Source organism: Aquila chrysaetos, chromosome 15 (assembly GCF_900496995.4).
Source record: "Aquila chrysaetos chrysaetos chromosome 15, bAquChr1.4, whole genome shotgun sequence".
In the NCBI taxonomy this organism is placed as follows: domain Eukaryota; kingdom Metazoa; phylum Chordata; class Aves; order Accipitriformes; family Accipitridae; genus Aquila; species Aquila chrysaetos.
Genome location: NC_044018.1, coordinates 4,825,363 through 4,887,438, shown reverse-complemented (window position 1 = coordinate 4,887,438; position 62,076 = coordinate 4,825,363). Strand labels below are relative to the sequence as shown.

Genomic DNA, 62,076 nt, shown 5'->3' with positions numbered 1-62,076 from the left:
CTACAAGAAAGACATTGAGGTGCTGGAGCATGTCCAAAGAAGAACAATGAAGCTGGTGAAGGGCCTGGAGCACAAGTCTTATGAGAAGCGGCTGAGGGAACTGGGGGTGTTTAGCCTCGAGAAAAGGAGGCTGAGAAGAGACCTTATCGCTCTCTACAACTACCTGAAAGGAGGGTGTAGCGAGGTGGGGGTCATTCTCTTCTCCCAAGTAGCAAGCGACAGGACAAGAGGAAACGGCCTCAAGTTGTGCCAGGGGAGGTTTAGGATATTAGGTTTGGATATTAGGAAAAATTTCTTCACTGAAAGGGTTGTCAAGCATTAGAACAGGCTGCCCAGGGAAGTGGTTGAGTCACCATCCCTGAAGATATTTAAAAGACGTGTAGATGTGGTGCCTAGGGACATGGTTTAGTGGTGGACTTGGCAGTGTTAGGTTTACAATTGGACTCAATGATCTTAAAGGTCTTTTCCAAGCTAAATGATTCTATGATTCTATTAAATAAAAAAATTGAATTGTTTCTCCAAATAGAGAGTAGAGCTCTGCTCAACTTGACTGACTCTTTCAGACTGTATCAGTGTGGCTTTACTGGCTATGAGTGGGTATTTGTTATTACTAGCTTAAAACAAACTTTGATGTTTTGTGTCGTGCTGTTTAATTTGTACCTATCTGCTTCTTCATATTTGAGAATACTCTCATCCTAAAAAAAATACCAAATTGCTGAGGTGTTGTTTTAAAATTTCTTCCCTACCCACCTACTCTCTTCTTTTAAGTTTCCTGCTCTCTGCAGTTTTTAAGCCATTTGATGATTTTACAGTTGCTGCCAAATATAAATAGCACAATGTCCCCTCTCAGGTGGAAATATTTACCAAGGGTATCTTCAGTGTCTCCTTGTGGTAAGGACTGGGATTTCCATAGGGTTGTCTCTGATTGTCCTAAACTCCTTGCTGTCATTCATCCCATGCAATTCCTTACCATCCCAAGAGACCCAGAGGCAGAGGGGAAAGACAAAGAGAAAACCCCAAAGCAAAGGCAGCAGAAATGCCCTCCTGAAAACTGACTAAATGTCTTCAAACATACTATGAACTATTTACTAACAGGACTTTGGTCTTCATAGCAAAAAGGAGTCCAAAGCATTCCATGAGTTTATCAAACATTGTTATAAACATTCTCTTAAAACTGAGAGAGAGACAGAGGCAACAAGCCAGCTGACAGGATTTCTGTTTTGTGACACTTGGGTTGATCATTCATTACTAAGTCTGTCCAGTGCAGAGCTTTTTGACTCTCTTCCTCGTGTACAAAAGGTCAGAAATCACAGGGAAGACAGTGCTAGACTTCAGAAAGATATTTCTGTCCCTTCTTTTCACAGGTGATTAGTAGTGATGGTTGAAATGGTCACACCAGCCCTTTGTAGCCTGCTTACTCCTATGCATGTTTATTAGGATGTTTTGGAGCCCTTTTCAGGGAAGACATTTCAGACTGAGTTACTGTCTCTGCCTTGTCCTCCCCGGCTGCAAGCAGTCGTACAAGGAGGTTGGCAACCCCAGGGAAGTGGGAGATGGGTTCTGACACCCAGAGGTGACTCCTTCACCCTGATCCTGGGTTTGGGAACAGCCTGAAAGGGGCTGTGGCAAAGGGTGTCCCCAAGGAGGTCACCACTGATGGGAAAGCCCACAGTCTCTTCCCCACAGGGTTATTAAATGTCACAAACTGTTTGGGCCTGTCCATGGGGCTCAGCACATGTGGTTGAGCTTTCCTGGCTTGCTATAAACTGTTCCTGGCATCTAAGTGAGCAGGCAGCAACAAGAGGATTTGGTGATGTCCCTCCACAAAGAACGAGCACTGGTGGTTTGGGGAAAATGTAAAATGATGGGGACAGACTTTCTAGTAGGGCCCGTAGCAATAGGACAAGGGGTAATGGTTTTAAACTGAAAGAAGGTAGATTCAGATTAGATATAAGGAAGAAACTTTTTATGATGAGGGTGGTGAAACACTGGCCCAGGTTGCCCAGAGAGGTGGTAGATGCCCCATCCCTGAAAACATCCAACGTTGGACGGTCCCCCAGGTCGGACGGGGCTCTGAGCAACCTGATCTAGTTAAAGATGTCCCTGCTCATTGCAGCGGGGTTGGACTAGACCTTTAGAGGTCCCTTCCAACACAAACCATTCAATGATTCTATGAAAAACGCTAGTTATGTCTGTAGATGTAATAGGCAAACTAGATTTTCCTGCAAACAAGATAGGAAGTTGGATTTATTTTAAGAGATGAGTCTTGGTATTATTCACATAGAAAAGGTATAAAATGCACACGAAATCAGTTCTTTTTGTATATCCATGAATAAGCAGGCAGTAAATTTTAAGCTACATTTTGAGATACCTGCAATGTTATATGATCCCCCCCCCCCCGTAAATTAAACTGCAAAGAAACTTTTTAATAAAAAATACTGAATTCTGAAATACACGTGAGAACATATGGAAGAAAAGTGTCAGGAACAAAAAGAGCTAGTTGGCAAGAAAAGGCACCAAACACTTCAAAAAAACTGGATTTTTAGTCAGAAGTGTCAGAAACCTGTCTTTACACGACAGCCTGCAGCGAGCAGCAGAGGGCGCTGAGATAAATGGATTTATTTTAAACTCCAGCCAACAATAATAATTGCTGGGAGTTGGATATAGAGGAGTATACACTTTATTATAGAGACCCACGCTGGATTTAAAAGGCAGAGCAGGCTTGAAAGTCCATTTCTGAAACAGGGTCTTGACGATGTGAGGGCAAAATTAAGAAAAAATAATGGTAATAATCTGGAAATGTCATATGAAATGAGAGGAGCGTAACTTGTTGAATTAAGATCGATTTTTTTTTTTTTCCTGACTTCTCACCAAAGTGGCAGGTCCTCTCCCTCCCAGGGCTATTACCAGCCACCTCCTTGAGACGGTTTGGATATTTGAGCTAGCCTACACCCCGCGTTTAAAAGTAGCAGCGAACGCATTTATTCTCATGATAAGGTAGAGGTTCAAACGCTGAGCGGTCCGTTCAAAAAGAAAAAAAACGGTGTAAAGAAGAGCCCGCAGCTCTGTCCTCCCGGAGGACCCACTGGTATGGGCAGTATTTCCAGCAGAGGCGATGTTTGGCTGTTTGGAACCCCCCGCTGTGGGTATGGGGCGGGGGGGGGGGAAGGCAGCGGCTCCGGGGAGGAGCTGTCGGGGGGAGCGAACGCCCGGTAGGGGGCGCCGCTGCTCCGCTCATCGCGGGCCGGCCTCGCTACCGCGGGGGGAGCGGGGGTCCTGCGGCAGCAGCGGGCTTAGACGGAGAGGGAGCCTTTAAAAAAAAAAAAAAAAAAAAAATTTAAAAAGGACAAAAAAAAAAAAAAAAAGTATAAAATGCTCCTTTGCAATCGCAGCTGCCAGAGGGAGGCTGGAAGTGCCCCTGCTCGGCTCACCGCTGAAAAAGCCGGGGCTTTCGGTCGAAGAGATTGTAAAAGTATGCCCCAAAACTGCCGGAAAACGTCTGGATTTCCTCCCCCCCCCCCCCCCTTTTTTTCTTTTTTAGGTTTGAAAGTATAGCTCATAATGGTCAGTTTTGAGTACGCGTCTCGCATTTTGGACCCAGGGTTTATTGCACGTCCCGGGTACAAATCGGTGCAAGCCTTCCTGTTTAAAATTGCTAAATTAGACTTAAGGAAGCTGGGGGGGGTGGGGGAGTGCAAAACAAGCACAAAAAAAATGCAAGTATCTTTGTTCAATTTAATTTTCTAAGTGATGGTTTGAGACACGTTTGTCATGTTTTGCAAGTGCAAGAGAAATGTAATAATAGTGGGACTTGAAAATAAGAATTCCCACTCTGTTAGCAGAGAGCCAGTGGTCGTCAGATCTATTTTAGCTTCTTTTTTTTCTCCCTTCCCCCAGCACGTAGAGCATATTTAATTCAGGGTGCCACGAAATTGTAAAGCATTAGCTGTCACGAAGGACATTCACTCTGCCCTGTGCCAGCCTTCCAGGACATGACTCAAAGACTTTTAACAAAAGTGATGGCAAACTGTCCCTTTATGAGCCTGGTATTTTTCTAAGAGGGCCATTCAGATCTATAGATGCATGAGGGCGTGTGTGGGGTGGCTGCATGGGTATCGCTGCACATCCACATGCAAACAGCATACATCCTTTCTCCTTTTTCAGCATTTTTTACACTATTGCTTCGGTTGAAGTGGTCTGTCCAACCCACTCAAAGATGTGCCCTTTTCTCCTCCTCCTCTGTGCAGCGGTGGCTATGCTGAGAAAAAAAAAACTGCTTTAACAACTTCCAGCAAGACCGTTGTCCAGCTCCTCTTATAATATCTGGCTGTTATTTGCCTCTTGCCTTTTGAGGGTTGAGTTTTTAGAAGACGTACACTTTGAAATGGGGGGGGGGGGGTGAGAGGCTGAGGGGAAAAGGGATGAATTTATACTTTCTGCTTTAAATTGAGGCCAAAGCAAAGAGAAAAAGAAAAGCCCACCCTTCCCACCAGCCAACCAAACACCACCAGAAGTGTGTCCTGATGAAGTTCTCTTCGTTTTCGAGATTATATATATATATATATATATAAAAGCGTCTTTACCTGTAGGACCTTTGAAAGTACAAAGGGCACTATGCACTTTCCCATAGGATCCCATGCAGAATAACAAAGATTTGTAGGAACCTTATAGACAGAGCTTGAAGTTTCCAGAGACAGGATCTCGAATTTAGAAACACCTTCTTTCTCTCTGTCTCTCTGCCTCTGTGTCTCTCTTTTTTTCCCTTCCCTCCCCCCCCCCCCCCCCCCCCCCCCCCGGTGCACCGGCCCACTGCAAAGCTCAATTGTTTCCTTTCAAAGGCAGAGATGGGCTCTGCTCGCCTGCAGAATAGGTCGCCTCTTTGCGGTACAACGTGTTAAAAAAAAAAAAAAAAAAAAAAAAAAAAACAAAACGGACAATGCGAAGGAAGGTTTGCCTGGAGGAAAAAAAAAAAAAAAATAAAGGTTAAAAATGGTCCAACTCCTCCTCTCCCCTTCCAAACCGAGGGCTACCCGGGAAAAGCACAAATGCAACTCTGTTTTTAATCGTTTTCAGAAAGTAGCTAATCGCTATTTAAATGTGTGCAGAGAAGGGTTTGCTAAACTCTTTCTTTTTCTTTCCTTTCTTTTTTTCAGAGAAAGTGTTTCCAAGTTATAAAATATACAGTCCAAGTCTGAAGTGTAAGGCTTTCAAATGAAAATCACTGATCTAAATTTACTCCTTTTAGATTTGCTTGAATGTGCTTGATGAGACGCTGGTTTGGTGTTTTACTGCATATGAGAGGATAATTTCTGGACATGTAAATAAAAGCATATTGCATGCGGGGGAAAGCGTAATATCTCGTTGTAAATGATGAATCGCCTCGTGCAGAGGCAACCTATTCTTTATTTTAATATAAATAGGATCGAAAAAATATTCATTAATTTCTCTATTCTCTCTATCTACCTATCTATCCATCCATCTATCTATCCATCTGCTAAAATAGCAGATATATGCACTATATAGTATGTATATTTGATCACTGTATATCCACATATATATGTGTAGATGTATAAATATCTACACAAATATGCATTTATATACACTCCTATATAAGTTGATCAGGTATACATGCATATGTAATGTGTAGTATACATGTGCCTACATATGCAAGAATATATATAATTTACATATATAAACGCGTCAATTTATATATGTCTGTACATGGAAAAAGTTGTGTGTTCGGAGATATATGTGTGTATATGTGCATGTATATGTACGCCTGTGTATGTGTAACTGCGTATATGTATATATCTTTATATGCCTGCATATAAGTCTAAGTCTATATATGTGTGTATATGTATATATATAGTCACATATATGTCTGTAGATATATGTAACTATGTAACAGATAATGTTTTTTACTATCCGATTGAGGTAGACTTCTGCAGCCTATTGTTTCAGACAACAGATATAAGTTGCGATGGAAGAGGAACGTCGGATTTGGTGTCTGTCCCCCATTTCCAATTATAGATGGATCATTACAGACAGAGAAGTACTGAGAATCCAGACATCTGCTCTTCACATGAATGCACTCACCTCCTAGAGAACAGCCTGCCATCATGCTCTGGAAACTGGTTGAAAATGTCAAGTATGAAGATATCTATGAGGTGAGTATATAATATGCATATGAGTAAGAGAGTATATGTATATTTAAATATACATCTAGTATATAGATACAGGCATGACTATATAATACATATATAGCTCTACATCTACATATAGGCAGATATAGAGACGCATACACCAACACACACAACTATAGAGACGGGAAACCAAGAGTAAATGCTTAAATGCTTATTTATTTGCATATTTGTATTCAGCATGCCAAGTCCTTAACTTTTTTCTTTTTCTTTTTTTTTTTTTTTTTTTTTTCATGGAAAAGCTGTTTGATGCGATTTAAAACATCAAAGAAATGATCTGGGGGTTGGAATGAGGCAACTTAAAGGCAAGAGTTTGATTGTTTAGACCTCGAATTAAATATAATTCGATTAAATATGGACAAATGTCGAGAGAAAAAAAAGCTGAAAATAGAAGAGAAACACATTCTCGTATTCAGGGACTGGATACATTTCTTTCTTTCCTTTCTTTCCTTTATTTTTTTATTTTGCAATTCCAAGCTAAGCTCAACCTGAATTTGGATTTTTCTTTCTTTTTCTTGTTTTCACAATCGGATACGTTTTTTACGACTTTTTATTTCTATATACCAATAGGTAAGATGTGCATGTATACATACACTCGCACTAATTAAGCGGCACATACACACATTCTTGCACGTATGTGCGTACACACACCCAAACCGATACATTCAAAGGCAGCTCCGCATAGTCCGCGGAGACGAAAAGTTGTGTGCTTTATTCAGACCTCCTCGTTATTTTCGAGGTCGAAAAGCAGATCAAGAAAGGAGAAACAAACAAACAGACAAAAAAAAAAAAAAATCACAGCGTAAACACTGCGAAACCTTTCTTAATTTTGCACGGTTTCCTGAGCCGGATCTTTGTCAAACGGGCTCCGCGAACATGCATTTCTTGTAAGTTAACCAGCCTGCTCGATTTGCTCCGAAACGGGGAAGAAAAAAAAAAAAAAAAAAAAAAAAAAAAGAAATGCGTAAGGAAAGGCGCTTTGCAAAATTATCTTTTCTTTTTTTTTTTCTTATTTGTAGTTTTTAATTTGGAGCGGGGCGGGGGGGGGGGGGGGGGGTATTTGCACGGCGATGGCGAGGAGAGATTTTCAAAAGGGCGCAATTCTGCAGACCCAGCTCGGGGGCTGAGCCGTGGGGAAGCGGCCGGGTAAGGGCAGGGAGCGGGTACGGGCAGGGAGCGGGTACGGGCAGGAGCCGGGCACCGGGCAGGGACCGGGAGCGCAGCCCGGGGAAGCGCCGTCGGGGCCGCGCCGGTGCCAGCTCTCCCCTCCGGGAGCGCTTTCGCACTTACAGAGAGAAAACTCCCGGGAAAAAGGGGAGAAAAAGGCAGAAGGGGAGGGCAGGGCTCCGGCTTTTCACGGCCGGAGGAAAGGACGGGCTGGAGGGAAGCGGGGAAGGGAATCCGCCGGTTGCGGGGGAGCAAAGTCGGCGCTCCCCAAAAGCTGCCGTCAGGCTAATTATCAACCCCCAGCTATAAGCAGAATGAGCACAGCCCGGCGCGTGTGTGTGTGTGTGTGTGTGTGTGTGTGTCCGTGTGTCCGTCCCGCCGGCGCTCCCCAGCCCGCTGAGCCCTCGCTGCTTTTCCCTCGCCATCCCCAGGCACAGCCCGGCCATTGTCTGTGCCCGCAGCAGCAGGCGACAAAACATCTCCCCTCCCCGGCCAGCGAGGTCGGGGAATGTCGGGGATTTGGGGTTGGGTTGGGGGTTTTTTTTGGTTTGCGTTTGGGTTCTTGGGGTTTTTTTCCCACCCTCCTTTTGAAGGGGATTTGCGTTTTATGGACACTCGTGTTGCTAGATTGCCGTGGGAGAGAGGCAGAGTTGGGAGAGCGGTTGGGTGGGATTTGGCTGCGGGCAGGGTATACCCTAGCTTGGGGGTGCGCTCCAAGATATTTTGTAACGTGGAGCCTTAAAAAAAAAAAGAAAAAAAAAATCTTATTGTTGATTTTTTTTTTAAGAGCTGAAGCCCCCTAGATTTATCCCGGAAAAAAATGTTTCTCTCTCTTCTTTCCGATTTATAATTAACACCACGATGGTAGAGGCGTCTCAGCCACTTGAACTGAATCTGTTCCTAAAACAAAAGTGTGTGTGTGTGTGTGTGTGTGTGTGTGTGTGCTGGGGGGGGCTGCTGTGGGAAGTGTGAGTCTATTTAGGAAGGAACGTAAGTTGAACTTTAACAGAAATGGCAGACAGTCCAGTTGAACGGGTTCCTGCAACATCAAAAAGGTTTTATATCGCCCCTGGCTTTGCCTCAAAACTATGAATTTACTATCCTTTAAAATTCACTGCATACATTTTACATTTGGGTGAAAATCGGGAGATATATGTACATATATATTTATTTTTTTCATATCGGGCGGGAGGAACAGGATTCAGAAAAAAAGTGGAGCCCAGCTTAGCGCAGATTCAAGTATTTATTCGGCTATTGCGAATAAATACGATCTGTAACATGCACCAGAAGGGCTTAATCTTCGCTGTAAATAGACATATATTACAGTGACTGCACATTTCTTCTTCCATTTCTTAAAAAAAAAAAAGGAAGGATTAGAAAAGCCTCTTTTCCGTCATTATTTGTTTTAAAAAAAACCCAAACAACAAAACCAAAAAAAAAACCCCAAAACAACTGCAGGAACAAAAGCACCAAAGGCAATCAATTCCTCGTATTAGGAATGTATAATTAAATGTAAAAAAAAAAAAAAGGAAATATGGTTTTTTCTTCTTCTTCGCCTCTAGCACTTCTTCATCTCACTTCCTTGCTTCAGCTCAGCAGTGTCTACTTTCCTCATCTTCCTCCGCTCGAGTTAATTGAAGTTATGCCTCTTCCTTGCTAAACTTTTTCCCCCCTCTCCCTCTCCCCAAACTCTGCCTCTGCCAGCCCCCCTCGTCTGATTACATCTAGTAATTCTCCACTGAATGAACGTCATTTACAATAGTAGGGGAGCTCTCGAGCTGGCTGCCAGCTTCACGCTCCATTTGGTCCTGCATTCTCCCTTTAAAGTAGTCGTGTAATATTAATAGTCATGAATATCAATTATTATGAGGCGGTGTAGAGAAGGAAAGGGAGGAAGGGGTAGCGGAGCAGTCTGAGCCTAGCCTTGGGTTGAAGAGGATTGTATTTGGGAGCTCAAAGGAAAAAAAAAAAAAAAAAAAAGGGAAAAAAAAAACAACAGAGAGGGAGGGGTAAATCATACATGTAGATAGAGGTTTCCAGGCTCGGTTTTGGGGGCATTGGTCTTTTTTTTTTTTCTTTTCTTTTTTTTTTTTTTTTTTGATGGATAGACTTCGAAATATCTCAAGCTGTTCTCCTGTGTCCAACACGTCCCTTTGCAGATCTCCTTGATATTTTTCCCTCCAATTATTAGTATTATCACCATTATTTTATTTTTAGCTATTACAAGACTTTTTTTATTTCCAGATGTTAGTCCACACCTATTCCGCCATGGTGAGTTTGGATCCATGTTGTACTAGAATTGCATGTTCTCTCTCTCTCTCGATCTGTTGTCTCTCTCTCTCCCTCTCTCTCTCTTTTTAAACGCCTTTGGCTTGGTAATTTAGCACAATAATTGGAGGAGGCTTGCAGCTGCTTCTCCCTTTTTGCATTGTGTGTTCTCGATTTGAGCTAGGGGAGTTTGGGGGGAGAGCAGGGGAAAAAAAAAACTTTTTTTCCTTTTTTTTTTTTTTTTTAACCATGTGTGCCATTGCTTGTGGGGTTTTGAGCTACACTTTGTGGAATAGATATTTTTCTTGTTTACTTTTAGCCTCGCAGCTTCACCGCGATGGAGTTGGATAAAACTCCTCTCCCACCTTTTCTCTGAAGCCTCCACACACTCCCCCCCCCCCCCACGTCCCCCCACACACCCCAAAGACTTTTCATTACAATTAACCCCCACCCCATTCTCCGGAATATAATACTGGAAAAGGAGACAAAAGGCACTGGAAGTTGCTGCAGAAATCATAGCGACTGGATTTGTTCAGTACCGATGTTTCATTTTTACTTTATTTGATTTTTTTTTTTTCTTTTCATAGGGGTGGACTCTCTTTATACAAGGAGCCCCCGTGATTTTTATTTTGTTTTGGGCTTTTTTTCAAGTCCTTTTTCGCACAACTTCTTACCTCGGAGTCCTCCGAGAAGTGCAACTTTCTTTTTGGTCTTTTCCAGGTGAAGATGGGTTGGTGATTTTGAGTTTCAGGACTTCAGCAGAGGGAATAAACAGATGTTTGGAAACTTTAGGCAGGACAAGGGGTGGGTTGTTCGGAAGGATGGGTGGCTTGGGGCTTCTTACTTTTGCATTTTCTTTTTTTTTTTTTTTACCTTTGGTTTTATTTGGGGGGCTGCTGGAGGGGGAATCGTATTACTGGACTGAAGTCACAGATCACACACGCATATGGAGCACTAGTCCTACATTTTTAATTCTGACATTTAGCATTTCTCCCTCACACTCCCCCCTTCCACCTCCTTGCTAGTTACTGGGAATAGACAGGATCTGGGTGCAAAGTACCGTAACATTTCTAATCCGTGGCGGGGAAGGGGGCACATCTGAACCCTAGTTTACAGCTGCTGACATTTGTAATTGATTTTATTTTGGGGTGGGTTTGTGCTCCTTTTTTTTTTTTTTTTTTTTTAAAAAAAAAGGTCCTCTTTTTTTGTTGTTCTTATTTCATTCCGCTTGTAGGACCGGCATGATGGAGTGCCCAGCCACAGTTCCAGGCTGTCCCAGCTGGGATCCGTCTCGCAGGGACCCTACTCCAGCGCTCCTCCGCTCTCTCACACCCCATCCTCGGATTTCCAGCCGCCTTATTTCCCACCCCCCTACCAGCCTCTTCCTTACCACCAAAGCCAGGACCCTTACTCCCATGTCAATGACCCCTACTCCCTAAACCCCTTGCATCAACCCCAGCAGCACCCCTGGGGACAGAGGCAGAGGCAAGAGGTGGGATCAGAAACGGGGTCACTGCTGCCACAGCCTCGGGCCGCCCTGCCCCAGCTCTCGGGACTGGACCCCAGGCGGGACTACCACTCTGTAAGGAGGCCAGACGTCCTCCTGCACTCAGCTCACCATGGCCTTGACTCCGGCATGGGGGACAGCCTTTCTCTGCATGGCATCGGACACCCAGGGATGGAGGAGGTCCAGGTAAGGCACCGCGTTTCTTTCTCCTGGGCAATGCAGATGCTGCCTTCCAGGCTGGAGCCCCCATCCCTCAGCAATATTCGGGGGGGTTACCATCCTTTTTCCGCACTGGGATTCGAGTTGTGATACTCCCCCTCCCTCGCCTTTTCTTTTCTTTTCTTTTCTTTTTTTTTTTTTTAAGAGAAGTTATTTCATCGCTGTCACGCACAGGCTCAGCTTTGTAAACCCTCCCCTACATGGCAAGCCAGCAGAGTGCAGGGGGAAGGCGGACATACTGCTCTAAATATTCCACGTGTTTCAAAAGCTGGCAGAGTTTAAGCCTGGCTTTTCGAATTCCAGTTATTTCCCATGCAATCTCAGCTCCCCCCCTCCCCCTACCCCAAACCAATTTCCTGCAGTTCAGGGATTTTGATGAAACTGTCAAATTACTACATTTTTCATCCGGGAGGGAGGGAAAATATAAACAAAACCCAAACCAGAAGCAATAACCGGTGATCACCCCCCCCCTTTTTTTTTTAAGTATAATTGGTAGGGTAGCACTGATTTTAAATAGTTTTATTCCCTCTTTTGGGTAACAAAGGAGTTTCACCGGGCTCAAAGCACAGTATTTCCCAGCCTTCTCCCATCCCACGCGAAACTCATCATCACGTGTTATTTCCTAAAAACAGAAAGGCCCTTAACAGCTTCGGTGCTGGGGTGGTTTGTACCTTGTTGAAGCAGGGGATGGCCAACCGGTGGGGACCCCCGAGCCGGGGGCTGGAGCTTCCCGGGGCCAGGTCCTGCATCAGGCTTTACTAGTCGGGATTTGGGGGTTCCCCTCCATTCTTTCCCCCCCCCCTCAAATCTAGGTATCATATATATGTATATATAATTAGACTTGGGATAAATAAAGATCTGGACTACTGGATGAGATACGGACTTCAAAGTTACAGAAAGGGGAAAAGAAAGGAGAAGAGAGGAGGTTGAGAAGGAAAAAAAAAAAAAAGCCCTGAAAAAAGATCCTGCTGAACATTATAGGAATCAGTGGCGGAGAAGCGGGGGGGGCCGTATTGCCTTGGCTTGAGGCTTGTCTTAGGGCTTCACGGGAAAATCGCCGAGCTTTGCTGGGGCGAGTTGCTTTAGAAATAGAAAGGTTTTTCTGGTTGGATTTGCTCCTGCCTCCGAGCTCAGTGGCCGTCGGGTCGCTGGTTTCTGCGGGTTTCCAAGCTGCTTTTGAGACCTGGGGGCAGCCCCTGACCCCCACGGGCAAGATGCTCAGGTCTCGTCTCGCATTCCTGGCTCAGACAAACTGGCTTGCAGGTCAAGGCGAGTTTTACCTCTGTGAATGCAGAAAGGGGATCGCTCTCTTTCTTTCTTTCTACGACCGATAGACGTTAAGTACTGTTTGTGCTTTGATATTTACACTTTCCCCGAAGAAAAGCCGGTAATTGTTTGCTCTTGTGAGAAAGAGAGAGAGAGGAGAGGTGAAGGAAAGGGAAAGAGCTAAAAAAGAGAGAAGAAGAAGAAAAATATAAAAGGGAGAAAAAAGTGAAAGGAGAGAGAAAGAAAAAGGAGAAAACAGAGAGAAAGGAGGCGACTGGAGAAGGGAGAGAGAAGAAAGGGGGAGAGAGAAAGAGAGGGGGAGAGGGAGAAAGGGAGAAGGGGAGAGATAAAGAAAGAAGGAAGGAAGGGGGGGGAAGGAATGAAGGAAGAGTCCTGCTCAGCTCAAATAAAGCAGCTCTCCCTCCCTTTTCCAATAAAGCAGCCTTTCTGCGGACAGGGCGCAGCACTCCCGGAAAGTGCGTCCCACCGACGGCTCCGAGCGCAGCGGCGCGTCCCGCCGCCACCCGCGGGCCGGGGCCGGGGTTGGGGCCGGGGCCGGGATGCGATTCGATGGGGATGGGGATGGGATGGGATGGGGATGGGCCGGGGCAGACGAGGCTGTGGGTCAGCAGGGCGGGGGTCCTTGTTTTGGGGTGCTGACGTCGCGGGAAATGGAAGAGGCCTTTTCTTTCTAAAAGTTTGGTCTCAGGCTGGGGGAGGAGGGGAAGAGGGAGAGGAGGGTATCCCGAGGAGAAACACGTGAAGGAGGAAGTGTCCAACTGCAAGTTAACGCAGGCGGGAGGGAAAGCAACCCAGTACTCGCTCCTACCGTTCAGCATTTTCTATTCTTGTCCCCCCATTAGTGACAGATGAAGTTGGGCAGTTTTCTACCCTGATTTTTAATATGGATTTATCCTAGATTCAAGGAATCCGTTCCAGCTACAGGGATTCCTGCTTAGGCGACATGTACTTATTATCCACGAACACTAGAGAGACTTACCAGGAAGGGTCCCAAATATTATTTTTTTGTTCCTTTTTTGGTAGTCCAAAAAGTTGAACCGATATCTAGGTACGTAGTTGGATAAAGATGTGTCTCTTTGCTTTAGCTTATGCATGTCTGATCAAATACGTGCCGTGAGAATGGGTTGGTCTGACAAGGGAGAGTGAGACAGAGAAAGAGAGTGCGTGACAGAAAGAAACAGTAGTTATTTTATAAACACCAAATCCAGGCCATGTGTGAGCCATTGTCCAGGGGTAGAATTAAGTGATTGTAACACGATAGCGCTCTGTTATTGTAAACAGGACGTATTGTATTGCTATTGCTGCCCTTTTCGAGAGGAATTTTCAATCTGCGATTTACAGCCCTCAGACAGGGAACAGAGAAGCCAAGACCTACTTATTGAAAACAAATTTGCATCATTTAATAGGGATTCTGAAAAACACCATTGCCACCCCAGTTGTTTTTGGTGTGTGTGTGGGGGGGGTGTTTGGGGTTTTTTTTTCCCCCGGCTAGGCAAAAGTAGGGGTTTACTAGGAAAAGATAGGATAAAGAAAATAAACAGGGGGAAATCTAGATTCTTTAAAGGAAAACAAAAAGCTCAGTCTTCAGGGTTTTTCCTCAGATATAGCCCTAGCTGTCGAATAAGGTGTATATATACGGTATAAAGGAAGCTCCGTGCTATCAGATTATTGGAGGAGGGGAGGGAGGGGAATCTTCCTCTCCAGATTTTCTAAGTATATTTGGAGACTCATCACCTTTCCCCTCCCTGCACACACACCTCCACTCCTCCTCCTCCTCCTCCTCATCCTCCTCCTCCTCCTCCTCCTCACTCACACTGCTGGCCTCGCTCCTATGTGCTAGCTACAGACACGGAAAGTTAAGTTGCACCCAAACACGCAAGTCTCTTATAAAGTAACCCCTGGTATCACTTTTAACTAAAGAAGTCTAGTAATTAAAAGTCTGAGTTGTTTTTCCACGTTTCCGCATGCAGTCCTAATTAAATCTTTACGATCCTCTCTGTGACTATTAACTGCCAGCATGCTGAGCGAATATCCTGTACAAAAACCCAGCAGGAGGGCGTAATTAGATAGAAAATCAGACAGGAGTCTTCTCATTAACTACAACAACTAACCCACGTTGCTGATGGAGCGAGCGGAGTGCACGCACACACATAAAGCGTGTGCACAACCGTTGACTCCAGAGATAAGGTGAGATAAGGAGGGGGAAAAAAAAAAAAAGAAAAGGAAAGATGGCGTTTCATATTTACCTCCAATTCTGTGCCATCGAGGAGCACCACGATGCACTCCAGCAGGCTGCAGGATTTGCTCATCATCCCTCTTTGGGAGCTGCTCAGGGAAAGGAGGGAAGACTTTGTAATTTTATTTTGTGCCCTTTAGGTATGTAGCCTATTGATTACGAGAGAGAGACACAGCCATGCACAAACACACGACAGAAGGAACCCACCGTGTGTGTGTGTGTGTTTGTGTGTGCTCGTTTGAGCTGGGATTCAGGGAAAATGAAAGGAAAGGTCTCATAGAAAATATTGTTCCGTCACATTTTTGGGAGATGTAATTTTCTCCTAAACCGTATTCCATCTTGAACGTCTCTGCTGAGCAGAGAGAGAGACGGAGATAAGGGCTGGATCCGGATGAGCTCAGCCTCTCGGTGTAGCAAAGATAAAGTTAAAATAATAGGGAAGAAAATAATTGCTTTGCTGTAAAGATGTTTTCCTTACCAGGGAAAAAATGTGACAACTCCCCAAATATGCAATAACCTGGAAAAAAACCAAACCCTAGACAGTAATGAGAAAAATAAAATAATAAACCCAAGAAACCCACAGGTCCTCCCTTTCTCTGAAACCCAGAATTTACCCTAAAACGGAACCTGTCGTAATCCTGCAATAAATTGCTCTTATGACACCTCTTCTCTTTGGGAGACGATTTTGCTGTGCCGACCGCAGACTCAGCGGTAATTTTTGTTTGTTTGTTTGTTTTTGTGTATCCCACTTTCGTGTTGAGAAATGAAACCCAACATTTATTCTGTCCTCTGTGCCCGTCTTTGTTCTCTTCCCTGCTCAAGAAGTTAATGCCATAATAACAGGTGTGCTCCTAAGCGGGCTGGAAAGAAAGAAAAAAAAAAAAAGGGAAAAAAAAAAAAAAAAAGGCTTTGAAAATGAGATCGGGAGACTTTTTCTAAGGAATCAATTTAATAGTTCATACTTTTGATAATGGATATTCCTGCTCCCCCCCTCCCCGTCCCCACTGATTCAGGACATGGAAGCAACCTCGGGAGCTGTAAATCTCTTTCTGCTTGTACCCTATACGATGTGGGCGTTGCGCTGCACTCCGAATTGCTCAGGCTTTAATTAAAAGTCCATAATGTAAACTATTATATATAAAAAGTAAATGGCCCTTGAATTATTAAGATGTAGCAGGGTTACACAAACAAACAAAACCAAACCAAACCAAAAAAAAAAAAAAAAAAAAAGGAGGGAGGGGGAGGAAAGGGGAGGGAGAATTTAAGTTGTCCTTAATCGTGTTCTTTTATGTCATGCCATAGATCTTGCAGATGTTGCCAAATTGCCAGATTTTCAAAGGAAGAAATATAAAGCTTTATCGAATGCAAAGAAGTCTATGTGATATCTATGTTTTATAAGATAACAAAACCAGTATTGCACCCCATATGCTTCACACCTCTTTTTTATTAGAAGACTATATAATTTGTAAGAATTTCATTTCCTTGTCGATTTGGGGGAATAATAATAACAATAATAGTAGTAAAAAAAATCCCTCCTCCCCTAGTGAATTAATATAAATGGAAATAACAGAAACTCCAGTTTGGAATGACATGATTTATGTACGCGATTCTTTAATATCCAGTCAATTTGAATAGTGATGTTTTTATATCCACAGTCAGTTGAAGATGCCAATAACAGCGGTATGAACTTATTGGACCAGTCTGTCATTAAAAAAGGTATGGATTATTCCAACAAGCTAGACAAACTTTTACTGTGTAGCAATATCTTCATGATATATTTTTACTTTGGGGCAATTAATTTATCCGGGAAGCAGGCATACATGGCAGCAAGATGAATAGTTGATTGGATCGGCAGATAGAGCGAAGGGAAAAGGAAAGAGATGTGAAAGGAAAAGTTGATATCCCCCCTCCCCCGTCCTTCAAAGGGTTTAATTACACAAATGCTCTCTCATGGAGCACCCCATGCCCAAATGCAGTTTCCACGGGCACCCTCCTCTTCCTCCTCCCCCCCCCCAATAGTCCTCGATGGGCACCCCTTGGCTTTTAATGGGGGAAGGGGGTTGATTCCCTTTGGGGGCTTAAATGCATTTCCCAGGCGAATCAGACGTGAAGGGGAGGGAAAGAAATGCCTATGGAGAGGCAGCCCCGACTTCTTTCCCCCCTTCCTCCAAGAATCCCCCCTTCCCCATGCCCATTTTTTAAATCTTTCTACATATGCGCACATGATTTAGTGTAACTGCAGAATCACCCCATACTGTTAAAGGGAATGTGATATTAACAAATGTTTGCAGTCTCTTGTACAGCTGTAAGCAAAATAATTAACTAATTAAACTAATTAAATGTAATTACAATAACTCATTTTGGGCGTATTGCAGCTGCTTAATTTTTTTACATTTCTCTGACAGTCACTCGAAGATGCTTGGCGATTAGTGTTGTGTTATGCTGATAGACATTAAACAGATCACACACTGCAAATGTAGGAAAAGCTATCTTTAATTATCTAAGGAGTTTCTATTTCTAGATTCAATTTTAAGTACCAGAGATGAGGCTTAGAAATGCTGTCCCTTATGCTTACTATCAACAGCACTTATCTCCAGGACCTTATTATTTGTCAAATGCGCACAAATACTTTAATAGAGATGATCTTCTAGGATGTAAAGCAAAATAACAGGGAGAGTGTTTATTTAAAATGTGTTCAAGGCAGCATGAGGTCCTTCCGTGTATTTATTGTTTTTTAATTCAAATCCTCGTGTACAGTCTCTCTCACACACACACACACAAGATCAAGCTCTAGTTATTTGAGGGAGGACAGATGAAAACTTGAAGACCATTTGGCAGCATCATTTAAGACCACCGGTTGAAAAGCCGAAGGTGGTTTTGAGAAACAGAAAATTACTTACCTTAAAAAAAAAAAAAAAAAAAAAAGTTGTTTCTCCTGGTTTAGTTCAGCTTGAATGTTTAGCAGGTTTTGTGCTCTAGGTCTGTAACCTGATGGCTTCTGGTTGTATTTTTCTCTTTTTTTTCTCACTTTCCCTCCCCGCTCCTCCCCTCCCCACCCCCACTTGACACCTCATACACGATGTTTCCTCTTGGGTGTATTTGATTAATTGGTGCTTGATTTGTGGTCGAGAGACTCCTTTCTAACGTTGTTCCGTGCTCGCCTTTTGCTTTCGCAATCTGTTTTTTTTTTTTTTCGCAGAACACTCTTCTCTTGGTCACCCAGTTCAAAATACTCTCTTTTACTCCCTTTTTCCCTCTGTCTGTGTCTCTCCCTCGTTCAGATGGCAAGGACAGCAGAGATATTTAATGTGCATGCTGGGTGCTACAGTTAGATAGCGAATAGCACTAAAATGGGAATGTTAATGGTTATATGTATTAGGTACAGATTTAGGTGTGCTTCTTGTGCATGGGCACTGCAACGGCCCCAGGTCGAGCAGCTGCCGCCTATAGAGACCCAGTCCATATAGGTGGGATTACATGTGCCTGTTTGCAGCCATAGGAAGAGATATTCCCAGTTTATCCATGATGAAGAGGATACATATGCCCTTTGGAAATTAGTTTACTAAACCCTATCCTGAGATTCGTCTGCAACTGTTTTAAAGTCACTGTAGTGGTATTTTCTTCCTTGGAAGTAATGCTGAGCTCTAAGAAACTTTCCAGCATAAAGGAATATTGTGAGCTCAGTGTCTTTTTGTGCAGCGAGTTTCCTGGGTGCGGAGGAAAAGAAATGGGTAATAAATAGTAGGTCACGTTTGTGGCAGACAATATTTAATCAGGACGAGAGAAGGAGCAACACAGAGAGGGTTCAGTATCAATTTCGCTTTGTTCCCTGCAGTTTGTAGCTGTGAGGATGTACTTTGAAGTAAGAATAAGTTATTTAAACTCTGCAAGTCATTATTGCAGGCGGATGGCATAGATAGACAGATAGGTATTGACTGATTTTTGTGCAGTGGAGCACTCCCCGTGATACATATTTGCTAGACGAGGGTTGGAGGGGGTCTACTTCACCAAAACCTAGTTTAGTGCCTAAAATGCTTTAATTACATCACAGTGGGAAAAGCATGCTGTGGACTTGAAGTCTAAACTTCATTATATCATCCAGACTGTAAGTGTCTGTTTCTTTGTGGTCTTTGAGGCCTGCAGAAGGAATTATCTATCTATGCAAAAGGATTGCCAAAAATATTAAGGAAATTATATAGGGATTCATACACGGCTATCGATTTATCTCGCGTATCGATCCCGCGCAATAGATTACATATACACAGTCTCTTGTTATGTTTGCTATCTGAGCTTACTTGACATTTCTGAAGTAATTTAGTTAAGAGGAAATGAGTTGTTCCCAGTAGAGAGAGCAAACGAGTGGAGTGAAGGTAGCCAGCGTGATAAATGGCTCTTTCATTTGGAGATCTCCAGAGCTCGTTTAAGGCTAATTTTCTGTATTAGCCCCCTTTGAGCTATTAATGCAATAGGCAGGGACCGTGGCCCCTCGTCTCTTAGCTGCCCCATTAGAGCGAGCATTAAGCTACCAAGCCTGAACTCTACTGTGGTGGTGGTGGTGGCGGTGAAATAATGAAAGGTGCTTTTTAAACTCCCCTAATCTAAACTGGCAGAGGGTGGTTAATACGATTTGAAGGGGAATGGTCAATGAACAATCAATAAACTAATAATGGGAAGGATGCGGTACATTAACAGTCTAAAAATCCAACGAGACATTAAAAAATCATCGTTAACTCCTAGTTCCATTAAGATTTGGGTGGTGGCAGTGGGAGGGAGGGAGCCAGATAAATCATCAAGATGATAATAATCACCGAGAGCATTAATACCAGATTTAACTCGGCTTTGAGAGCTTACCGGCTGCACGTTTTGAGGCCTTTCCCTCAATTTCTGCTGAAATGAAGGGAAGGTTTTCCGTGTGTCAGGAATAAAAGATCGAGTCCCCTTGTCAGCTGCTCATCTGAAATTTGCTTGGCACCGTCTATGGCGAAAGAAGTTGTCCTCCTGCAAAATCTTGCGTGGCCCGAGTCCCAGGTTAATTTTTTGTGACTCTGGGGCACGGTCAGTGACCTTAAAATGATCCTGATGTATTTATTTACTTTCAGCTGTTTCTGACCATCGTCTGCACACATCTGATTTAGCACGAAAGGCCAGTTTAACCCCAACACCTTAATTAATCGTCTTGCAAACACGCTCTATTGTTCACGCTATTTTAAAGGAACACAAGAAAGGAGGTGTCTTAACATTTTTTTTCAACTCCTAATAATACAGCATGAGATTCCTCCCCACCTCTTCTGGAAGTATCCGGATAAATGATTAACTGAAACCCGCTTTGGCCCCAGCTTTTCAGGTGCTAGATCTGGGAATCGGAGATGTTGCCTCGCTGCCACTCAGTTTCGCGCTTTTTCCTGGATTACCCATTGAACCTTATGCTCCCCTTTAATTGAATGCAAAACAATTTCGGGGGAATGAATTTCACTTTGAAATTTAGTCCCGGCTTTCAGGGGAAAGGGACTGCGGTGGAGGAGAGAGGGGCTGGGGGAAGAGGAGGAGGCGAGAGGGACAGGAGGGAAGAGGACACGAATACACACTTTCTGTATTTGTTCATGAAAATTAAAATAAGAACGGGGTCTTTTACTGGCCGTGGGTAAGACGCTGCCCCCGGACTTTCTAGGTTTGGCTACCAAGTCGGACCAAATCACCAGTTATAAGAAAGTCCTGTTGTTATAATGGACAAAGAACTTTTTGCTCTTTTCGGCCCCAGTAGGCAGATAAAAAAAAAGATTGGGAAGCATTTCGATAGCTGATTAGTAATAAGTTTGTCCATGACGTTTGTTAGCAAGCAATATAAGAAACGTTTCTGCTGATTGATTGTTTGGTTGACTGATCGACTATCATATCATTCACCAGGGTTATTGCAACGATATCCATATCTTTGAGCCTTGTTATTCAGCTATTTTCAGGACATAATTCTATTTATTTGTTTATTTTCAGTGTTGCTAAAATGCCCTTTTATTTCCATTTCCTCTTGTACGCCTGCATTTCTGCGCATTTTCACGCGTTTGTGGAGAGCAACCCAACAGAGAACCACCACCACAAAAAAACCAAAAAACCCCACCAAAAAAACCCTAAGACTTAATGTATGCACAGAAAATTGTAAACATGTAAAGAACTGAAAGCTTCACGCTGAGTTTCGCCATGCTCCATTTCCCCACCATTTCCTGCTGTCGTTTTAAAGCGATCTCACTCATCTAGAGATCCCGTTTGCAGGAACAGTATGCTTATAATTACTAACAAATCAAGCGGCTACTGTTGCTCTCCCGGTTTATTGATAAGCTGAAGAGAAATGGAAGGGGGAGAAATGACAAAGAGGCTGGAAGGAACCACAGGAGGAGAAAGAAAGAGAGAAAGAAAGAAAGAAACGGAGAAAAGAGAGAGAAAGAGAGAGAAGGCAGAGATTTTGGAAGGGGGAATTATGTATTTGTGAGTGCTCACATTCACACAGCAAATAGAGTTTGGGAGTGAAAGAAAATCGAACAGTTTCTGCTGGGGATAACAAAACCTAAATGGGATAAAGTTAAAGCAGAAGTGGTGGGGACGCTGCATATATACGTGTGTGTTATTCTGCATTATTTCAGCAGTTATGGCAATCCCTAACCAACTGGGAAAGTTGACATGGACTAAAAATATACTCTGCATTACAGTTTACATGCACGCAGGGATTTGGCATATGCAGCTGCACACACGGACGTGTATCTTTCTTCACACGTTATATTATCTCTGGTAATGTCTGGGCTATATCTGAAAAGCTATAGCCATGATAAACATATAGATATGATATAGATAGAGATAATTCATTCCATGGCAAACACTTTTTTGAGGCAGCATTAGGTAATTTACAGAAGATATAGAGCCTAGATAGAATACATCTCTCTGAAGCTATGAAATTGCAATAGATATGCTTACACCGCCTGGTAAGCTTCTAAAATGGGTTTAGAGTTATTAGACTCCAACTGATGGGGATGTTCATACGGTCATTTTCGGGGAGGCAGTGGTAGGAAGAAAAGCTGAGGAGCTCTCAGCATAGCAGGGAAGGGAGCCAGCCTGCTTCCCAAAAGCAATTTGCAAGGAAAAAAAAAAAAATACTGAGCACGTGAAAATCCATATTTCAAAGGTTAACTAATGTAATGAGTGCTCCAAAAGGCCAAAGCGAGTGTGGTGAGGTACATTTAAGCATTGCACAGGTCCCTCTCTCTTTAGTGAGTTTGGACTAAGATCAGATGTTCGTGGAATTGCTGCCTCTTGTTTAATTTCTCAGTTCACTGGACAGTGACCTGATAAACTGGTCACTAAATATAGCCACTGTAAAGGTGTACTCGAACCACTGAGCCCGTGTGTTTGTCCGAAGAAAAAATGCCAGTCATGAAAATCTGTCTGGTGGCATTGCTTTAATCTCTTTTTTCTTTTTTTTTTAAACTTTTTCTTGATGCTTAGTTCGAATGACGTTGCAGAACATCGTGCATGAAATAAGTGATATATCTCTGCATAATGGGGGAGAGAAGAGATATATATTTTTTTCTGCCTGCTAGTACTACCTCTGATACCCCAAACGATTCTTTTCCTATAGAATCAATGGCAAAAAAAGGTCCTATTAATAGCAATGAAAGCAGGAGCGGGCCTCTAACTCCTTTATAACTGTTTCTGTGCCGTTCTCAAACTATTTGAAACCGCCTTTATGAGCTGCATAAAGTGCCTAACTAAAAATAATAGAGAAATAGGAATCCATTTCACTTTCTGATTCCCTGAAGTAAAGCCACTCAAAATAATTTGTTTATACTGGAGACTATATACAAGGCATATGAAGCAATATGTATATCTAAAATCGACATGCCTTTTGGTTTTTAGCTGTTATAGAGCTTTTATTGTGGGGGTCTGGTCTGGCAGTAGGAAATGATCTGTAATAAAAACAGTGAAACACGGTTGTGTCTATTCCATACACTGAGGTTATAAAATTGGCAATTGCCCAGTAGTTAGCACTTGGTAATATATTAGGATACCCGATCTTATTGTTTAGCAGCTCCAGACGACTTAAATATCCCCTCAACCCTAATGGTTTGATTCTCCAGATATGTTGCAAATAAACAGGGGTTTTATGACTTAACTGACATGTATTATAACTACCTAAATAGCTGGCATATGTGCATAATAGAACCCTATTATTTGCCGAATTGGTTTTGCAATTGATTGAGTGGAAATGGGAGACTGTGAAGTAGTATCTGCTCGACGAGGGTGTGTAATCAATTAGTATTCTCCTCTGAAACATGCCCGCTGGACTGCCAGGACTCTACCACCAGCAAACCCCCCCAATTTCGGAGTATATTTTCTATAAGGAAACGCGTGTTGCCGCGATTCCGAGAGGAAGCAGCAGTAGCAGCTGTCAGCTCTTATTAACTCCTGCATAAAACATACCTTAAGTACGGTTTGTTATCAATTACTTGCAGAAATGAAACAACTGGGAAAATGCAGCGAGGCTCCCTATAAATTAAAGTGATTGGTTGATTGATTAGAGCACCTGCTGTAAATCATAACACTTACAATTATGAGGGAGCTATTTAAGTTCATTTGTAAACAAAATTCATGTCACGGGGGAATTGCTCTCATTTTTAGTTTAGCCTTTTTTTTTGTTTATTTCGGAGTGTGTCTGGTTGCTATTATAGGAATTTGTGCCTTATAGTCCCCTTGGTTACTCTTAAAATAACCTCACTAGTTTCTCAGAGAAAAGAAATATTCCCTTTTATCGTGGACAGAATGACATGTTTTTATTTTGTGTAGTTTCGCTTTATTGTTCTGTTTTGTTTTTTTTTTCCCCATAACTTCCTTTAAATACGTGTTACAGTAACGAGATCAGCTTTATTTAGGGGCGGGAGAGTTCCCACTACTTCACGGACAGCACAATATGATCAAGGTGGCGAATGCCATGGTTAGACCAGATTTTTTTTTTTTTTTCCTGGTGTTCATTTTTCTGAAGGAAAAGACTCATTTTATTTCATAAACCAGACTTAATAAAAACACAAAGCAATAACAGAGCTGTCTTCTGGTTGCTGTATCCTCCAGCCTTGATACTTATTTAAGACAGCAACTCTCTTCGTGTAGTGAATTTATTCCTGGCTCAGCTTAGCAGTAATGGAAACATTAGCAAAAAAAGTAAATTTTCCTTTTTTTTTCCCCTCCAGAAAGGCGCTGTCCGTTGTACAAAAGGCATCGGGGGGCTCTGGGTGAGACACAGGCTCAAACCCGAAAGTTGCCAGGTGCTTGCCAATATGTATTTTATTTCCCAATGATCAAACCCTGCATAGAGGCTGTACTGCACCACCCTTCTCTCCATCCATCATTCATGGAGCAATTTCCTAGAGGTTGGGGGAGCAGCACCCTTTAGGTTGCTGGAGGTAGCCAGAGATTCCAAATTCCCTTTCATTTTGCTGTTCTGTGCATGTCAGAGAGACTGTGGTTATCCTGTACTCCTTCGTGGCATGATGGTTTCTCTCTCCCCTCTTCCCCTTTTCTTTCTCCAGTTCCGGTTCCTCCAAAATCTGTTACTTCTTTGATGATGAATAAAGATGGCTTCCTGGGTGGAATTTCAGTCAATACCGGAGAGGTGTTTTGCTCTGTACCTGGCCGCTTGTCTTTGCTTAGTTCAACTTCAAAGTATAAAGTAACTGTGGGAGAAGTTCAGAGACGCCTTTCTCCTCCAGAGTGTCTGAATGCATCCCTCCTAGGAGGAGTACTTAGAAGGTAAGAGGCTGGGGCGAGAGTGTGAACATGCCCATGTGTGGGCATCCGTGCATGCACCAGAAATACTTGGTCAACGGTAAAGATGATTGCAAATACTCATTGATCTTACTGACGTAGCACGTGTGTGTAACGTTCAGGGTAAGGTGGAAATATGCTGTATTCGGGCATTGAGGTGAACATGTGGAGACCAGAGAAAGATTTGGCCTTGTACGTTTTCTATCAAAGCATCCCAAAATGAAGGAACCGAGACAAGAAGTTTTTTCACTCTTGTACCTGCACACACTTTCTATCTTTTCTCCTTCTCCTCACGCTTCTCTCTAAGCAAAAGGATGGAATAAAATGCCGTGATGGGCATGTTGCAGTTAGGTGTTGCAGGATGAGCCTGATGCATTTCAGGACCTGAGGTATCTCTGGGATTTCCTAGATAAATCCATGAGGTTTCCTCTATATGGCGATAAGGATAAGGCAATTAACATGGTGTCACACAAGACATTGTTGAAATGGCAGGAGATTAATAGGCAACCTGTAAGGTAGGTAAGTACCCGACCAAAGAAAGGCCATCAACAGATAGCTTTGAAAGTCAGAAACTTAGCGTTTCATCTAGAGAAGGTTGCTAGAGGAATTACTCACAGTTGGTCTTGAGGCCTTTGTCATTTAACTTTTGTGCAAATCACCCACTAATGTCCTGGTGGATTTTGCTGAGGACCTCAAAATAGCCGGCATTATTGGTACTGAGGAAAAGGAGGAGCGAGGGATAACCTGGAGGCCTGGTTGCCACTCCATCACATCAAGTAGGATATTGTGCATTTAGGTACAAGCAACAAGAATTTAAGCTCCGAGGTCCTCAGCTGGAAAGACTAACAGGAGAAAGGCCTTTATCTTCTTGACAGTGACTGAAGGACTGTGAATTGTCCGTATGACTTGTCTGTAAGGAAAGTGAGCTAGGGCTCTATCTCTGGTCAGAACAGGGAAGAAATCATGACATGGTACCAGTTCACTCAAGCCAATGGAGAGCTGAGAGGGGATAAGGCTTCATTTTCTACACGTGAAGTATACGTCGGACTGGAAAATAAGGCACAACTTCGAGACAGAAACAAATGCAATTAATTTGGCCCTGAAAAAATTTCAGATCACGTTTAAAAGTTGCTAATCTTAGAGGAGGAAATATCTTGCCAACATCCGTAGCAGCAATTGGGCGACAATGACTCTAAGTTTTTTTTAAATTGTTTGCTCTGTTGTTTGGTTGTTGTTTTTTTGGTTTTGTTTTTTTTTAAAAAAAAAAAATCTGTGATGACGTCAGGGGCTCCAGCTCCGTGTCTGGAGAGGAGGGGGAAAGTCCTGCTACATGCAGTCAGTCACCCAAATATACACGTGAGAATTAAGGTCTCCTAAAATAGATGCTGTTCCACGTGAATGTCTGTAATCAATGTTTAGCTGTGATCCTTGCCAGTGAGAGCAGCAGAGATTTTTACTTACAGATGCTAACCTGCCTGCTCACTCCGTACAGCTACAAATGGAGCAGGGAGAACATCTGAGAGATGCACTGTAGAAAATATAATTATCAAGGTAAAGAAACATCATTACGGAACTTCAGTGGATTTCTGGAGGTGGCCCAAGCCGTAACCATTGGCTGCTGCTGACTTCAGTTCCTATCTTGAATCTAAATTTTAGACAAGCTTTTGGTTCAGAGCAGATGAAATACAGAAAGCTGCTCTCTTGCAATTCTGCCATCTAGCCCTATTTACTTTGATATAAAATAGTGGGAAGCCAGTCTGGCTTGTCTGTCGTTTCTGGTTTCCTTTCGCTAAGCGTGACTGCTAATTCTTAAACAAATTTTAAGTAAGAACTAAGAGAGAGATTCGGGATAGACTCTGATCTGAGGTGCCAAAACTCTCCCTGATTACGCAGGTGGCAAGATTTCATCCCTGGGGCTTTACATATGTATAGGCGTCCGAACAATAGCCCTGTATTTCGCACCTATAGCTCCATCATCCTTTTATTGTCCTTATCAGTAACCTCCGACAGATATTCAAATCTTCCTTCAGGCAATCGGTTCCCTCTGTATAACGCACCCTGCCCTCAGGTGAGCTCTTCCTCTCAGCATCGCCTTCCCGCCCAAGAACACGCTCACACACACGCACGAAATGATTTAATAAATATTTTCCTCTTTTTCTATTTATCCACAGGCACACACATTCTCCCTTCGAGCTTTTCAGATTTCACACCTCCCCCCTCCTTCTTCTTCCCATTCTGGCTCTTTCCTGGAATAACCGAGGATTTAATTCTCCTCCTCTACCTTTCTGCTCATCTCCTCACTCCATCCTAAGAGGAGTTAGTGTCATAGAGTAGGAACCCATTTGCTCTCTGGATCAGAACCCTGTCCATTAATTACTGCTGTCTGGCATTATTTGATTTCCCCGGATAAAAGAGGGAGAAAAGTGGGTTCATCCCCACTCCTACCCCCGGGAGAAATTAAGCAAACCTCAGCAAACCCGAGCAGAAACCAACACACCCGAAGTCCTTAACGTCGAGTGAAAACCCTCCCAGGCTCCACTGACTGCACAGACTAAACGTTTCTTCCAGGAACACTGCGGGGTTAATCACGATGTTAATTTCTTTGCAATTCTAGAGCCAAATCGAAAAACGGGGGGAGATCTTTGCGAGAAAGGCTAGAAAAAATCGGTTTGAATTTACCAGCCGGCAGGCGTAAGGCCGCAAATGTCACTTTACTCACCTCCCTGGTGGAAGGTAAGCCGAGGGTCGCAGCTCCCTTCACACCCCTGCCTGCTCTGAACTCCTGTCTGACATTTTACGAGCCAAAAAAAAAAAAAAACCAACACCCACCATCTTTCGGGATCAGGTGGGAAAACCTTGCAGAGGTGAAATTCAGGGCGGGTTAGCATGAACAGCGGCACGGTTAAGGATCCCATCCCCAAAAATGAAGTCGCTGGCTGGAGGCTCAGTGATTCCTCTTGGTGGCAAGAATGAGGTTGTGTGTGTGTGTGTGTGTGTGTGTACATGTGTGTACACGTGTGTGTGATTCTGCAGGGCAATCCCATTCCTCATTGCTGTTAATTTCCAGCCTGTGCTCTCCGACTCCACGTCTCCTCCATCCTCTCGCTAATTTGCTCCTCCCGAGCTTGTTCATGGCCACTGCAGGACGCTCAACGAGGAAAAATCATACAGATTTTTTTTTTTTTTTTTAAGAAATCAGAGCAATTGAAGAGTCACAGAGCGCGGTTTACCTTAAGGTGGCTAGAACTGAACAAAGACACAAGCTATTCCTGAGGAAGGAGAGAGGGAAGGGCAGACTGAAGTTTTACCTCATTTCAAGTCAACTAATGTCATTTTGGTGTTCGGCGTGTTTCTTTGATTTATCGTTACTGTATTGAAAAGTAAAATTTAGAACCACTAATATGTTTAGGATATGTGCATGTTTATGCTAAGAGAAGTTGGATCTTCTCCAAAAAACATAACCGGAATAGTATGGATGCAATTATGAATTATATGTATCTGCCTTACACATACACACCGAGAGGCGTATAAATAATCCACTTATCTCTTCTGCATATAAGCGTGCATAAACATTTGTGCTAGATATTAACTTTTCAACTCTTTTGATTGAGTTATGTGAGCGATAAGACCTTACCGCATGCAGAGCTGAAGGCAGGCTCGCGAAAAGATGGGGGCTGATAGAAAGAGAGGAGCTCCTCCTGGTACCCGCATATAGGTTATGCCCAGTGCGCAAGGCTCCGCGTAGGTTACGGATATAGGGTCGCACTATAGGAGACGTGAAGCATTTGGGGGGGGGGCGACAACTGCCCTTTAACACCGGGGTTAGTGCAGCTTCACCCCCTCTGCGTGGGTGAAAACCGGTGTACCCCACTCACAGCAAAATCAGCCCTTCCCCGAAGCTGGCTTGAGGTTCAAAAGCCAGTGCGGTTGCTCAGCGATGCTAAAATCTGTGTCAAGTGTGTAGTAAGGTGAACGTTACCCTCCTCTCCCCTGATTTCTTTACAAATCAACAGTTTACCTTGAGAGAGCTCCTTCCTTTTAGGAAGAAGCTCTACCTGCTGGAGATTCATCTTCTTTTCTGCCACCAGCAGAAACGCTCCGGCCAGGATTACCCGAGCCGTGCCCGGGGGGGATCCTGCCCGGCGCAGGGTGACGGTGGCGGGGGGGACCCCCCCCCCCAGGCTCCTCCGGGTGCCCTCGCTTTCATTAAGCGGTTTGGTGATTAGCGAGAAGCCTTGGAAAGCAGAAGATGACGTTGGAAAGCAACTCCTGATCGTTAAAAATAATGTGGTCCTGGAGTTATTAGACATATCTGTTCTGCGTGTTGGAAATCTTCCCCCTGGTCCCTCAGGCGGTGCTTTAAAGGGTTTAATGCTTTATTCTATAGGGGCTGAGCTATAATCTGGTAGAATCCCCCTAGAGTCTGAGGGTTTTTTTCTCCCTCCTCTTTTCCTCCTTTCTGCAGCTACTGTCTTCTTCTTGTGGCATGAAGTACATCAGTAGGAGTTGGATGACACGAACCTCTGGAGGCAAGAAACCTGAAACCAGACAGGCAGGAAAAGTGACAATTAGAGTTAGAATAATTATTATTTTTCACAGAAAAGGTTGCCATTGGTTGCTACCTTTCCACCGGGCGGAGAGGAGTTCCTGTTGCATGATGGTCAGTTAAGAATGCGGATTAATAATTTCCATCGGATGAAATGCACTTATCTCCATCATTTTACAGATGTGGCAATAATTGTGATCGTGATGCAAGTGCTCTGTGGTGTGTATAAACAAGCGCGTATATGATGTCCCACAAAGAATTGACATTAATATTAAGACTATGTCCACATCTGTAAAATTTTGGACAAGGTTCTGGTGTATAGAAACAGGAATGGTTTCTCTGCCCTTAAGAGAAGTTTGGGTCCTTTTGTCTTACAGGATTGAACTAATTTCCCCTCGCTTTTTTTCTGGCCCAGTTAATTTGAAAACGTATATGTGTGTGTGTGTACGCATGTGTGTATGTATGTATATGTGTGCGTGCTTTTCCCACAGTTCTGCACAACCAGCTGCAGGGGTAGGTACCATCACAAGCGCACTGTAGCAAAGACAAATCTCATCAGCTGAAAAATCGGTCCCATCAACTTACTTCTGCCCCCCAAAACAAGGCTTGTGGAGGGAAACCATATACCTGGAGCCTGTCCCTAAGGTACAAGGGATGTTATAAGGTTTCTAAACCCGGCCCGAAAGAGCTGGTCTCTCGCAGAGGGAGCGGTGGGCAGCAGCCTCGGGAGGTGGGAGCCAGCCCGGGGCCGGCGGTACCCGGAGGTGTTAATGTCCCCTCTCATCCCCGCCAGGTGAGGCCGTTCATTTAGCTCGGGATTTTGGGTACATCTGCGAAACGGAGTTCCCAGCCAAAGCTGTTTCTGAGTACCTGAACAGACAGCACACGGACCCCAGCGACCTCCACTCCAGGAAAAACATGCTGCTTGCTACAAAGTGAGTACGAAGTTGACCCCCCCCAGCCTCCCTTCTATCCTCCCCCTCCCGAAACCCTTCCTCTGAGCTCGTTTTGAAAGCAGACGGACTTGCCAGACCCCAAATTCTAGCGGTCCCCCGGGGAGGAAGGATGCTCGAGTCGCCCTATAGGCAAGGCAGACCCTATAGCTTCTGCGTCCCTCTGCAGGGGGGTTTCTGCCAAAGCCCACTGTCCCTATAGAGGATGTAGGCGACTGTCCCCTAGCTACTGTACATCGTCTCCAAGCCCCCCCCAATTAAAAAATCTTTATGAAAAGGGGACCAAAAATCCGTGTTTTGCTTCAACAGCATGTCTGTCTGTCCCTCCTGCTGCTCACACACACCTGTTTGTCTGCTACCAAATTGCAATGTCTTTTCCATAATGTTTAATAAAAAAAAAAGAAAGAAAAAAGAAAAAAACCCCACCACTATGTACTGCTAATGCTCCTCGGTTTGGTCCCCCCAGCCCATCTCTCTCCCTTGGGACTTTCTCGGTGGATGTGCTGTATGTGATGATTTACACTTGGCTGTGCCTCCCAGGCTACTAACTGGGTGCTTCATAGGTTGCTCGGGTCCTCGGCAGTGGGTGCTGTGTGTCTCCACACGTCTCTATCTATCCGGCAAAAAAAAGGAAAAAAAAAAAAGAAAAAGAAAGAAAAAGAAAAAAAATTACCAGCCCAAACAGCTCTCATTTATTTCATGCTCTGGGATGTGGCTTGCCTCCGATGACAGTGTAATTTAAAGAAATATATGGAGGGTTGAAAAATCATTTGCTCAAATTTGTCCAGATGTTTTTTAGACGTGATTGGAATTTGATTGCCCTTTTCCGCAGGGTCAGAAGATATTAATGTCCCAGAACTTTAATTGCTCGCAGACCCTGCTTTGCTCTTTGAAGATGTAAAATGTTGGACTCATTACTGTTTGTTCTCTAAATTCAAAGTTTCCTCTCTTGCACTTTCTTAATGGATAATACACATAGAAGTAGACCTTTATCTTTCCCCACCCTCTGAAACCTTTAACCCACTGGGAATTTCAGAGAATTTCAGAGGATGAGAGCTGAATGCCTTTTTTAAGGATTTCTTTTTTTCTTTTTTTCTTTTTCTTTCTCTTTATTTTTTTAATTCTGGCCTTTTTTTCTCCAGTCCCTGGGTAGGCATCTATCTCAAAGAAATTATTCCTTTGGGAACCCCACCAACCCCCAGGGTTTCTACATTGCCTGGGCACCTGTTGACTTGAAGGCCTTTTGGACCAGAGCAATGCAAAAAAAAGTGTGCGTAGGGGAATTCCTTAGAAAAATCAAATCTGATTTTTCAAAGGTGCGGGCAAACAAACAAGAGCCAGATGTCAACTCTGATGTGTTAATTGGGGTGCCACCCCCCAAAATAAAGTAGCAAGTGTTCACTTTGCTCCTCATGAGATGAAGAAACCTGCATGGAGTTCAAAAGTCCTGATCTTTCTCGACAAGGTGGCCCAACCTGAGCAGTCTCAGAGGAGGCTCCATTTTGGCCCTTCCCTGTACCACATCCCTGTGCCACCCAGTAGCAATCAGTGCGTGGTTGCGCTTTCCCCCAGGAACAGCACTGGTGAGAGCTGCTTTGAGCCAAGGTCAGGCCTCGGGGAAGATGGGTGGTTGACAAAGCCATGGCACATCTCCGTTTCAGCCGGGTTATTTCTAGAGCCACCAAGCAGGGTTGGGTTTTCACAGGGCTTCGGAATCACAGAATCATTTAGGTTGGAAAAGACCTTTAAGATCGTTGAGTCCAATTGTAAACCTGACACTGCCAAGTCCACCACTAAACCATGTCCCTGAGCACCACATGTCTTTTAAATACCCCCAGGGATGGTGACTCCACCACTTCCCTGGGCAGCCTGGTCCAGTGCTTGACAACCCTTTCAGTGAAGAAATTTTTCCTAATATCCAATCTAACCCTCCCCAGAAGCATCCTTGTGGCTGCAGGAGAGATTTCTATCTCCAGACCTGGTGTCATCCCACAACTGCAAAAACCTCTCTCCTGAAGAACATCATCCTGAGCAGGGAGCTGCCGGCTCGCCGTGGCCGGTCCCCGAGCACTGCTGGGGGAAAGGATGGTGGCAAAAATGTCCCGTCCTGGGGCCTGGGATCACCTTTGGCCTGAACCTGCCCCTTCCTTCAACCTTGGTTGTCTCGGTGAAGTGTGGGATGAGGCTAACCACCGCTTTTCTCTCTCTCTCTTCCTCTCTTTGCCTTTCTCTCTTCCGTGCAGGCAACTTTGTAAAGAATTTACAGATCTCTTGGCCCAGGACAGGACACCCATTGGAAACAGCCGGCCCACCCCTATTTTGGAACCGGGCATTCAGAGCTGCTTGACTCACTTCAGCCTCATCACTCACGGCTTTGGGGCCCCCGCTATCTGCGCTGCCCTCACGGCCCTTCAAAACTACCTGACTGAAGCTCTCAAAGGCATGGACAAGATGTTCTTGAACAACAACACTGCTAACAGGCACACATCTGGCGAAGGACCAGGTAGTAAAACTGGAGACAAGGAAGAGAAACACAGAAAATGAGAGAGAGAGAGAGGAAAAAAAAAATAAAAAGAAAGAAAGGAAGGAAAAGAAAAAAGTTAAATAAATAAAAGGAGAAAAGAAAGAGAGAGAGATAATCTTTTAAAACAAAACCGTCTTAATTTTAGCTTTAAAAATATTGGATTGGGCTTTGGAAGAATTCTATTAGGTAGGACAAAATAATAATAATAAAATAATAATAATAATAAAAGAAAGACAATAATTTAAGATCAGAGGAGCACAATGGCGCAAGACCAGTGGTTCAGAGTCTCTTGCCAGGAACATGTGAAGACAACCACCAGGATTTTTTTCCCACTTCTGTTCTTTCACATTTTTTAAATAATGATTTGGGGGGGAGGGGAATATAATAATAATTAATAATAATAATAAAAGAAAGAAATGAATAACTTATTGGAAGAAATCGGAGAAACATTTTTGGTGTCAGTGCTTTGATTTCTTGAGCTGCACGGTCTGTCTTGCTATTATTTTTGGTTTATTCTTTTTCTTTTCTTTTTTTTTTTTTTTTTTTTTAACGACGTCCTGTCTCCACCCTAGCTCAAACGATCTTCCAGAGCGTTCCTTTCTGAGCAGCCCCATCACTTCATTCCCCCCAACTCTTCCCATCTCATCTCACCTCACCGCCCTGGCTCTGTCTAGACTAGGAAAGGAGGGGAGGCGAGCGCGCAGACCTCTCACAAAGTCACCAACACCAGCCAGTTCGAGCTGCGTTCATGGCAGCGTCTTAACATTAGATGCCATGAGATGGGAAGTTTCGAGTCGTCGTAGCTCAGTCGAATTAGCTAACTCTGTTTTTTAAGAACTTTTTTTGTTTTTCCTGGTCTAGACAGACTCTCTGTTTAGATTACCAGCGTTTACAGGTGTGTATGGGCGCGTGTGTGCCTATGTGTGTGCATATGTGTATGCACACACATAACCTGATCGGGGTGCGTGTGTATCCTATGTATGTTTGTATATATATATGGGTATATCCATATATATATATAATATGTGTGTATAGCCACACATATTCATGCATGCAAACATACCTTTGTAATTAGTACTTGCCTTTGATGGTAAAATGCCTTGTCTATAATGGGTTGCAAAATTTGAAAGTAAGGTCTGGTAAAATGTCAGCTGATTTCTTAATTTTCTGAGACCTCCTCTTTTTCTCTAGGGAGTTTTATATTCCTAACTATGCCAATGTTTCAGTCCTTAATTTCCTTGAGTAGTGTGTGTGAGAGATACCTTCCCCCATTTTTAAAGAACTGTTAACAGCAACAAAAAATGAGTGATATGAGTATGTAATTCTTTCTCAGGAGTATGCACTATTTTATTTTCTTCTGTTTCCTAAAGCTTTGCCCGCTTGGCTTATGAGCTTCTTCAAAGAGGACTAGAGATCCCTACACAATATATCAGGTACAGAGAAAAAAAATCCACAATTCTGATATTCTGATACTTTTCTTTTTTTTTTTTTTGCTTTTTCAAATCAAAGCCAGTTGTTTCCGAATTCTGTAGGTGCACTTCTTTAAAGAAGCTCAAAGGGAATAATTTGAACGAGATAAAAAAATATAAGTTGAAATCGAGGTGTAATATCGCAAAGAAAATAAGAGCTGTGTTGAATGTTACCGCACTTGCTTGGCACTAGGGTTTTGTACCCAGGGAGGAAAGGGTTGCCATGTGAGCTGGCTCCTCGTGATGGGAGTGGGGAGGGCTTGCCAGGGAATATCCTGATCTCTGAGCTCAGTCTAAGGAAATCTGTTTCTCTGAGAAAGCTTTTAAAAAAATGTCTTGTGACTCTTGCTTTAGAACAAGTCAGTGTGGTAGGGGGAAAAAACTTCTTAACGCCAATGTTTTTCTCGGTGGTTTTGGTGTGTGACAGGATGTCTTATGCATATGATTTGGGGGGGTGGAGGGCAAGTCTGTTTTTTTTCTTTTTTTTTTTTTTTAACATACATTTCTTTGTCTTCTGTGGTAAAAATAATGCTGAAGTGTAAGGATATGAATTTCTGTTTGGATTCTGCCGTATTGGGTAATTGCATGTGTTTCTCAGTGGGGTAGGGTTCGTGCACTAACACATCTTTTTGCTTATGTCAGAACAGTTACTGGGTGTGGGTAAATCTCCTGGAGTCGCTGGCAAAACTCCAGTGGGGTCAGGCCTCCCCCCAGGATCCCTGTTAAAGCTGCAGGACTCAATCCCACCAACCCAAGCAGGCACACCTGAACTCAAAACAAGGGAGAGAGAGAGAAACAAAAGAGAAGCCTTAGCCTTGTTTTAGTTTCTAGATACTTTGCAAAGTTGGATGGTGGGGGAGAAAGAATTCAGCAATACTCTCAACATCCCCCAACAACATTTTCCTAAAACAAAAAGAAGCAAATGAGCCTCTTGATTGTCACCCTTAGTGTCCTTAGCTATCTGAGAAACGGCTACAGCTGAGGGCCTGCTCTGCTTTTCAAATCTTTGGGCAGCAAGTGAAGGTCTCGGCTTTTGTTCCCTACCCGTGAGTGGGACGTATGTGGCAATAGAAACCCAGGAATCACGCAGCCCCGAGGAGCGCTAACCCCTCTGGAGCTGCTCCTCATTCACGTACCTTTGGTTCTTGTGGGGCAGAGCGCTGTGGGGAATCTCACGTGAGAAAAGGGGGAAACTGAGGCAGACAGCCTTCTCCGTGGGAGGAGTTGGAGGTAGTCTTCGACCCTGGCAGTTGGTTTGGTAATTGGCACGCCCCCGCGGATGTCGCCAGAGGAGGCGTGGATCCCTGGGTGATGTAGATCTCACGGATCCCCCACCGGTAGGTTGGGGACCGCCAGATTGAAAAGCAGCCCCAAGGCAGCCCCTGGTCCTCCAAAACCCACCCCTTGCCAACCACCCCCTAATTTCAGCAGGCCCCCGGGGAAGGACAATCCAAGCTCCAGCGCAGGGCATGCCCCAGCAGCGATGCGCGGGAAAGGGAAGGGGTACGCGTGTGTGTATCTGGGGAGGAATGAATGGCACCACCTGAAAGCACATCTCCCTTCTCTGCCTGACGAGAATATTCTGTTTATTGAAGCAGAGCACAAAATGTTGAACGTTGCTTTGCCTGCCCTCTGCAAAAAGCCTTTGTGAGGAGCCCGTGGGCCCAGCCCTCCGGTGTCACCCAGCCCAGTGGGGGTCCTGGGTGGGGGGACACCCCAAGTTAGCTCTCAGTCTTTCACCTCCCCAGCTGCACACGCAGGGACATGGGGACCTGCTCCCTGCCAGCCCGGAGCTGCCAGCTGAAGGCTTTGGGGGGCTGTTGGGGATGGTCCTTCCTCGTCTTTGGGGGGATGTTGGGGATGCTCCTTTTAATTGCAGAAGGCAGTATCCCACCACCACTGTAAGTTGATGAGGAGAGGGAGCCACTTGCAACTTCTCGGGGACAGACCTGTACACACACGTGCACGTACTCACGCATGTGTGAGGGCCTGATCCTGCTGCTGCTGCCGCCGAAATCTGCCCTAGGCAGATTTCGAAAATCTGCCCTAGGCACAGGTTTGGTCACCTGGACCAGCACCTAAACCTTGAGAAGGTTGAGGGAAGAGTTTCAGTTGACACCTGACAACTTTGGATCTCCCTCTCGTGCCTTCCACCTGGAAGAGACGGGCTGCGAATGCCAGGCTGTGCTTCGCTCAGGCGAAATAAAGCCAAAAGTAAAATTCCCATTGATGTCAGTGGGATGCCCCCCATTTGCTCCTCAAAGTACGGAGACAAAATCCACAAGGTTTCCGATTTAAATGCAAACAGGGAGAAAACACAGCATAGGAGTATACCCATCTCTGTTCTTGTCCCTAGCCTCGTGCTGGTCCCAGAGGGAAATACCCGTTGCTCAGTGGCTCCTATCAGCGCTGAGGACTGAGGTTCCCCAAAAACTAAACTCAGCCTCCCGCCCGAAGGCACTGTCCTGCTCCCCTGCACTTTCCCAGCCTGACTACTTGTGTTGGCGGGGCACCTCAGACGTTTATCTGATAATTGAGTTATTAAAAGATTTGGTTTCCTCGGGATCATAAATCAATAAACAGGAGGATTAACACGGCAGCTTTGCTTTTTAACTCAAGGGAAAAGTTTGAGGAGAGACCGTGAAAAGTTTGTTTTGAAAGCAAACAGGTGGGTTGCTGTAAATTTTATTTCATTCTTAGTCTTGCCTTTTTTTTTTTTTTTTTTTTAAATAACAATTCTCTATTTTCCGTTGGAAAGATCTTTGTTTTTGTATGCTCCCTGACTTTTTTTTTTTTTTCCCCTGGTTGTTATTCACACAAGGTGTGAAGGAAACAAGAAGCCAATTTTATGGGAATCCTTTTACAACCCGGTGATTTCTTTAAAATCGGGTCGTGTCTTGTCCCACCTGATAGAAATTCTCTGTGAGAAGCTGTTTCAAGTCCCTTTGCATCCCAGACCAACCTCCCTCCAAATCCCCAAATTTGCATTTGGGGCTGGGAGGGAGGGGGGGAGGATGGTTTTAAGACCTTTAGCTGTGCCCAAAGGGCTTATTCCCTTCCCGTGCTCATCTCTTTCTGACTGGTTTATCACGCAGACCTGTTCGGCTCTGTTTTAATACGTTTCTCGGAGAATTTGGTGCTCGGTTCAGCTGCCGTAAGCATTGCCAGATCGATCCGGCCAAACTCCCCCTCCCCTCCGGCTTCCCTGTGTGAGAGAGACCGTAGGCTTTTTACAAATAGTATATTTTCTTATACAAAGGGAAAAAGTAAAAGAAAATATCCCCAAACGCACTGGCAAACGCCTGAACATTTCGAGAGAGACGAAACATTGTGTGCCAGCGAGAAATAAAGGAAAAAAAACACAAACAAACAAATGTAAAGCTCTGAAAAACCGAATGAGAAACTGGAAAGATGAAAGAAAAAACCAATTCTCCTTTTATGCCCCAAACTATCCCTTTCACCTCCTCTTCTTGAAAAATCTGACCATGCAGTGAGAAATATCAGTTTATCGACTCTTCCTGAGAAGAAATGCGGAGAGGCATTCAGTATTGAGTTTGTATATATTTATTTATGCTTAATTTAACGGGAATGTGTAAATATGGCGAGCAAGTAGTTTTTGGGTTATTTATCTGTGAATCTATACCTCTGTGAATGGGTGGGGGAATTTAAAAACAAAAAGTTAAAAAAAAAAACAAACAAAAAAGAAAAAAACAAAACCAACAAAAAAAAATCCCGCTTGACTAGATAGTATCCTATCTGAATCTTTTCTGTTCTTTATAGACAAGCTGTTATGGTAATGGGTAGAAATTGGTTTCTTGTCCAGTGATGACCTGATTTACATAAATAATAAGAATAAGAATAAAAAAAAAAGAGATTGTTGTGTTTTGTTGTATTTTCCTCTTCAGTTTTTTTGAATGTTGGTGCTGCTTCGATTCTGCAGACGGATTTACTTATAACGCCAAGAAGTCTTTATTTTCCCAATCTAGGCTTTGGGGAAATTCAGGACATGTCTCTACATTAAAAAAAAAAAAAAAAGACAATAAATATTGCTTCTCAGAAATGTTGGTATTTTATTTCTGTCTGACTCAAAAGTGTCCATATTTTTACCACTCTTACCTCTTCATTCTAAGCAGACCTATAATAAACCTCATGTCATGTTAACGTGAGCTTTCGTTTCATTTTGCTTTTACCAGATGAATTAGGAGTAAATATTCTTTTTCTTTTCAAAATATTAGCCATTAAAAGAAAATGTTATGTAAGCCTTCAATATTAGGAAACTTTTTTTTTTTTTCTCCACTGCTATGTTACTGTTTACTGTACGTTTCACTTATGTATACGTGGATGTGAGTGTGTATATATATAGATATATATACTCTTATGTACAGATCGGGAGTGCTGTTCGTATTCACAATGCGGGATTATTTTCTACCTTTAGGTCTACAGTTGCAGCGCCAGTAATTAGCAAAAGGAAATTTTCAAACTAAAACAACTTTTTCCTCCGTCCCCCCTCCATCCCCACCCCTTCCACCCCTCCTTTCCCAAATCGGCTTTATTTAGGTTTGTAATCGACATTCCTGAAGAAGAGCCGAGGGGAGATCCGGATCCCCAGGGCTAACCCGGAGCCACTGCGGAGTGACTCGGGGTTTACCCTGCGGTTGGGTGAAGGAAGAGGGGGGGCAGATTAGGGCCTCAGGATTTTTTTATTTTTTCAGTGTTATTATAGAAAGCATCTTTTTTTTTTTTTTCTCCTGTAAATCAGAGGCTGAAAAGGACCGTCAGTGTAACCCTCCGCACAGTCACCCTGAAAACAAACACACACGTGTGCTCAAACAGGGAAGCCTGAGGGTGAAAACCAGTTTAAAGCATCGCTTTTGCTGCGGTGAACTATTTTAGTTAAATACCCGCTCTGAAGACTTGTCTGGGTTGGGTTTTATCTGTTGGTTTTTAAAGAGAGTGGTAGTTTAAGAGGGCAGACGGAGCCGTAACAGGCGGTGGATCGGTTTTTGCAACTTAAAATTTCTCTCGGAGGGAGGTGGGGGAATAGCAAAAAAGAAATCCATCCCCACCTCCATCTCCCAAACTACCTCCCTTCTCCCTCTCCTTCCAGCTTGGACTACAGGACCCGACTCAGCTGATCGTCCAAGGTGTCCAAAATAAATCATCATCATAATAATAACAATAAAAAAAAAAAAACCAACAACAACAACAAAAAACCATTGCAAACGACGACCCCAATGTCTGTTTTATGGGGAAGCGTTCGAGGCTCGGCTACCTCGGCTTCAGTCAGGCTTGGACTCAGCCGTGACCTACTTTCTCTCCGTGGTGTGATGGCAAAAACGCCCGGAGCAAGTTTGGGGGGCCCGGGGTGGAGAGAGCGGGTGGGTGGGTGGGTGGGGGGGGGGGGACGGGGACGGCAGCAGCAGCAGCGCCCGGGGTCCAAGCAGGGGGAAAACGGGGGAGGGAGGGGGGAACGGAGCTGCAAGCAGAAGAGAAAAGGGAATCCCCCCCGCCCGCTTATTTTTACCGGGGCTTTGAGGAGCGGGGACCCCCCAAACGCTCCCTCCCCAGCCCCATGGACCCGGCTGAAGGATGCCCGCGGGCAGGGAGTGCTGGGAAGACCAGCGACACTGGCCCCGATTTCCAAAAGCAAGGCTGCATGCCATGCTTTTTTAGTTTGGTTTGTTTTCTTTTGTTTTAATCGCACCGATGATATTATTTTTAGTAGAGCATATGTTTTGCATGAAACCTTTCAAAACAGCTCTCGCAGTTCCCAGTGGAGTCTGGGAGGGTTGTTTGGGGGACGAGGGGGGGGATCAGGAAGTTTCTCTGGTGTCCAAGAACTGTGCAACAGTTATGTAAAAAGGGGATTTTAAAAAAAAAAAAAAAAAAGTACCAGGGAAAGCTCTTTTATAACTCAGCAGAAGCACCCGCTTGTGGAAACCCCGGGCTCCCTTTAAAATGGGACCCGACGAGACGAGGAAGGGCTCACCCCGAGTTTCCCAAGCTCCCGGCGACAGTGTCGCGGTTGCAAATTCGAAGCACATACTTGTATATATTTATAATAAAGTACAGTCGGCTGCTCCGGGAGGCTGCCGGTGTGCCCTGCCTCCCCCGGGGCCGGGTTCTCCTCCCGCTCCCCCCCCCGGCTTGCAGCCAGCGGTGCTTGGGGTGGCCGGTCTGGAAACGTAATGTCAGGAAAGAAGAAATATTCCTGCTGCTTTCCTCTGCTTTACTACATTTTCCCAAAGGTCTTCCACAAGCCAAGATCAGATTTTCTTTCTCCTTCTTTCTTTCTTTCCTTCTTTCCTTCTTTCTGTCTCCTGGTCTGTCTTCTCTTCTAGCTTCTCCCCCAGCTAAGGTTAAAAATAAATGAATAGCAGCAGTAACCTAGCTCATCAAAACTTCCCCTCCCCACCGGTCTGATGTTATAATCTGCTTTCCCAGTCATGACCAGCGGGGACCTTCTCTCCTGCCTTGCCCCATTCTCTTTTTTAAACTCTAGGTAGTTCTAGTTTCCATTATAAAACTTCACCTTGATTTATGTAGTCATAAACATCATTTTTGTCTTTCATCCCTTTGGGGTGAACTCCTTTCTTTTCTTTCTTCCTTTTGCTTTTTTTTCCCCTTTTCCCTCCCCACCTGCATGGTATGGCCCACATTTATACGAGACCTCATAAATAACATCTGGTGTCCCTATGATGGAACTAGTCAAATGTCTTAAATAATCCCCAGTACCAACATATTCACTGAATTCCTTTGTTTTCTCTGTCTCTCTCGTAAACAGGCATCCACACATATTTTTTCCCCGTAGCTGGACGTGTGTCTGTGTGTGTGCACAGCTGTACCAGGACCTTGTGTTACACGTCGTGGCACAACTGCGCGTAGCTCCGCTTCGTCGTGCGGAGTCGGTCCCATTCGTCCACCGTTCCTGGCTTTTATCAGTTACAGGGGGGAAAAAAAAAAAAAAAAAACCAACAAAAAAAGCAGCTCCTCGTTTTTGCCTTCGGAATTAAATTCTTGCAATAGACTCCAGCCGGTGCAAAGGACCGGTCCTCCCCGGCGCTGCCCCCCCCCGGTCCCCCCCCGCACATCCCACGGACCCCGGGGCCCCACAGCCGGGCCCTGGGCCTGATCCGGCACCCCGGGACAGCGGAGGAAGGGCTGCCCTGATTTCCCTTCCAGCAAGTCATCCCTCTGCCTGCGAACGCTTTCTTGGGGGGGGGGGGGGGAGAAGAAAATCTCTGGGGATTTACGAGTTAAGAGTGTCTCTATACTCTCTCCTTAATATGAAGACGAAAAAAACCAGAATTTCACGCAATTACGAAATCACCGCAATTACTTTGGAGTTTCCTCCAAACAACACTGAAATAAGAGTGCGTGTGTTTGCCTGGGCATTTCTCACCCGAATATTCAGAGACCATAAGCCTTTTAACCCTCCCTTGCCCCGGACCTGGAGCAGATGAAAAAATCCCCACAACCAAAAAAAACCCAAACCCAACCCTAAAAAAAAAAAACCAACCGAAAAAGGGTTTAACACTTGGCAAGGTGTTTTTAAAGCGAAGGCAAGCACTATTCTGAGTTCTACCCGGCGCAGTGTGACCTCCCTGGTTCCCCAGCGTGGGGAGGTGCTGTGCCGGTGATTATTAGTGCTATTAAATAAACAGTGGCGTGCGCGGAATAGCCGTCATCTTCTGACAACATGCGAGGACGATGCTTTCCCCAGGTCGAGAGGAAGATTTCCTTTAAAGCAGAAACGCTTTACAAAGCGTTGAGCTTTCCGAAGAGCATTGGGTACAATTGCAATTATATCCGTAGTTTTTACTTGCTTCAAACGCCCAGGTGAATGAAATACGTGTGGACATTTCTTTTCCTTGTAAAAAAATCCATCAGGGTATCACGGGGGATATTTTGCTTTCTGAAACCAAGGCTAACAATAGTTTATCTCGCTCTTGGTGCGCAGAGCATCACCTGACAGTCTTCACTCCTGCCAAACTCCCAGGGACTTAGCGGAGAGCTGCCTGCAGCTCTTCCCAAAAATTGTGAGCACCGACGGGGACGAGAGTAAGCTCCGGTCTCCCCTATACTCTGCTTTATTTCAGGGCAGAGTGGGTCCTGTTTTGGTTGGGAATAAGGGAGCCTGTTTCCAACTCTGTAGAGAAAATCACAGTACACTAACTGGTAACAATGGGAAAGGGTGATGGTGGGAGAACTGCAAATGGGGATAGAAAGCATTTTTGGGTAAACGGTTTTCACGGAAATAGGCTGGATTTTAAAATCTATTCAAAATTGGAATAACGCGAGCAGGAAGGAACGAAGTGCAAGATTTTAAAACGAAAAGTTCTGGATGTTACCATGAACATTTGGCGGTGAATGTGGGAGATGGTTTTGTCTGAGGAGTAAAGTAATCAGCGGCTTTAACCTGCCCCAGAGAGCCGCCAGTTCATCCCCCGCTCACCCCTACGCTCAGACAACACCGGCCAGGCAGAGGAGTGAAGAAGACCGAGAAAGTGAAGGAGTCTATCGTTAAAACCCCTCCGGTCTTGCTTTCCTGGGACTTTGCCATTGCAGCCGGAGCCTGGAGGTTTTTCCCTCTTTCCCTGCGCCCGGCAGCTACGGGGGGAGGACGGGGGCGATGGCCGAGGCGGAGCAGGGACCTCCTTCTTCCTTACGCTTCAAAGGTTTCTTTAAACTTTAACTTAGGAGTGACATGAGCGAAAGTAACTCAACCCCGACCTGTAAACTCGCATTTTGGAAACAGCGGGGTTTTTTTCCTCCCCTGCCCCGTCCCTTTTTTTTTTTTTTTTTTTTTTTTCCCCTCACCCCCCTCCTTGCTCTGGCTTGGCTTGGGAAGTTGGGGCTTGTTTGGAAAGTTTGGAAAGAATAATCACAAAAAAACCCCAAAACAAAGGGAGTGAGGTGGTTACAGAGAGTTTCCCTTCTGGAGAAAAAGTGATAATTATAGCGGTTTTCTCACCAATGTGGAGCAGTACCCCCCACCCAAAAACACACCCTGGGCTGGGGGGGTTGTGCAATTCTGGAGGATGGGTGTGAAAAGTCAAGGAGAGCTTTTCCCCCTCCTCTAGCTGTAGAAATGGTGCGTGTGTGTTCGTGCACATCTATGTACTTGTGTTACTGACCTGCGGGAAATATTTTACAGCTACTTATCTCTCCCGGTGCAGAAAATGAAGGCTACAGGGTTGTTTTCTCCTTGCTGCATTGCTTTCGCCATCTCTCTGTTTCTCTGCGGTTGCCCCATCCCGCGCAGGCAGCCTTTCCCAGGCTCTTTTATTTGCCAAAACCACCTGACACACGGCTCCGGGAGGCTTTTTCTGCAGCCTGGGCTACAAGCCCTGCCAGGAGGGATGCCCCCCAACTCAGAAACACGCTCGGACAAGGCTAATGCAAGGCGAGAATTGACAGCTGATACGGAGGAGGGGGGGGGGAGTTGGGTTATCCCCAGTGATAGCCAGACTCAAGGTAATCCCCTGCTAAAGTTGGGAGGGGAAAGAAGAAGAGCTGGGAGGGAGCTCATCCTTCCCCCAAGCTCCTCCCGAGCTCCTTCAGCTCTTCAACCCTCTCCTAGTGGGGTCTGCCCGGCCCCAAAGCAGCCCCCTCTCCCCTCGGTACGGGGTGATAAGGAGATTTCCCTGTTCGCTTTTGCTCCCCCGACCTCCCCCCTTCCCCTCGCCCCCTTTTCCCAACATCCTGTCAAGCAATAGGCTGTAAAATAGTTATCCAGCCCAGCACACAGGCAAGTGCCGTTTGAGAGTAATTTCTGCCCCGAGCGTTTGGCCGGGGGCAAAGCAAGCGTGCTCTCTAACTGATCAACCTGGATATTTCATTATTCATTAATTTACTGTTTAACCAAATCCCACTCATTATCAGAGGCAACGCTTGGCAGAGCCCAGCGAACAGTAGCAGTTGGTGTCAGGCGTGGAGAATTGGCCCATTTGATCCTGGGCTGTTTTATTATTCAACACCACTGACTGAGAAAAAGGCCCATGAATAATAAAGAGCCAAAGCGTGTTTGAACTGAGAAGCATGACACAGCCTTACAAAACAGCAGTTAGGAAATTAAAGGCGAGGTGGCCCAGGCTTTGCATTTTTTATTCTCACTGTGGGCACAGGCATTGGGATCCCACATTTTTGTTGCTCCTGTGTTTATTGTTGTCATTATTACTATTTTCCCACAAGCCATTTGAGAGGTGTAAACCCAAAATCTTAACTGGGATCTTTTTATTGCAAAGTTTCCCTCTGCTCTATACTGATTATCATTTTAGTTTTAATAATGACACAGATTGTGTCGCTTGCTTTTTCTCCTTTCCTTTACTCCATAGGAAATAAGCCCACTATGAACATCAGATCTGGATCATTTTGAGTGGAAATCCCCAAAAATACTCACAAGAGAAGGTTAACTGAGCACTGGGATGCCAATGGTGCCGTGGGAACTCTGCTGTGACCCTGAAGGACCCTCAGGGCTGGGGGTAGTCCATCAGGATCAAGTCTCCAGAAAACTACTACTCTGAAGGCATTTTTCATGTTTTGACACCACCTTCATCTCTAAGCACTGACCGATTACCAGCTGAAAAAAGAATACACCTCCTAGGCAGTTATACCGTTTAAAATTTTGTTCATGTTAGTAGCAAATGATCTAATAGTAATCCTTATTGTCATCATGCTTTTCACTCTTCTGAACTCAGGTCTTTGTTTTTTGGCCCTAACCCTTCCCTGACGTACAACACAAACTCACAGGTGTTATCTCAGTTACATCAGGATCAATTTGCATTTTCCAAAATGCTTCCACTTTTGTAGGATACTTAAGACTGTCCTATGGAGTGGTGTCATTTAGCATGTCTTTTAAAAAAAGGTTTTCCTCTCGAAGATGGTTAAAATATGGGGTCCTGAAAAAGAATGACGAGCAAGCAGTCAACGGCAGCTTTCAAAAATGTTGACCAAAAGGTCTCTGACTTATAAAAGTCATCCAAGAACAGCAGAGCAAGATAACTTATCTGCAGCCACAATAATCACACGAGTGAACCTGGAGTATTCACAGCAGCCTAGCCCTAATCTCATCTTCTTCAAATGGGAGAGTTTTGCAAGACTTCTGGTCAAAATATTCTTTCTGTGTTGCCCTTTTGATCTTTGTTGATTATGACAACTGCTGTGGTGAAATACCTTCCGATTTCCTTACGTTCATTATAATTTCCATCAGAAATAACATCTTTAAAGTCATCAGGCTGCAGCAAAGATCTGGCTTTTAATCTTTCCGTGAGCAAATGGCAGGATGCATTTTGCCTTTCTTACTTTTCTAACCCCCTTCTGTCGCCTTTGCCGAGAATTATGGTAGGAGCAGTCACGGTATTTTAGTCCTCCCTGCATGCAACACTGGGCACAACACCCGGTGGTAGGCACAGAGTGGGGGTGCCATCTCCATAACACTGAGACTGGTCCCCCCCCTTTGTCATTTGTATCTGTTCAGACTCAGACGCTGCTTAAGATGCTTGGATGATGAAAAGAGATTGTTTCTCCTGTTTGTGTCCCTTCCTATCTTCTCTCCCATCTTCTCTTCTGCCTACCCGAGATACACAGAAGTGGGATTTCTGATGGGTGGTAGCCGTGCAGGGAATGATAATTATAAGACCAAGTGCAGGTTATCTGCACCTATTAGTTCTGGTCAGGATCAACAAAGACCTCCTAAATGATTTAAAGTTACTTGATTTGGATCAATTGTTTATTTAATAAAAAAGTGGCCAATTCAACCCCACAGCACATGTCTTGTTTTATTTGTGGCCTGGCTCCCTGCAAAGGCATCTTTGAACAGGCCATGTGTATCCTATTGTGGCAGCAGGCACTTATCCATAGACTTTGTCTCATCCTGCAGGGTTTTTTTTAGGTTTGGGTGGTTTTGTTTTTTGTTATTTTTATTTTATTTTTTTTTCTTTCTGTTTCCCCCCACCACCTGCCATTACTTCTAGAAGAACTGGTGTGAATTTCATTGGGATGTTTATGTCTTGATTAAAAAAACCCAAGTCCAAGTCTCTGTCAGGAATATGCGACTGGAAATTTGGCTTCTTAGTCAGAGCTTTGCCTTATCTTTCTAAATCAAAACCTGCTTTAGAAATTACTTCAGATTATCAGAGCTTCCTCTTAAGTCTGGTTCAGACTGACTGCGGGTTTTAAATACCGGAAAAATAAGAAGATGTCTGTGCATGTGGGTGCACATGGGTTGGTACAGATGACGCTTGCTCTGTTTATGCTTTTAAAGTGTCTATACAGAATCTTTTTTCCATCCTCTTTTCTTTCTGATCTTTTATTAATATTCATGACTATAGATAGTGTTCCTGGAATTGAACGTGTCCGGTGAAAACAGTCCCACAGCAGCCCAGTTTTCTTGCTAACATTTCTGTGGGCTTCACACACCTCTGAGGTGGGTCTTATCATCAAGAAGACCTGATGGGTCTAAGGGCGAGGTCCATGGTCACTGAAACAACCTTTTTGCTGACTTCAGGAGAAGAAGGATTTCACCTGCGCATCACCATCACCTAGCTGCAAAAGGTGGCCATGCGGTCATGCAGAAGAGACTATACATGCAGATCGTCTCAGACGACTGCAGACTGCTTGGACAGCGAGCTGCTGCAGTGGTGAGTGCTTGGCCATGTGTTGGGGAACATCAGTAATTTGCTTTCATAACATTTCCGTAGATGCAACAGGGGATTGAGTATGTGACCTTCATATTCCTCCATAAGAAACTCCATCACTTTCTCCACCTGAAAGACAGACACAGCCCTAATCTCTTTAGGGTAGGAACTGTCTTTTGTTTCAAGTGCCCAGCATTTTGTGAAATGACACCTTGATTTTAGTACCTGCTAGGTACTAAAATAAAACCAACCAGAGCGTACGTTCTTCAGGAGGTATAAAATAAGGATTCAAGGTGATTTTCTGGGAAGGCAACATTCCATAGGAACAGCACATCTTTCTGTTCCTTGGTAAGACGTGGGTGCTCTTTGTGTCACTGAAAGAAAAACTAAAAAACACTCTACTGTCAGGATGAAAGAAGAAATCTGGTGTTTCCATGCGTGCATGAATGTGACGAGCAGACGTGCGTCCCAGTGAAGGCTGTTGAGCATAAGTGGATGCGAATGCCAGCGACGGATTATACCGTAGGTGCAGAATTGCAGGTTTAATCACATGTGATTATAATTGAGTGTGGGGGGAGGTGGGCAGCACTGGTGGTGTAACTGAATGGGGAGTGTGAGGGTGTGATTGTAATTAAGTGTGGGTGTAGCACTCTGAACATAACTGAATGTGAGTGCCAGGAGTTGGGTATATAACCAAATGTGAAAGTGTCTGAGTGAGTACATGTTAGTGGAGGGAAGAGGGCATGATTGAAGCTGAAGGTGAGTGTGGCTGAGTGTGTACGCGACGGAGCTGGGCTGTGATGGGACGACTCTCAGAAAGCACGGTGGCCATAGTCGGACCCCAAGAGATCGGCCGAGAGCCCGTGTTTCTGGAGGGAGGGGTGTGAGAGGTGAGCATGGGGGGTGTAATCGAAATGCAGTCTGGGTTTTCTAAATTGCAGCGTTAGCTGGGACAGCCCTTCCGCTGGTGTGCTCAAAGTCACAAGCGATCTCATTGACTTTCCTGTAGCTGAACATGCATGAATAAGTGCTCAGTACCAGGAACAAGGACTACAAAATTAGTGGATGTAATTAACGAACCCAATAGTGAACGGTGCTGGGCTAGTCTACAAAACACTGACTACTTGCTCAAATAAAATATTATACATATTTTTTGCTGTGTTCCTGCTCCCAGTGTATTAATTTTTTTTACGTATAGTTTAGCCTGTAAGTTTACTGCAGGAAAGTTTGTACAAACAAGGAATTTCCAATGACTGTTAGAGGATATTTGTGGCTGAGGTATTTTCAAATACTTTTTTCATATGTAACACGTGTTTCTAAGAACTAAATTAATCCAATCAAGGCAAAGAGCTAACACATCATAAACTATGAGTCTAATCAAAACTAATTAGGCCAGCTTGATTTTCATATATCAAACATATACAATGAACAGCTCATAGACTTGAGACCAAGATGCCTCAAAGAAATTATTTGGAATGTGAATTCAAGTAATGACTAAATTGTAAACTTGAAGACCATGTGTGAATCTAAAAATTGAATTAATTGAGAAAAAGTTGAATTAATTCAATCCTTCTTTTCCCCTCCAAACTGGTTGAGCAGCTCTAGTTGTTTGTGTGCCAGATTGATTTAAAATGATGCTACCAGCAACACTCTTATTGCCATTTACCAATATACGCAAGTTTCCTATTATTTTCACCTTCCTTTTAATAGCTTCTCATTGAGACAGGCACACACTTCTCTTCACATGCCTTAGGGCTTCTTGACACTTCAGAATTTACCAGAATAGCTATTCCAGAATTCTGGAATAAAATTGGCTACATGGGGGCTTTAATTAAACAACTACTTGGGAACCATTATCCAGAAATAGTAAATTTCCAGGAGTAGAAAATTTTTAGAGAAACAATGTGGCTTAGTGAGTAGAGACATGGCAGAGGAGCAAGGAAAAAATGCAGCATTTTCTCAGCTCTGCTGGAACAGCTGCTTTATCCCTCATGTTTTATATACATAAATGGCGATAGAGAGTCTGGCCATTTACCAAGGGACTGAAGTTAATCTCACTAGATTTTACTTGTCTGTAAGGTAGACACCTGTTTAAGTTGCAGAATTTCCCTCTATATGGATAGAGGGACCTTCTTCCAGCGGCTGGTTTGTGCCATCCTGACGTGAGTATCTAGATAGGCTGGATGAAGATGATCTATATGTCTTTGTTTCTCAATGGACTTGACAGGGACCCAGAGGATTCAAAGGAGATGTTCTGAGCTGCCTTTTACGCTTAGTGATACACTTAATGAACTAAGAGGCTGCATCTGATACAGTTGCTAAATTAGGCACTGGTAAGTGGTAAAAAGATGACCATTGCTACTCATATTATTCTGAGAAGCACTTTGAGGTCTTCAGATATAAAAAATTGCATGTCCCCAGCAGTCTCATTGCTACTTCCTTGTCCTGGGCTTCTTTGTGTAAGTGGATGTAACTTGTAGCATATGTGACCTAGGAGGATTCAGCTTTTGTGGCCTAATAGGTGAGACATGAGTTCAACTTCCACAGTATCTTTAGAGTCACAGATGTGCTCACCACATTCACTTTGCCCTGACGTCATCTCAGGTGCTTGGCGTTGCTCTGCTTTCATTTGTAGGCTTTAATGGGGGGAACAGATAATGTCTACTAATAGCAGAGGGTCTTTGAATGTAGGGTCCGCATTTAACACTTGCCACCATTTGTAATACGGAGGCAGGCCTAAGATGTAAAATAGCTGTCCAAAGGGAGCTCATACTGCCTCCTGTTTCCTCACTCCTGGTTTCACAGTGGCTTAATCGCAGCATGAGGGAGTGAGACTTTTTTTTCTAAAGTAGCGTGGTGGTTTAAGGGACTTTGTTGAGAGGCAGGGGCCTGAAATCTTTCAAGAGGAGCAGGACGCTAACCTTAAATCTCCTTCTTCCTGGGCAAAAGCAGCTCTTACTTCAGCTACGCTTTGAATAAAAATGGTCATGAACTGGAAGTGACACCACTTGTTATTCACCCACCCTGCTCAGATCAGGGCACAGCGGCTGGATTGGGTCCCCTCAGGGTGCTCAGGAGCACCCCACTTGTGAGCCTCAGGCAGGCAGCGTGTTAGCTCAGCTCAGGACAGTGGTGATGCGATGCAAGAACAGTTCTCTGGTGTGTTATTAACTTCCTTTTCTGTTGTAGAGGTGAGCTCTTGGATCGTGCTCCCAGCCTTCTCTCTGAGGTAGGAGGGTCTGAGGACATGGATTCTACTCCGATCTGTGGCCATTAAGTCATTGAGTATCAAGCCTGTGGTGTCTGATTCAACACCCATCCGTCATTGCTAAAGCTTTCAGTGACATCAGTGGCCCAAGACTGGGGCCTTCACGTGTAAATTTTAAGGAATGAATCACTGCACACTTCTATAAAGGTTCCTGCTGGAAATGACTTGATTAAAAATAACACACTTAGGAGAGGTGTTTCAGCTCCAGCCAGACCTCATTAACAGAATCACTCTTGATGTTCTCCTTGGCAAGCCTGGCGTTAGGTCTGCTTCAAACTTGTTTATGAGGTTGTTTGAGGTTTGTGCAGCACACAAGATCTACAGTTGGAAAAGTGTCACTGCATGAGGCTGTAATCCTCGCTGTGGTCAACGTGTTGAGAGTTTTATATTTCCTGACCGCAGGATCTTTCCATAAAGTGAAGGGGGGAGGGATATTATTGTGATTAACCAGCTGGTTTATTAAAACTTCTGGAAGCCACGGTGAAGCTTTAATGAGATTATTGTGTCCATAAACTGCAAAGTTTCTTCTGCTCTTTCTTATTACGGGGAAAATAGAGGAACTGGCCAGGCCTTTCTCAGGCCATGTGAAAGGTTATTAGAGACCATAACTCTGGGCGTGAATGGTGGCAGTGAGACAGGGAGAAGCCTTCCCGATGCACTCACCAGTTGAAAATTTGTGAGGTGTTTTTTCCCCCATGGTCTCTGGAGGTGTAAACTGCAGCAGAAGCTTTTGGCAGCCACACTAGAAACAGGGACAGGATTCCCTCCTTCCCCCAAATCTCCCTGGTTAACCTGCAGGCTGAAACATGAGCAAGTTTTCCACAGGCTGGCCATGACCCATGGTTTGAAAATATATGTTGCATTTGTAAATCCTGCTTTGGCAGAGCCCTTAAGCACCTACGCAACAGTGTGCGACTTCAGCCTGACCACTCAGGCTATGTCCCCGCTCAGAGCCATGCCAGGCTCCCTTTTTATCTTTTAAGATTGATGGAGCAGCAGTTTTCACATGACGACAACAGCATTTAGCATTTGTATAGAACGACAGGTACTTGGCTTGCTTTCTGACATTAACTAACTCATTGCTCTGCCAGGTGGCAGAACAATATGATGCAGTGCACAAGGAAGAGGTTAAGTGTGGCCTGGATCTGAGGAAAAGCAGTAGTAAGGTCAGCTGTAAGAATTTCTTGGCCTTTCCATCTTGATTCCTCCATTCCTTTGGCTAACCTGAAATGAAACGTGGAAAAATTACAGGCCTTCCTGGTAATTTCCTAATCTTCTCCTTGTTTGTTAATTATATTATTCTGTATCTTAATTTCCTCATTTTTGTTGTCCTTCTTTCTTTTTTTCCCCTCCACTTTATTTTTTCTTTGCTTTCATAGTCTATTTAAAAAAATGCAGGATGGCATTTAGCCAACAGTCATTTCGCTTGAAATTGTGGAAAAGACACTGAAAAAGCTTCACAAGAGAGAAGAAAAGTATGCCAGGTTGTGTCCATTTTGGTGATCCTTTCTGGACATCAGGAAAAAAAAAAAAAAGAAAAAAAAAAGACCCAAACAGTAGGAAACTTAAATGGTATTTCTGACATAAGGAGTTATAGGTCCATCCTCTCCAGCAGACAGCTTGGAGCTATCAGGCCCCTCTTACTTGGCACCAGGCCCAAATGGCACAATCTAGTCATATCAGTACCCATATGGGGCAGATTATTCTTCATTTGGGTGACTTTGATGCAAAAGCAGACAGTATCACACCTTCTGGTGTCAGGCCAGCAGTAGACAATGCCTCCAGTACCCACCTCTTTGTAACCGTACCACTAATTGTATTTTTTCGAACAGATCAGGTGGGAAAGTCGTAAGCCTCTTCAGTAGATACCCTCTGTACGTCCTAAGGTGCTACAGGTCCTAGGAGCCATGCAAATGTTTTTAAAGCCCTGATTAAACATTTCTAAAAGAAACTAGTGTGTGGTCTGTTTTATAGTGAGGGCAATAAAAATTACTGGACCCAATTTATCCTTAACAAATGCAGGGCCAGAGGTGAATCCTATTTTTTAGTTGTTACTGTAGGAAATATTTACATTTTTTTTTTTCCTTTTTAGGCATCAGCTCAACAATTTCTGTTTATTTGTAACATAAATGAAGGAGAAAGGATGTTGTTAAATGAATAAGCCATTTAAATACAGACATTATAAAAACACAGGGTTGGCTATTAAAGTACTCAGAAAAGTAGTTATGAAGTCTGATTCGGCTTTCATTTCAATCACTAGCGAAATTCTAATTGATTTCAGTAGGAACAGGGCCTGGCCTTAATTTCTTCAGTGCTGTCCACTGTAAAGTAATTGATTCACAGTGCTGCCCTCTTAAAGCAACACAGCATGTTCCTTAAATTTTCACAGAGGACCCACCCTTGTCATTTGGGATGGGTCAGAATCAGTGTATCATAGGTTGTCTTTCAAGGATGCGATTTTGCTACCCTCATGTGTAAATAACTTTCCTTGTAGAATATATATGGAAAAAGAGGATTTTTTGGAAGTAACCAAGTCAAATTCTGGTTATAATGACACAGGGCCAGTGAATTAGTAGGCAGAAGCCCCATCACTGTAGGTAGGGCTGGAAACACCCACAAGTGGACTTTCTTTAGTTAAAGAGGGCTAACGGGCAGAAGCCTTTTATCCTCCCTGCTTTGACATGTTTGCAGTCATCAAATTTGTACGGGGTATGATCTTCAACATCCTCAACCTGTTGCAGGAATGAACTTACTTAGTTATACACTGTAGTATCCAAGAAACTACAGAGTTTCCCCATCTCTTATCCAACCACATCCAGAGATCCAGTTCATTTCAAGCACTTGGGGACTGGGGTAGAAGTGATTTGACTGTCAAGAAGTGGTGACATGGTATATCTTCTACATTAGGGATCTCGTAGAGTAACACTTGATAATTTGTATTGTTCCTTTGGGCTGGCCTTGAGGTGACACAGAAGGTTACATTTGCTCATCCTTCTGACACTGACTCTCCATGGAAAGCTAGAGCCCATGTGCTTGCATGCCCGTGGTATAGGAACACATAAGTGGTCTATAAGGAGTCTGTCTGCACTGGAGCCGATAGTGAGGCTCAGAGGATAGGAAATATTCAATCCTTGTGGTAGCTCCACTTATAACCTGCTGCAGACATAGCTTTGAGAGGTGTCTTCCTCATCCCTGAGCCTGAGAAGTGCTGAATGGACCCTTTATAGTGAGTGAGATAATCCTTTACACTTTTCTTTGGCCAAAAGGCCAGTAATTACTTTCTCAAAGGGAACTCTGACCTCACATCCAGGGACAGGTTCTGATGTTAAAGCGAGGGAAAACACACTCAATTTTTCACTTGCAAAAAAGGCCGCAGAAATTTTTTGTTTGGAGAGATATTGCAGGACATGTCTGGTTCATAAATGGTAAATATGTCACGAAGGTGGAAGAGTTCTTCAGTTTTGCCTCCTGCCCCATCCTTTCCTTGCCATGGCCTCACGTGCTCATCTATAAAAGACTTGAGCAGCCTGTGTTTTTATCAGTTCTACAAACCTAAGTAACATGTGTGCAGATGAGCAAGTAAGTGGGTTAGAAACCTTCAAGAATAAGACGTGAGGTAGCAATGACCTTAAATCACAAAGTTCGATCTGCTGGTGAGGGAATGGGGAGTGAAGTTTTAAGAGGAATTTTCTCAGCAGGAGCTGCAGATGGCCCAAAGGTAATCCTCTTCATCTCGCTGTGTTCTGGACCCACATGACATTGGGGGTGCCTGCTATTGCAGATGCTGTGTTTCAGGTGATGTTGAAGGAAAGGCTTTTTTTTTTTCCTCCGCAGTTGTCAGGCTTCCAGGGACGTTCTGCATGTGGACACTAATCCCCTGCCAAAGTTAATTATATTCTCTCTAAATTCTCAGTGCATTTTTGGTGGGTGAATAAAGTCTGTGCCTCAGATTGCCTATAATATTGCATTGTTCTATTAAATCACTGTGGCAGCAATGGTTGTCCCACAACAGAAAACATCTTCATGAGGAAAAGGTGTTTCGATCGATGTGTACAGGGTATGTGTACCCTCCAGGCAAAGAAATCATTGGTCACTCTGTGGGACTGCCCGTTTTAGTTCAGGACTGTATATCTAAACACAATACATGTTAAAGCCCATCTGCCCCATCCTTTCCTCCATGTCTAACAGCACAAAATTATTCTACAGGTTTCTCTTTTTGCTAATTGGCAGCAGCTCTGTAATTATGAGATAACCGCTCCAAATGAAATATTTGGGATTGGGTTTGAAATATTGTCTCTTCCTGCCTGCCTGGGGGATTTATGCAAATGCAGAAAAAATTGTACCCTAAGTCAAAAGATTCTGTGGTCTTATCCACCTCTTCCAGGACTTTATGAGCAGGAAGGAAGGTTAGGGCAGTTTTTCATTTCCTATGTGAATGTCAGAGCTTGGAACAATAATGGGGTCTGGAATTGCTCTTCATAAAAAGTATGTTGAAATTATCAGTAGAATGGAAGGGAAATGCACCAGGTGAGATAGGAGATATAAAAATAATTTTCCTGTTACAAAGTAGTTTTCTTCCTTTAAATGGCATGAAGGGCTAATCTGTTTAGTATCCAAGCAAGCTATTTATCTGTTAATTTATTTTCCTGCAAAAAAGCCCATCTGATATTATTAGGATATATACAGACTGTATAGGTACCACCTGTTTTTTTTTTTTTCCTTCTTCTGGTTTCAAATGCTGAAAAAAGCTGATTATTTCAGCTGTGCAGCTGACAGTCACTGACTGTATGTCAGAACCACAAGCTATAGATTAGGACATTTATAAGACTCGACAGACAAGAGCTTAATTTTAAGTGTGAACTTTAAAAGCCTCGGCTGACTAAGTTTGGAAGATGAGACAGGTTCAGAGGTTAACATGACTTAAGTATCCCAGGACAAGCTAACTACAGCACCTGGGAGATTGTTTAAAAATAACCCTTAAGCATATAAAATTAATAATAATTTGGTAAGGCTTTTAAGTTCCAGAAGTTTCCCGTGGTCAATAGTTAACACAAAAATTACAGCATGCCTAGAATTCAGATGCAGAACCTTGGAGACTTTGTCAGATTTCCCAGTTTTCTGTTCATAAGAAACCAAACAAAACCAAACGCCATAAAATACCTGCATGCTGCATTACATATGCAGATACAATTAGTTCATATGTATACTATGTATATGCACATACATACACATATATGTGTGGTTAAACAGGGAAAGAGGAGAATGACAATGAATCATTGTTGAAGAAAAAGAGATACACTAGCAAATCAAAACTTGCTTCTGGGAAACATAAATATGAAAAAGCAGTATTTGTTACTGCAACAACACTCATGAGATTTCTAAAGAGATACTGAATATCTGGGGGGTAGATTAGTCTCATGTAATGTTAAATGTCTAGACGGTAGGTACCTAATCTAAGCTAGTTGTCTAAGCTGTTGATCATCTCTCAATAGTCAATGGAAGCAGACAGGATTCTCCAGAGAGCAGTTCATCTCACTTATACTGGGATAGATTAAGCCATTTCTAGAGGTTTGCATCTTTCTTCACTGACTATAAGAGAAACTGATTAAATAGTGTAGACAGATGTCTAACTTTCTGATGACTAAAGTTAGGTGAGGTGAATTCATTCTTCCTCTGCTTCTAGGTTAAAAACTCCAATCTGAATAAATTGCTTTAGTGTTTGAGATGCATTAGGTTAGATTGCTAATCTAAATGTTAGAAAGCCAAAGGCTTTGAGCTACTCAAGCTTTTGTACAGCTCCAGTCTTTAAGCATTAATTATATTGCTACGGTATTCTTCATCATCTGTCCTTCACCTGTCCTTTCTCTGCCACCATTAGCCAAATTCATGGGGCATGAGGCCACATTCCCACCACTTGGATAATACCTAAATCCTATACCTATATTTAGGCACTGCCTACAATCCAGTGCCAGATGAAATCAAGCATGCAGATATATACAGTAACATTCAGAGATAAAGAGAGGTGGGATTCTGTTAGAGGTTAAGGCACTTAAATGTTGTTTTCAACACGCAGGTGCCTATGGGCTCTCCAAGTATTAAATGTCCTACTATGGGAAGTAGTCAACACTGTCAGTGGAGCGTAGAGAGGGTGCAAGCTCACACTTACATTTAATTTTAATCTGATACCCCAGAAGCTCGAGCTGAGAGGCCAAATGTAGGTTATTTTGTCCCACCCCTGACCTTGAAAAATACCATGCACTCAAAGTTGTAGCCAAGTTTGTGTAGCTCCTACCACCTGCCCACTGTCCACCTCTCATTTATCTCTAAATGATACCCGAAGTTGTGTGTGTCTTCGCTGAGCCACCTGTCCCCGTGCCCAGTTCGTGGTGTCGGGTCTCCAAAAGCCCGACTTGCACAGACTGCTCCTGACTCTGCCAGAGTGAGTTCAGCTAAAACACCATGTCCCTCACAAAGACATTGATCCCCCTGCCCAGAAGGCATCTTCCACATAAAGAGCTATTCTATAGCCTGAGATTTGGTGCAAAGGAGGAAAAGGAAGGAAATAGGGCTTTATCTTCCGTTCCTACCACCAGACATAGGCCGTTATGAAGGGATGAATGCAAAATTTATGGGACCAGGGGAACAAGAGGCAAAAAAACTCTGCAGCTGGCTTGTGTGCTTGAGGTGGAAGACTCCTGCTCCCATCATCGTGTATGCACTGTGCACTGAAAAGTCATAGGGTAAAACATGTATATAGTCCCTGGAGAGCTCTTTATCAGTCCTGATGGTGCCTGCTGACTTGTCAGGTAGCCTAAATGTCATCATTTAGATTACCCCATTGAGTGAGGACCTGCTGGTTTTTGTGATGCCTGGTTTGGGTGTTTGTAGTAAATGATCTGGATAATATTCTAGGATCTCGATCTAAGTAAGAGGAGCACAGGCTCCATCAAACCTTTATGGACCTGGAGCTAAGTGCTTCATCATTTTTAAAAACAGAATAACAAGGGCACTTCAGAAAAATGCACCTAAACTTTATTTATTTGTATTCAGAAGTAGATAAACTGAAATCAGCAAAGTGGCACTGGTATAACATCAATGCGAGCAAGGTCAGAAACAGTCACAAAATCTGGTTTTTAAGCTCCACTAAGCCTTTATGATAGTTCCCATGCAAATCATCTAGGATACCTTGCTTCTAACGGGCTTTCTCTGAAGCTGTAACATTCTGCAGTCTATTTCTCCCAGGCCTTGGATTTTCTGGCGGTGCACACATGCTCACTGTTAATAAAAGCAAATGGCTACAGGGGATTCTGAGTCTTAAATTTAATAACGGGTAAGAGTTAAAGTAAACAGTGACTTTGCACCAGTGCGAAGGGCTTTGCAATGGACATGCCAATGGTGAACTGCAGCTGAGCACAGACCTGTGCATTATCTGATCAGTACCTGTAATGGTAGGGAAGGGAAAGCAGATTTTTTTTCTCACCCTCTTCTCTTCCTGCCCTCAACCTCTCCCTTATTGCACCTGTGAATTCTCAGATTGCTTTTTCCCCCCTTTTTCTTTCTTCCTTTTTCAGCTTTCCAGCTACTGATGAAAAGGGAATTTCCAAAGCATCCAGGATCCCAAGAGCACTGTGCTAGGAATAAATAGCACAAAGACTAGTCATTCCATGGCAAATACCACTCAGTAGGAAGCAGGAAAACTGAAGTAGTAAGTGTGCCAGTAATTCTAATCAATATGCCCTCTTTGCATGTCAGGCTACAAACGCAGAACAAAGTTGGTTAAAATGCACGTCCTGGGATATTTTAACATCTGGAACTTTTTATGTATTCATGAAGATTGTGAGTCAGATTCAAAAAGCTGTTTAAACAAGTGTGTTGATACACATAAGGTTTACTGTATATAGAGAAAAAAAGCATCATTGTTAACATGTTTTTTTGTATCCCTGCCAACCTCCTGCCAACTGGGGATAGAGTGTAGGTTGTTGGCATGCGTTCCTAAAGCTCTCATTGGAATGGAAACTTCCCAATGCTAGTTCAAAGGTTAGCTGGGTGTTTGATTTAAGCCAAACAGCCTTAGAAAACAGGGATTTATTTTTTCATCGAAATGAACGTTTATGTCGGTAATTCTCACATTTGGTTTTGGTTGTTACTAGAGATGTTTATTTGGGCTTGAAACAAATGGTCTGGTCAACTTAGTACCAAAAGCGACTGATTTAATTTGGGTAAGACTTGCATTATAGCAGTAGCTGACTGTTTATGAAGGGATTAAGCTCACTTCGTGTTGGTTGTCTACAGATTAGACACCTAGTCCTGGTTAATCAACTAGCAACCTGTTTTAGGATTGAATGAATCACTGTCTGGAGGTTTCTATCACTTTTGCACTGAACCCGTACACAGAAGCTGAATGGCTGGTTTGGTCCAGGTGCCTAACGCAGACTTAAGTGTGATTAGTGCCATCGTTAATAGGTGTTAGTCAGATGAGCTTCATGTGTGCTTCAGAGATATAAGCACCTCAAATCTATCATAAAATCTTCAGTTCTTTAAGAAATGAAATTTAAGTTTGTCTCCAAATTCCTTTTGGGGTTAATAGATGGGAGTGAAGTATCTATTTATTTTAAAACCATGTGCTTGGCAGAGTGTGAAGCTGCTCTTCATTTCATGAACACTTCCATCAGCAGCCACGGTGACATGCAGCCACAATTATCCACAGGTAACTGGTCAGATGGGTTGGGATGAAAAATTGTAGCCTGAGACCTGTGGTGCACTATGTAAGTGTCTTCTTGGGGGTGAAGCAGGAGGCAAAAAGATTTAATTTTTCCACCCGCTTGTTCCCTAACCATAAGGGACTCTGTGCCTCAGGGAATGCATCAGGTAGTTTTCTAACCAAGAGAATGAGTTTGAGCTATAATTAATTAATTAATCACTATAAAGCACTCTGAGATTTTGTGAGAGTTAGAGGCAAAAATGCTAATACTCAGGTATATGGCAACAATAAAGATAGTGCACACGTAAGAAGAAATAATATTTTATGAATGTGTTTACAGTATCCTCATTTAATATCCATTTGGTTTGATTGCCCTTAAGAAACCTCTTTAGATAAAATGTTACATTCTGTTAGCTCCTTGTAGACCCATAAAATGTGAAATGTAATGCATTCATTCTTAAAATTGTTATTTTTTCTTAAAAAAGGTAGTTTTTAATGAACAAAAATCTTATTGTAAATATTCTGCCAGAAGATGCTTGCAGCCAGTTTCTGGTTAGAGTTTAAAATGTTAAATTATGCCTCAGTGCTTTTTTAAGGTGGAATTTAGGTGTCTACAAGTTAGCAGTCTAAATCTAAGGAGATTGTTCTGGATTCCCTTTGTATGTAGTGGAGAAGACAGGTAATTCCTGAGATAAATAGACCTAAAATAAGAATTTAACATAGCTGAGATGAATGATTCTGCGGAAGTGCCTGTTTTTCTCTCTTAGTTAGGGAACTTGCAGTTATTACTGCAGCTGATCACTATACCTTTAAGTGTGTTAGCATGACTTAAGTCATCAAGACTTTAAACACACTCGGGTAAGATGAATCCCACCTGTGTTTTCCATGTTTTAAAATGAGGCAATACAATGGATTTCTCTATTTGACCATGTTTGATTTACAATAGTTATGTATGACTTTTCACCACAAAAACTGGATGATCTTCAGTGCAGTTATCTTCACGACTAGATGTTGCTGAGGGCAGTAAGACAATTAAATTCCATGGAAATTAAAGTGTATTAAGAATTCAGGCCCCACATCCTATTTAAGAGCACAAAGAAGGGCAATGAAACAGGAGAGGTATGGATCTTGGTCCCTTCTCAACTCCACTCACATTATAATAGCTGCCCCTCTCTGTCCCTACTGTCTAAGAACCTTTTCAAAGCTGCTGAGCATCAATTAAATCATGCTGAAATCCAGTGGTGTAGCAAAGTGCTGCTGCCAGTGATTATACTCCGGATGAATGGTGGCATTTTCAGAGGGCTGCAAAAGCCCATTGCCTCTCCTTGAAAACTATATCTCCCACTCTGTTGAGGATCTTTGATTTTTTTTTTTTTTTTCCCAATACCTGAATACTGATGTAGGCCCTCATCTTAAAGGTGACTAATGAAAGGGTCGTGATTTTCAAAGAAATGCTGAGCACCAGTACGTTAAACTACGGGTCTCATTTAACCTATCTTCAGTTGGACAGGTAAAATCAAGGTACACTGAGGACTTGAGTTAGTGACTCATGTGTTGGTCATGATCCCTTTGAGATGCTCCAGGATATTTCAAGTGACTATGGAGCTGTTGGATACGACACAAGAGACATTATAAACAGAGCTCTTTTAGAGTGGAGGCCGCAGACACCTGTTTGTTGAAGTCTTGGACTTGAATTGTGCAAAAAGGGTTTGATATTTCTGAGAGAAGATCATCCCTTCAGAGATTTCTTCAACATCTGCTTCTCATCCCATCACAAATGCTGCCTGTCTTTGGGATGCTTTGGCATTTCCACTTCCAGTCCCAGCTTGCAACCAGCAGTAAAAGAACGTTAGAGGATCTTGAAGTCTGGTTTGAGTTTAGGTGTAAAAATGACTGAGGCTCATCTGCTTTCTATCTTCTATGAATTGCTGGCTAGTCCTTTTCTGTCAAGATGTTCAAGCGAAGATTATGTACATTTTTAAGGAGGTTGTGTAGGGGCCTAGAATAGGGGCTAGGTTAAAAGAACCAGGAGATCCTTCTCCCTGTGTCTCCTCTATAAATCTCTCATTATCAAAATAATGCCTCATTTGTGGTCTTGGATGGCTCTGCCTTGAATGAGTCATATTTCTTTTGATACAGATGATTCATATCACTTCTTGTACAGCCCAGGCTTGATCTGCAGAAAAGCTTAACAGCAGAAAAGCTATAGCACACAGGCTCTGCACATGCTCTGAGTTTCTGATAATCAGCCTTTATTTAATTAAGCTTCATATCTTTCTTGTGAGGTAATTATTATTATTTTACAAGTTGTACCATATTATAAAAAAGAAAGAAAAACCAGAGATATTAAGAGATTGATGAAAGTGACGGGAGATGTTATTGTAAAGATCTGGATTCAGAAGTGTCTGCCTTACTATTCCTTGAAAACACATGACGCCCTTTTCTAACACAAGTTGTAGATATAAATTCAACACAACCAACAAGTGTCTTTATTCAGCTCCAGTTGCACACCATGTTCTGATTCAAGGGCAATGGATTGCTGTCTCCCTAGCTTTAGTGATGAAACAGTTTGCATGTGCCTTTTTCAAGAGATAGCTATCAGGAAGCAGAAATATGTGCCTTGGTGAGGTTTTGCAACTAGAGACAATGAATTATGTATGTTTTTTTCAACCTCTGGTCCCCCTGCTATCAAACTGCATGGCTGTGGTTTCTTGGGCTGCATCCTTCAAAGGGTAATCATTCTCTTCTTCTGCCAGCAAACAGGATTGTCAGACATTTATAATGAGGAGAAAGGGATGTTATTCAATGTAGACCTCATGATTTCTGCACTCTTACTGCACAGAGCTAAGATCGAGTATGGTTTCTGCATGTGAAGAAACTACCAATGTTGCAGTCTAACTGGACTCAGCCTCCAAGAGATGTAAACACACTTCAGGTGAAAAGTTGTGAATGAATCCCAGATGAGGGAATGTGTAGTTAAGTAGTGATTTGAGACAGTTTGCTACTCTGACCCTCTTCGCTGAGGCAGAACCACAAGGCAACATGATCTTCACAGCTGAACCTGGCAATTAAAAATGTGTATTCTCTTGATCTGTTTGTGTTTCATTGTGGACCTGAAATCAAACACTGAAAACAATTTTGCCTCAACAACCCCCCCCCCCCCCAAACAATACAAAAAGACCTAATCATGTGTTAATTGTGTCCCTTGTGTAAAAACAGTTAAAATTATATGTACCTTTAAAAGCCCTACACCTTTCAAGATTAGAGAATTATGTATTTTTGTTTTCTTCTC

The 62,076-nt window shown here is 43.5% G+C and overlaps 1 protein-coding gene across 3 annotated transcripts; it reads left to right on the top strand.

Moving 5' to 3' along the window:
* The first annotated feature begins 5,018 nt into the window (after nucleotides 1-5,018).
* Nucleotides 5,019-39,420, top strand: TFAP2B (transcription factor AP-2 beta). Of its 3 annotated transcripts, XM_030037710.2 has the most exons (10): nucleotides 5,019-5,198; nucleotides 5,939-6,167; nucleotides 10,870-11,328; nucleotides 16,540-16,600; nucleotides 24,451-24,670; nucleotides 27,300-27,418; nucleotides 30,025-30,166; nucleotides 32,428-32,687; nucleotides 34,079-34,141; nucleotides 39,285-39,420. In XM_030037710.2, the coding sequence occupies exons 2-9, from the start codon at nucleotides 6,087-6,089 to the stop codon at nucleotides 34,117-34,119; spliced, it is 1,383 nt and encodes a 460-aa protein (XP_029893570.1). In that variant the 5' UTR covers nucleotides 5,019-5,198; nucleotides 5,939-6,086; the 3' UTR covers nucleotides 34,120-34,141; nucleotides 39,285-39,420. The 3 variants fall into 3 exon arrangements, with proteins under 3 accessions (XP_029893570.1, XP_029893568.1, XP_040984823.1); XM_030037708.1 differs by lacking the exon at nucleotides 39,285-39,420 and having other exon boundaries at nucleotides 34,079-35,091; XM_041128889.1 differs by lacking the exon at nucleotides 39,285-39,420 and adding an exon at nucleotides 9,612-9,638 and having other exon boundaries at nucleotides 32,428-35,091.
* The last annotated feature ends 22,656 nt before the right edge of the window (nucleotides 39,421-62,076 follow it).

Excerpts from the sequence above, each read along its gene's own strand:
- TFAP2B (XM_041128889.1), top strand. The coding sequence starts at position 6,087 with ATGCACTCACCTCCTAGAGAACAGCCTGCCATCATGCTCTGGAAACTG. Across the intron at positions 6,168-9,611 it reads AGTATGAAGATATCTATGAG|ATGTTAGTCCACACCTATTC; the intron begins GTGAGTATATAA and ends TTTTATTTCCAG. Across the intron at positions 11,329-16,539 it reads CAGGGATGGAGGAGGTCCAG|TCAGTTGAAGATGCCAATAA; the intron begins GTAAGGCACCGC and ends TTATATCCACAG.